Genomic DNA, 72,089 nt, shown 5'->3' on the forward strand with positions numbered 1-72,089 from the left:
GAACCTTGTTAGACATGGTTCGTTCCATGATGAGTCGAGCTTCGCTACCAATCTCATTCTGAGGGTATGCCTTAGAGAATGCCTCCCATATCCTTAATCTAGTTCCTACAAAGAAAGTTGCCAAAACTCCTCACGAGATGTGGACTGGTAAAGTACCCAAACTAGACCACATCAAGATTTGGGGTTGCAAGGCTTTCGTGAGACGCGAGACTCATGATAAGCTCGAACCTCGAAGCGAGAGGTGTATTTTCATCGGCTACCCACAACAATCCTTTGGTTACCTCTTCTACAGACCTAGTGATAATGTGGTCTTTGTAGCAAGAAGAGGAGTCTTTCGAGAAAGAGAGTTTATAAGCCAAGGAGATAGTGGGAGGCAAATTGATCTTGAAGAAATTCCAGAGTCAAGTGGTGAAGGAACTTCAAACTCTAGCCCTCAACTTGAGGAGGAAACTCCTGTTGAGCCAATTGACGAATCTGTACCTCTGAGGCGTTCCACGAGAGTTAGGAGTGCACCTGAGCATTACTATGGATTCCATATTACTGCAGAAGGTGAGACCCTCATTAGTGATGGGACACTAGTAAGTCAAGATGATCCTAACAGCTACGAGGAAGCCATGGCAGGCCCCGAGTATACTAAATGGAAAGAGGCTATGGATAGCGAGATACAATCCATGTATGACAATCAAGTTTGGAACTTGGTTGAGAATGTACCAGGTCGTAAGACACTATGGTGCAAATGGATCTTCAAGAAGAAGACCGACATGGATGGTAATGTATACACTTATAAGGCTCGACTGGTCGCAAAGGGCTTCTCTCAAATTCCTGGAGTGGATTATGATGAGACCTTTTCTCTAGTAGCCAAGATTAAGTCTATTAAGGTTATGTTAGCCATAGCCGCATTTCATGACTATGAAATTTGGCAAATGGATGTCAAAACCGCTTTCCTTAATGGAAAGTTGGCTGAAGATGTTTACATGAGTCAGCCAGAAGGTTTTGTCAGCAGCGAGTACCCTAATAGAGTGTGTAAGCTTGAGAAATCCATCTATGGATTAAAGCAAGCACCTCGCAGATGGAATCTTTGCTTTGATGAAAAGGTCAAGGAATTTGGCTTTTCTAGGAGTGAAGATGAATCTTGTGTGTATGTCAAGGCTAGTGGGAGTATAGTTAGCTTTTTGGTATTGTATGTAGATGACATACTACTCATAGGAAACGACATTCCAACCCTGCAAGAAGTAAAGTCTTGGCTTGGGAAGTGTTTCGCTATGAAGGACCTTGGTGAAGCTGCCTATATTTTAGGGATAAGGATCTTGAGAGATCGGAGTAAAAGAGTAATTGGACTTAGTCAGAGTACCTACTTGGATAAGGTGCTGAAGAGATTTATGCTTCGGCTGTAGGATCGATCATGTATGCTATGACGTGTACTCGACCTGATGTAGCCTTTTCCCTGAGCATAGTTAGTAGGTTTCAGGGGAACCCTGGCAAGGCACACTAGACTGCGGTAAAGAATATTCTCAAGTACCTACGAAGGACTAAGGACTGTGTCCTTACCCTCGGTGGGAGTGATGACTTGATAGTTGTAGGCTATAGTGATGCTAGCTTCCAAACTGATAGTGATAATTTCCGCTCTCAGTCGGGCTGGGTCTTTACCCTAAACTGAGGAGCAATTTCTTGGAAGAGTTCCAAGCAAGAGATAGTGGCTGATTCAACTTGCGAATCAGAGTATATTGCAGCGAGCGAGGCGGCAAAGGAGGCTATATGGCTAAAGAACTTCATCGGAGACCTTGGAGTTGTACCAGCTATTAAAGAGCCAATGGAAATTTTCTGTGATAGTGAAAGCGTTGTTCCCTTAGCCAAGGAACCAAGGGATCACGGGAGATCCAGACACATCGACAGAAAATACCATTTTATTAGACATCGAATAGAAGAAGGACTCCTCGTGGCAAAGAGGGTATCATCGGATGAGAACCCAGCAGATCCTCTCACGAAGGGACTGACTCGGGTTAAGCATCTCCAACATGCTCGGAGCATAGGGCTGAAGGATGATATTAGATTTAGTAGTTAGATAACCTCGAAATTTGTAAAGTGTAATTGACATTAGTGTTGGGTTATGAGCATTCTAACACTCCTAAGTGTACATGCAACCCTAAATACCTTGGATCTATGTTTTCTCTATTATACATGCAAATATGAATATCCAAGGTATTATCCTAATCTAGCATACACAACAATCAATATAACAAGATAGAATACATACCTCTTTGATGGAGCTTGTCTTCATGAAGCTTGAGTGCCTAGTGCCCCAAGTGTGACACCTCAAATGGTTCACACAACACCATAAGCACTTGGAATAACTTAGAGAGAAATTAGAACACTTCATGAAATCGTCTAGCCCTCATACACACACATAGTTAGGATTTCTTGAGCCATGGGTTTCTTATATATGGTGGCTATTAGGGTTATACCATGTAACTCATGACTTTACCCATTCCTTATGCTCCATGGATTTTAACCTCCATGGAGTATCCATGGGTCACCCCATGGACTTAGTCCATCATAAGGAATCTTGGATCACACGCCCACATATATAAGAATAAATGATTTACACAATCAACCCATATATTTAATTAGTCTCCTTTTGATCACTTAATTAATTCCAAATTAATTCTTGATCAATACTAATTAAATAACCTTATTAATATATTAGAACTTATAATATATTAACAAACCTTAAGTGTTATTTCTCTCAATTTAGTCTATCCAAGTGCATGATGCCATCCAACCCAAATGGACCATGCCGGGTCGGGTCAAGTTTTACCAATTATAGTTATGGACTTAGACATTAATTCAACAGTCTCCCACTTGGATAAGTCTAAAACTATTATTGCGTATGACTTCAGGAACCAACTGGCAATCGTAGCTCTCAAAAGCTTCTGTCGAACTCTGACCTTGTAGATGAACTCTGATCTAGTCAATGACTTGTCCATTAGATAAGGGATCATATATTCCTCCATTCTAGATATCATATGGACTGAGACATGGATTATAATCATTCTCTCTATCCATTTGTTGTTTCCCAATTTCCGATTTATGACGATTGACTAATTGAACAAATCAAATCAGTCCTGGCCCGGCCGAGCACTTCCATTTGTCATCATCAAATCATCGAGGGGCCCACAGATATCGCTTTTATCCCGAAGGTAAAAGGAACGGATAAACTTCGACTCATATGGTTTGTTCTACTACTTATTGAATCATACACAAAGACACGTTTTATAACATCGAGTTACCAATGCGTTTCGTGTAATCAATGTACTATCAACTCATAGTAATAACTCATATCTCTAGGTTTGAAGAATATAACATATTATCGTCTCATGATCACTCGTGATAAAACCCATGAAGTGATTCCAATGAGCGCGGGTTGAATCCAATACTCAGAACTTATGAGCACTCATGAGTGTTGTAGCCATTTGTCCAACACCTTATACCTCTACAAGCCAACCCATGACAGTCTTAATTCATATCTACTTCCAACATATGACCGACTATGGATGGTTTGAATAACTTAGTCATTCCGGAAGAATAACCTAGTTTATTCGGGAAGTCAAAACATGCAAAGTGAAACACAATAATAATTGAATCCAATATGGTCTCAGAACTTATGAATATAAATAAAACACTTTTTACTTATCACCATATGATTATACATTATTCATTGTATATTGTTTCAGCTATCAACTTTATTCTTGAATTTAAAACAATAGTTGTCCCATGCTCCAAGCATGTACACTATGTTTTCTAAACACTAGTCATGCCATACACCAAGTATGCACACTATGTTTGTCTATGATCTTTACTTTGTGAACTAGATCAATTGAACATAACTTCAATAATTCTCTTTTCACACTCCCAAATCCTTACTGCAAATGCAAGAATTCCAAATTCATGTCATTTACTGAAATCTGTTAGATTCTAAACTTATATGCATCGATCCTCTTGTAATGATTATGCACAAAGTCAGAAAGACTTAACAACAATCATTACAGAGCATTCCAAAGGAGATCAAGTCCTTGGAAACATCCTTCTTGCATTCAGTTTCCTTAATCTTACACAGATTGAAAATTCTAACTTTGAAACATTTCCAGATTCCATTTCGACTATCACTTCTGAACAAGAGTTGCCTCCTTACAGATTATGTCAATATGGTCCTTCCAGAATTATCACTATACTTCCAACTGTCCTTGAGCAACCAATATTTGGTAAACCTTAGATTGTCCTCGACAATTGTTTAATCCTTTTAGTCATATCCAGTTCTAAACCTTTTCCCTTCTTAATGCCCTAGGCATTTGGAAAATTTTAGAAAGGATGAATATAGCACATGTAATCGGTCCTATATCCGAAGCATATGGGACACGATTCATGATGTCTCACATAAAGACTAAACCAGTCTTTTGCTATAACATTTCCATTTCTATTTGCCAAGTTCTCATAATTCAGATTATGAAAAGGGATGCCGTAATCATAATCGAATTTTAGAACGCAAATAATGGACCCATATACAGAATTTCCTTATCTTGAGCCATTCCAACATGAAATTCATATATATCCTTGACTAAATGATTAAAACCTCACGATCTAAGCTTATAGATTCGAGCTGAAGTATAATTTCCTCTCCCTTAATTATAGCAAAACAACTTTTCCCAATTGAAACATTTTGTTTTCTATAATTAACATTGCTAGCTTGCAATACTTATCGTAATTATCATGCTCCCACTAACATGATGATTATTAGCATAACACTTATGCTCCCACTAGCTTTGACATATACTCAGAAAGCTTGACTTCTAGAAATCAATACTTTATTGACTTTCTTACCAAAGTTCAGATTTCTGATACTAGATTGTTTTGATAAGACTTTATCAAAAACATACACCTTCCCTTAGATAGCTCATGGGTGTGTCTAAACAATTATGAAGAGGGATGCCGTAATCATAATGGTTAGACCTTTTTGCTACTTCTCACAAGTCCATGTTAGTGTGCCGGTAAACCACACACGCTCCACTAACGACTTTGAGAATGCAAATATCACAATTGCTATCTAGCTAAAATCTACTTAGTGGAAGTGTTTCATCACCATCATTTTCATGAATCAGAGAGAAACCTTATGACACTTAGATTTATTGGTGTATGAGTTCCTACCCATATGAATTTGTCAAAACCATAATCACAAGACAAGGATAATGACAAATCCAAAACCATATGGATTGAACTCAATCTTAATTTCTTGCCACCTGGCAGCTCAAGGGCCTATCATTGCTTCCAAGTTGTTGTGCAACACATTGAGAACTCTAAGAACTCATATGCAAAGCCAACTTTAACTATAATGGGCACAGAATATGTCAACACGATAGGTTATAAACCTCAAGTCGTGTGCTAGTGAAGAACTTCAGGTTTCATTCTTGATTAGTTCTTGAGAATTTCAAGACCTTTAAGACTCCCACTGTCCTCTTGACATATAAGACTTCCTTGTCAAACATTCAAGAGATAGTGTGGATTCTAATCAAGACAAACACTTCACACAATTGGCCTAAGTTGGTCTTTGTTTTATCCAAAACATCACAACTTACCAATTTCAAATGTACAAGAGTAGAAAACTTTTACTCTTACATTTGATAAGTGTTTTAAACCTTCTTTAAGACATGTCACTCAAATTACAATCTTGGAGTACGACTCTAAGACTTGTATTGGAACGAAGTATGACTCATCTTCTTGATTTAACCATTTCAACAATTCAAGATCCCTCTTCTTAGTCATAAGAATGCACTAAGACTTCCTTAGAGAACTAATTTTGATATGGTTTCTTAATCATTAAGATGATCACAAAACTGATACTAAAGTACTCTCCCATCTTTTCAGATTTGAGAAACTTTTATCCTTCTGCCTAATTTGATTCTTCTTATTCGCTCTGCCTTACATTGGAACCTTTTCCAATGTCTCAGAGTTACACTTAAGCTTGTAAGTATAATCATATTTACTGAGCTTTAGTAAACTATGACGAATAGCCTTATATCTTTTGTGGTCGACTTAATCAGTGCACATGACTATGTACTCGATCCCTTAGTCCATTACTTGACTCACACATCCATGTGAACAAATAATTAGTCTTAATTTTTCCAGTACTTGAAATTTCTCATTCATCATGCTATACAACTTGCATGATTCCAAGTCCCGGTCCAATTGAGACTTGGGTGATAAGAATGTTTCCTTTATTTGATAAATTTAGACATTACCACAAATGAAAGAATAAATTTCATACTTCCACTCTTGCTATTAATGGAATCATATAAGCAACAATTTTTCCTCAAATACCATTGTAAGGATATTTTAAAATAAAGAAAATCAAAAATTTTCTTTTATTTTAAAACTATGCGGAAAACTTATCCTTACAATCCATATGAAAACTTGTTGTTATCTATTCCTAAGCAATATCTCATAACTCCTAAGAAGTAGCTCAAGAATCCGATTTTCAAACTACGCGATAGAAATCCATCTACGCGATCAGATTCAGCATATTCTTTCTTTAAGTTCCTTTACTTTTCTTTGATTCTTAAAACATTACCATGTGACCCAGTCACATCATGTATCAGGAATCTGAAAATAGAAACTTAACAGAGTTAGATTAGTGGACTTTTACCCGAAGTAGAGTCAATCTTATTGACTGTAACACCCTTAGGTAAATTTGGCAGCTTCGCAAATAATGACCCTTTCTTTGGCAATATAAACATATGGACCCTTTGATAATGGTACACGGGACTATCACAGACTTAGCTTTTCTCTTTACCATTTGTTCAACCGAGTTGACTATGGCCGATCCCTTTCCATTGGGAAGAGAATGCTTTTTCTGGATTTCCTGTGTCACCATTGTCAATGTCCATAAAGTTTTAGGAAGTTGATCTTAACAATAGATAAGATCATTAAGGGTCTTGTCATAGTCTATTTCATAGGTGTCCCAAAGGAACTCACTATGTGACTTAGAAAGTGATTGAACCACCAACTTTCTCAAGACATTGACACCCAACTCTCCCGGCTTGTCAATATGTGACTACATCTCCAAGATGCGATCACACCTAGACCTTGTCTTGCCAATAGGGTTCGAGTGACCTTAAATTTTTCAAGAACTTGTGGGTTAGGGAGAATAATTGGAGGAGGAGAAAGAAGTATGATATCCATGGGACATCATCTTCATTAGGAATGCTTGTTTCAAGAGATTTGGGAAGATCATAAATGTCTAAAACAGATTACTTGGTACCCTTAAGTGTTTACCCTCAATCGATGTGCCGGTTAACCACACACGCTCCATCGATACTATGATAAACATTAAGTTACCCTTTGCCTACCTTGTTAAATACGAGTTAGTGTGCCGGTTAACCACACACGCTCCACTAACCGACTTAAACAAAGTGAAAAGTGTAATTTCATGGATTAGCACCTTATTCACATTTTCCTAAGTAACTAAGATTGGGAATTATTAAGAGTTTAGTTACTTAGTATTTATCATTAATACTTTTAATAAAGGGAGAATTATAGTCCTGTCAAACCCGTTCGGCTAACGACCCTCCACCAGTCAAGCAAGCGGTGGGTGAGAGTGGACACCCATTAAGTTGCCATTTTATAGGCAACAACCTTATACCCACCTTATAGACCGGCTTCGTGAATGAGGCGTACTAGCGGTAAGACCGACTTTACTCTTATACATATAAATATTATTAACTTATAATATTATAAAGTATAAGGGTTGAATTTTAACTTTTAAAATTCTAAGGGCTAACTTGGAATTAAAGTATTCATAAGAGAAAACTTTACAAATTCCAAAACTTGAGGGCAAGTTTTGAAACTATTCAAAACTAATTAATTCCATAACTTATGTATTTAAAGTAGTTTTAATCCAAAAACTCTTCAAGTTCCATAACTTGTGGACAAATTATGGAAGACTTTAAACTAATAAAGAATTAACCTTTTTCTTTATTTTATAACTTATGGAATTAATTAAGGTTACATATTTTATTTATTTATTTATTAATGAAGTGACTCTTGAACCTCCATAACTTAAGGACAAGACTCTTCATCTTTTGTAACCTTTGCCAACTTTATGAGTTTTATGAGTCTTTAATGTGACTCTTCATGTAACTTAAGGATAAGTTACACAAACACATTTTATACTCAACTCTTAGATTAATTTGGATTGAAAACAACTTTTTCACTCAACTTTTCTATTAATCTAAGCAACTCATAAGAACAAGATAATTCAAATCAAACTTTTTCATGTAATTAGTCTAACCTTTAAACTAATACAAAACATGAATCTATTGACAATTATCTTTGAAAATGGATTAGCATGAACATTACCACATTAAAAAAACAAGTTTATAAGTTCAAAACAACTTAGGGTAATGTTCCTAGTCCATTTCTAGCCAAAAACCTCGAAGATATGCTGTCTGGGGTCCAACTCGTCGAGTGCATGAACACAACTCGGTGAGTTGGATGCATTTTGCCTTGGACTCGTCGAGTCCCTTCATGGACTCGGCGAGTCAGCTGGGCTGACAGCAACAAAACTCAATTTTTCAGCCTCTATTGCAAGTATAACAAGAAAACAAACCTGGCTCTGATACCACTGTTGGGTTATGAGCATTCTAACACTCCTAAGTGTACATGCAACCCTAAATACCTTGGATCTATGTTTTCTCTATTATACATGCAAATATGAATATCCAAGGTATTATCCTAATCTAGCATACACAACAATCAATATAACAAGATAGAATACATACCTCTTTGATGGAGCTTGTCTTCATGAAGCTTGAGTGCCTAGTGCCCCAGGTGTGACACCTAAAATGGTTCACACAACACCATAAGCACTTGGAATAACTTAGAGAGAAATTAGAACACTTCATGAAATCTTCTAGCCCTCATACACACACATAGTCACGATTTCTTGAGCCATGGGTTTCTTATATATGGTGGCTATTAGGGTTACACCATGTAACTCATGACTTTACCCATTCCTTATGCTCCATGGATTTTAACCTCCATGGAGTATCTATGGGTCACCCCATGGACTTAGTCCAACATAAGGAATCTTGGATCACAAGCCCACATATATAAGAATGAATGATTTACACAATCAACCCATATATTTAATTAGTCTCCTTTTGATCACTTAATTAATTCCAAATTAATTCTTGATCAATACTACTTAAATAACCTTATTAATATATTAGAACTTATAATATATTAACAAACTTTAAGTGTTATTTCTCTCATTTTAGTCTATCCAAGTGCATGATGTCATGCAACCCAAATGGACCATGCCGGGTCGGGTCAAGTTTTACCAATTATAGTTATGGACTTAGACATTAATCCAACAATTAGATGATGAATAAAAGGTGTTTTATTTATGAGTAAACTTTTGCTATCTCGTGTCAATTGTTTACTATATTTCTTTTGCATGTTTTGACTTCCAAAATAATTTTGTTTGGTATAACATATTATTGAAACCTCCACAGTCGGTCATATGTCGGAAGTAGGTATGAATCAAGACTGTCATGATTGGTTGCAGAGGTCTAAGGTGTTAGACAAGGCTACAACAATCATGAGTGCTCATAAGTTCTGAGCATTGGACTCAACCCACGCTCACTGGAATCACTTCATGGAATTCTATCTCGAGTAATCGTGAGACGGTAATATCATATAAGTCTTCAAACCTAGAGATATGATTTGTTACTTACAAGTTGGTTATGCATTGATTGTACGAAAACGCATTGGTAACTCGATGTTATAAATCGTGCTTTTGTGTGTAATTCAATGAGTGGTAAAACAAACATATGAGTCAAAGTTTATCTGTTCCTTATTGGATTAGAAGCTGATTTCTGGGCCCCTCGATGATTTTTTTTGACCTATGTACCGGGCCCGATCAGAACTAAGTTGATGTGTTCAATTAAGTTCTTTGTCAAACAAATCGGAAATCAGGAAACAAACTGTTGGACAATAAGTATGTCACACCCCAAAACTGGAACGACGGAAACGTTCTGGGGTGGGTGACGTCATGTCAAGTATCACAACACATGCATTATAGTAATCAAAGTACAAAAAAACATTGCATTAATAGTAATAGTTTTACATGGTTACATTACAACAATTTAAAGTAATACAAGTAATAGAATAAGTGCAGTGTGGAACTTAGCTATCTTCATCAACAGCTCCGGGGATGTACCTGTCTAATGCTAACCTGAGAATACAAGTTATTTGAAAAGCGAGTATCAGCATTTTTACAAATGCTGGTGAGTTCATAAGCATTTAGTGACATTTCACTCAAATAACTTAATGAAGTAGTAGTTTAAGAGATTTCAGGGTATTAGAGTCCTTTCCAGAAAATCCTATATTTTCTTTAATAAAAGCAGCCTTCTATCAAGACTGGTCAGTGAAGTAGGGTAAAAAGTAGTCTTCCCTAAATTGCTATCATTATCAAAATACTGAATTTGGTTATTGAGGAAAACAACGACATCAGGGAATATCTTATGCCTCAGCAATGAAGACTACTGGCTAAACCAAAGAACCGCAGACTCCAGGAAAGTATCAAACAAACGACACGCCTGGTTCAGTCTAACAAGTGGAGACACAGACCCCAGAAGGTACCAAATGGAGGGTACAACTAGTAGGGTCTAAACAATGAATACAGACCGCAGACAATATCAAATGAAAGATACATCTCGCAAGGTCAAAACAGTGAAGACAGACCGTAGACGATACCAAATGAAAAGTACATCTCGCAAGGTCAGAATAGAGACTACAGACCGCAGACAGTATCACATGAAAGACACATCTGGAAAGGTCAAAGAGTGTGACTCTGAAAAAGGTGACATCAGCATACAGTGTAAATCACTGACGAAATACCGTTACCTTAAAGCCATGAATTATAAGGCAACCCAGGATACTCGTAACCATACTGACTAGAGTTCTAGATGCCCTACAAGCATCTATCAAATGTGACATCTATCACCCCTTGGCTTGGTAGGCCGTGGACTGTAGCTAGCAGTCACGGTGTGGGGTTCTCAATCCCGTATAGGCCTATACACACAATGTCCGCTCTCCCTACAGGAGACTCTGGTTACCAACTAAACGACAGAGAAGGCCGCGTCCCGAAGATGCATCCCAAATAGAGGATAGTGTGTTTCTAGAGGGGAGTAGATTTCTGATACAAGTGACGTATTAGAGATAGAGACTTCCAAACAGTGGTTAGTGTGTTTCTAAAGTAAATGTAGAATAGAGGTAAAGACTCTCAACTGACTTGACTAGAGAATTTCCTGTATGTCCATACTCATATACATAGTATATAACTAATGAACCAAACGACTTTCGAACGGCTACCCGATCCCACCAGACCACATCTCAACGAAGAAAAGGAAATAGGGCGGATGAGCCTTCCTAAGTCTTTCAATTGTTACTTATATGTATCTATATAAGAACAGACATACATCTAACTATGACTGAGTGTGTAATAATTGAAGACCTATCATCGTGGTGTGAATTCATACAGTGTGGAATAACATAATCGTGAAGTATAAGTGTATCAAGTATAAGTGATTCTTGTGAAGTAGGAGTGTCTAACGAGTGAAGTAGGAGTGGTCGCAAGTGAAGTAGAAGTGTCGAATAAGTATAAGTGTATCACGAAGTAGAGGCGATAATAAGTGAAGTGAGGGCGTATCAAGTATAAGTGAAGTAGAGTAGATATCCAGTATAAGTGAAGTAGAGTCGATATTACTAAGTAAGAGAGGGAATAAGTATAAGCGTCATCAAGTATAAGCGACCATAGGTATAAGTGAAAGTGTTACCGAGTCAGAGTATAAAATAAGTATAAGCGAAGCAGCAGTATTTAACAAGTAAAAGTATACGTCAAAAAAAGGAAATCTTTAATGAAAGGCCTTTATGTACAGAGAAATTCAGAAATTGTATTCTTTTGTAACATATGTTTAAAAACCTTAGAGGATATTTCATAAACCAATTTAAAATGAATTTGGATAAACCAGTATAAGTAAAAGTTATGAAATAAGTAAAAGTCATTATAGTGTCCCACTTGGTAAAACAGTGTAAAGTGGTAAAATCTTGTGCATGCGGGTTATCAATCACATGTAATTGACCTGATAATTAGCATGTTTAACTTGTATTCCCCCCCCCCCCTATAAAACATTTAAAAGCCTTTAAAAAGGTTCATTCAGGGGTATGAACTCACCTGGTGTAAGTAGGTCCAACGAGAGTGCTGTTTGAGCGTTCGGTGTCACGTAAGGACTCGAACACACTCAATGACCTATTTAACATATGATAACATATGTTTACATACAATTAGTACATTTCATGCTAATTACACAAATATACGCGCTCAAAGGAGCGGAAAACACTTTTGGTTAAGTGTTTGGGGTCCCGGGTAGCGTTTAAGGGTGCTACGGGTCTCCTATCAGTTGTGGAACTTTGCTAAACTCAAATATCAAGTGTGTGAATGGGTTTAAAGAATTAACATGTACCATTTTGGAGTTTACGGCCTAACCCAAGGGAGTTTACGGCCGTAAACTCCCAAGGTCATATTCTTGGGTGTTTAATGCTTCTAGCTTGCTCATGGGATTTTTCTAAGGACTTTTCATAAAAGGCATGAGTGGATTTGAGGCTTCTAAGGGCATTATATTGGAGTTTACGGCCTATGAACACCCCCAATTGAGTTTACGTCCGTAAACTCTCATACCTTGGATTTTGTGAAGTTTAAAGCCCCTAATGCCTTTATAGTGATTTGTAATGAGGTATGATGCAATTTTGGAGGATTAAAACCATCATTTGAGTGGATTTTGGGGAGTTTACGGCCTAGATAAATGCTTGGGCCGTAAACTCCAAATCATGCCTCATTTCATTGTGTTTAAGTCCTTAAATCCTTCCTAGCATTTTATAGAAATAGTCTAAGGCCATTTGGGGAACGAAAACCCACATTTTGGGCATGTTTGGGAAGTTTACGGCCTAAGCATGTGCTTGGGCCATAAACTCATTTTTGTCCTTCATTTTGATGTGTTTAAATGATCTAAACCCAAAATACCAAGTCCCTAAATTATGTATGAAGCCTAAGGGTGGTTTGGGAGTGTTTTGGGGGCATTTTAACATGATTTTGAGGTGTTTACGGCCTAAGCTTGTGCTTGGGCCGTAAACTCTCTTTGGTCCCCTAAATCCTTGTGTTTTGATGTTTAAACACTTCTAGGCAATCCCCTTAATTTATTTCCAAGCCTATAGGGACAAGTTTGGTTCATTTTGGCCTCATTTTGGGTGTTTACGGCCTAAGGAGGTTCTTAGGCCGTAAACTCCTTTTTCATGGCTTCTAAGTCCGATTTTTGGGCTATAAACATGATTCAATATGTTTAGAATAATCTAGGGTAAGCGGACTTACAATTTGGAAGCGTTTGGTTGCGGATTCGGAGCTAAATCGAGTCTAGAGAGAGAGTATAGAGAGAGAGTGTGTGTAAAAAGTCTCCAATGGACTCCACTCAGCCTTACATAGGGTTTTGAGTCGGGGCACAGTGGAAATCTTACCCGATACTGCCGTTAAACGGGGCTTTTGGTCGGACCCGACTTAGTGGTCGTAATAATAAACTAATATTTTCCAAGTAAATGGAAATATGTGCTATGTATTTCATTTCCTTTTATCAAGACTTAACGGCATATAAACATACACAATTGAAATGTTTATTAAACTTGACGACTTCTCATTAACGGAACTTTTCTACAGTGGGATATTCCGTTAACAGTAACGGAGAAATGTAACGGGGCAACTTGGGTTGTCACATCATCCCCCCGTTAGAGGGAATTTCATCCCGAAATTCAGATCTAGGAAAGGAAGTAGGTATGAATGGCCAAGTAGAGGTAAGAGAGTACTTCCTATGTGGTTGTCCTTGCATTCCCAAGTGATCTCTGGTCTGTGTTTGTCATTGCAACAGACCCTCGCGTACGGGATGCAGATTTCATCTTGTGTAGCTAGTGGGTTCCAACTGGTGTATCTACAAGGTTAGGGTTCTCGATGGATTCTATCAAGATGAGTGAGGCACGAAGAGTTTTGTCGAGAATTCACGTATCAAGTCTAAGGAGTGAATCGATCGAATGTGAACCTTGTGGTATATCCGAAAGTAGTAGCGGCCTGAAAAGGGTCGGACCATGTCTCCATGAGGATTCTCGGATGGTCCTAAGCTCTCGAAAAGGGGTAGAGCTTTTCAGTACTAAGAACATAGTGTACTTCTATGGCAAGATCAACACTGGCGTGATCGCCATTACGAAGTTCCTAATGTTCTCACTTGTACTGGATGTGTAGTCCTTCAGGTTAGTCCTTAGGAAGCTCAGGTGGTCTTCGGTTTCGTGTTTTCTTTCAACTGGTTGATAGAGACTTTCTAGATCGTCGAGTGGGTTGCGTGACTATGGTTATTCGTTTGCTATAGAGTGTCTATCTCGCGCTTGTGCAAAATGAACCTGCACTAACGAAGCTTGAGACACGGAACCCTGAGGGTCGAGGAGAGAGGATTTCACCTAACGAGTGTTGGAGTATCTCGAGAGGTAGTTCTATTATCTCTGCGTGAGATAGTATTCGTGGAACACCTAATAGTCCAATGAATCTCTAAGACTGTGGTTTATCCTAGTGTGGAAGGTGTATGTTCCTGCATAACCCTTCGACTAACACCAAGGCTGGTGTCAAGCCTATGATCTCTTCGGGATTTGGGTCACGAGGTTCAATGCAACAACTATTGCACTTTGATCAAGTATTCTTGGCTGCGAAGGTTATCCTGTGGGTTCTCGGCATTCTAGTGCCCTCTTCGGAGAATGTATTTCATCGTCTACAGGGCGACGACGATTTCCTCTATGCAATAGGGTGGAGGATGATAGGCACCACTTGTCTATAACGAGGTGGATGAAGTGCCTGGGCAGTGCGAGCATATACTGCAACTACTCTTCCGAAGGTTCTAGGTTTTCATGGTCTAGGTCGAATCTAGTGAGTATAGAATCTTTTCACTCGGAACTCTTAAGAGTTCAACTTGTAGTGATTTTCTTGACTCCGGCTCCTATGTTATGGAATATGGTGAAAGTGTTTTGCTAAGAGGTTCGTGGTAGGGCTCATGCCTAGCCCAACCACAAATACCGGGTGTATGCGAGCAGTGTACAATTGAGGTCAGCGGGACGTTCAGCTGTGCGAGTCCACCCCAAACCCACAACCCAACGAGGAACAGGGAATAGGGAGGAAACACACACCTTTAATCTTTTTGATCTCAATTATATGCCGCCCTTATGCATATACCTGATTATAGCGGTCAGTCTCATGAGTTCTATTTTCTGGGCTCACGAACCTGATGTGCGAGCTGCGAAGGGTTTTCCGAGGGAATCTACAGAGTATGCTTCGGTTGGTTGTTGTCTTCTGGAGTATCTTGTAGTGTGTTTCGCTTCGGTGTTCATCTGACTACGAGAGGTCGGTCAACAGTGCATGGTACCCTCCTTTGGGTACTTCGAAAGGTTTGAGATAAGAGGGACGGTTGACGGATCCTATTAGGTTGGTTTATTTGTGTTAGGTTCAGGTTTGGAAGAACCTTTATTTGCCGATATGGCTATGGAGAAAGCTCTTTTTACACAGCACTAAGAATGTACACATGGTTGTACGAAGTCAAACCATGATCAATAGAGTCGTTGAAGTTAGAACACTCCAACATGATATAAAGTGAAGATCGATAGAGTCATGTGCCGAACAGGCACACAAGTTCGAGGTGTCTCGGGTTTCGTCCTACGTATCACTACCGCGGATACTTCGACCGATAGAGTCGACGCGGGACTATAGAGAGTTCTAAGTGTTTCCGAATAGAGTATCTTTTCATGAACGGATTTTCACAAGGCATTTCTATAATTGCCTCCCATATACTAGTCATGTACATTTAAGGCTGGGAGGACTATCGACTGAGTGACCCCGCCCTAAATCCACAACCAAATGAGGAACAGGAGACGAGGCGGCATTCGCTCACTCTAGGTCTGTCCATCTTAAATATACATGGCCGTAACGTATATGTTTAGCCACTATAGTTTTACCTAATGAATTTTAAATTTTATAACAGTGCTGCGACTTTCGCCTTACTGGAAAGAATTTGCATTTGAATTAGTCTTTTATTGTTCTTAGCTTAGTTATCTGAGATCAAGAGACGTACCAAAAATCTACCGAGTTCCTTGCCGCTTCTCCCTAAGCAGTAGTGTCAAGTTTCTTTTGTGTCTTTGTCTTTCCCTTCGGTTGGGTAGTCCTTCTTGAAGTGCCCAAACTCGCCACATAGGCGGAAAACCTGAGTGGCCGCCGCATTAGCGATTGATGCAATCTGTTCCACCGGAGTTCTGCATACACGAGCAGTATGCCCCTTCATGTGGCACCTAGCACAATAGAGTTCCCTGCAGGCACCATGATGATGCTAGCTGCACTTGCTGCAGTGGGGAAGGTCTCCTAGATACGGTCTTCTTGGAGTCGGGAGGGAAGGGTTGACAGGGGTACAGACTGCCTCAGCTCGTTGCCCTTCGGAAGGTCCTTGAGCCGAGGTACTTCCCTCCTCTATCTTGAGTTTTCTCTTTAGTGGGTTCGGTTGAGGTTCTTGGGTGGCTGGGCATGAAAGTGTTGGTTGTTGCTATCGATTGTCAGAATTGGAATTCCCGACAGGGCTCTTGCTAACACTAGCGGTGTTAGCATTCAGGTGAGCCATAATAGCTGCTACGGCTGCTGAAACTGCAGCTTGGAACGTAGCTTCATCGAATAAGAGAGTAGGTTTCTTTCTTGTGGATTGGTTACGTTTCTTCGGTAGCATGGTTTTCCTACACGGAAAGGAATACAAGGTAATGAAAGATGATAGTTAACCTTGGACATTTCTGTCCTGAACGTATTAGGCATAATGTTTTTCCCGTGCCTTGGGTATTGGTTGTCTAAGTGTCGACCTCCATCCCTATGATGTAGTCCTGGTAATCGAAATGGGTGTATGAGTATCAGAGAAAGGCCATAAGATGCGAGTCGTTCTTACTAAGTTACCTTTATACTGAGAAAGGTTTCACTCTCCGGCCAGGAGAGATTTGAGAACAGCTCAGAACAAAGCTGCGGAAAGAGAGGCTCATGAGGGATTATGGCTAAACAACCTCACAGAGATGTGGGGATCCGCTCTAAGCTTATTACTGGCAACGGGAACAAGGCGATTTACCTAACACATAGCGTGAGCAGTGTAGCCACTAACTCACTAAATTGTATTATTTTATGGGTGTTTTAGCTTGACGAACACGAGGAAAAGACACTTCTCGGGTTCCATATATTGGCTCCCTCAGTCTGCCTCGTGTCTTTGACTGGAATCGGCGTTGGTTTCCTTCGGGTAGTTACCTAAGATTTTCTTTGCGTATGGATATATTGAATTTCTACTCCGCCTTCCTTCTGACTCCGACTATGGGTGTCATCACTTCCAGAGGGATGACTGGAATCTCGGAAGTTTAGGCGAATTCCCCACCGATGTCCCTAAAAGAATATGGGCACTTGGTGCATTCAATAGTCTCGACCCGGTTCATTTATTTCCGAACAGGAAATCTTCTAAATAAACTTCTTCGGGGTCGGAATCAACTCTTCTGCTATGCACTAAAGTGGGTAGGGTTTTCTACAGGGCTCGTGCGAGAATTGAAATGTCTAAAGAATCCTAAGAGATTATTAACATTTCACTGGATGATTCATATCGAGTCCTGCTACAATTACACAGGGTATACAAATCATATATAGCTCAGATCCGATAGGCCTTCGAATATGAGATACTACTCTAAAACCACATCCCAACGAGGAAAAGGAAATAGAGCGAAACCACACATTCCTAGCCTATGGGATCCTTATTATACATAACCTTGGAAGTATACCCTCTGTAGTTGTAGGTATATCAATAAGAATCTTTTTAGTTATTCACACAAGGTTGTTTATGGTTCCTAAAATACCCCTATGGTATTTTAAATTCTTGTTTGATTCTTAACTTCTGAATGTCATTCTGAGATTAGTGTGAATCTTTTAGCGCTCTAAAATACTCCTATAGTATTTTAACTTTATGTTTGGCTCTAACAAATCCTAGTTGGTAAGTTTCAGACCTGTTGCACGCCACAATCACTCCCGAGCACACGTTCATCGCATCTCGAATAAAGGTAGTTGATCAGGTTACATTTATTCCAGCGTACGATTACATAACTTCCCAGATTTGTCTGTAGTGCTCAACATCCGAAGACTTTTATTCTTGTTCTTCTTGTGATACTTTTGTTCGAGTGTTTAGATTCTAGATGTTATTATACTTTGGTAAAATATGGTTATATTTTAAAGTATAATTTACTGTTCAGAGTGTTTTATCCCATTGCATTTATAGGTTGTATATCTTTTATGATTTGATATACTTAGCTCACTATAAACAATGCTCTGATACCAATCTGTCACACCCCAAAACCGGAACGGCGGAAACGTTCTGGGGTGGGTGACGTCATGTCAAGTATCACAACACATGCATTATAGTAATCAAAGTACAACAAAACATTGCATTAATAGTAATAGTTTTACATGGTTACATTACAACAATTTAAAGTAATACAAGTAATAGAATAAATGCAGCGTGGAACTAAGCTATCTTCATCAACAGCTCCGGGGATGTACGTGTCCAATGCTAACCTGAGAATACAAGTTATTTGAAAAGCAAGTATCAGCATTTTTACAAATGCTGGTGAGTTCATAAGCATTTAGTGACATTTCATTCAAATAACTTAATGAAGTAGTAGTTTAAGAGATTTCAGGGTATTAAAGTCCTTTCCAGAAAATCCTATATTTTCTTTAATAAAAGCAACCTTCTATCAAGACTGATCAGTGAAGTGGGGTAAAAAGTAGTCTTCCCTAAATTGCTATCATTATCAAAATACTGAATTTGGTTATTGAGGAAAACAACGACATCAGGGAATATCATATGCCTCAGCAGTGAAGACTGCTAACAAAGGCAAAGAACCGTAGACTCCAGGAAAGTATCAAACAAACGACACGCCTGGTTCAGTCTAACAAGTGGAGACACAGACCCCAGAAGGTACCAAATGGAGGTTACAACTAGTAGGGTCTAAACAGTGAATACAGACTGCAGACAATATCAAATGAAACATACATCTCGCAAGGTCAAAACGGTGAAGACAGACCGAAGACGATACCAAATGAAAAGTACATCTCGCAAGGTCAGAACAGAGACTACAGACCGCAGACGGTATCACATGAAAGACACATCTGGCAAGGTCAAACAGTGGGACTCTGAAAAAGGTGACATCAGCATACAGTGTAAATCACTGATGAAATACCGTTACCTTAAAGCCATGAATTATAAGACAACCCAGGATACTCGTAACCATACTGACTAGAGTTCTAGACGCCCTACAAGAATATATCAAATGTGACATTTGTCACCCCTTGGCTTGGTAGGTCGTGGATTGTAGCTAGCAGTCACGGTGCGGGGTTGTCAATCCCGTATAGGCCTATACACACAATGTCCGCTCTCCCTACAGGAGACTCTGGTTACCAACTAGACAACGGAGAAGGCCGCGTCCCGAAGATGCATCCCAAATAGAGGATAGTGTGTTTCTAGAGGGGAGTAGATTTATGATACAAGTGACGTATTAGAGATAGAGACTTCCAAACAGTGGTTAGTGTGTTTCTAAAGTAAATGTAGAATAGAGGTAGAGACTCTCAACTGACTTGACTAGAGAATTTCCTGTATGTCCATACTCATATACATAGTATATAACTAATGAACCAAACGACTTTCGGACGGCCACCCGATCCCACCAGACCACATCTCAACGAAGAAAAGGAAATAGGGCGGATGAGCCTTCCTAAGTCTTTCAATCGTTACTTATATGTATCTATATAAGAACAGACTTACATCTAACTATGACTGAGTGTGTAATAATTGAAGACCTATCATCGTGGTGTGAATTCATACAGTGCGGAATAACATAATCGTGAAGTATAAGTGTATCAAGTATAAGTGATTCTTGTGAAGTAGGAGTCTCTAACGAATGAAGTAGGAGTGGTCTCAAGTGAAGTAGAAGTGTCGAATAAGTATAAGTGTATCACGAAGTAGAGGCGATAATAAGTGAAGTGAGGGCGTATCAAGTATAAGTGAAGTAGAGTAGATATCCAGTATAAGTGAAGTAGAGTCGATATTACTAAGTAAGAGAGGGAATAAGTATAAGCGTCATCAAGTATAAGCGACCATAGGTATAAGTGAAAGTGTTACCGAGTCAGAGTATAAAATAAGTATAAGCGAAGCAGCAGTATTTAACAAGTAAAAGTATACGTCAAAAAAAGGAAATCTTTAATGAAAGGCCTTTATGTACAGAGAAATTCAGAAATTGTATTCTTTTGTAACATATGTTTAAAAACCTTAGAGGATATTTCATAAACCAATTTAAAATGAATTTGGATAAACCAGTATAAGTAAAAGTTATGAAATAAGTAAAAGTCATTATAGTGTCCCACTCGGTAAAACAGTGTAAAGTGGTAAAATCTTGTGCATGCGGGTTATCAATCACATGTAATTGACCTGATAATTAGCATGTTTAACTTTTATTCCCCCCCCCCCTATAAAACATTTAAAAGCCTTTAAAAAGGTTCATTCAGGGGTATGAACTCACCTGGTGTAAGTAGGTCCAACGAGAGTGCTGTTTGAGCGTTCGGTGTCACGTAAGGACTCGAACACACTCAATGACCTATTTAACATATGATAACATATGTTTACATACAATTAGTACATTTCATGCTAATTACACAAATATACGCGCTCAAAGGAGCGGAAAACACTTTTGGTTAAGTGTTTGGGGTCCCGGGTAGCATTTAAGGGTGCTACGGGTCTCCTATCAGTTGTGGAACTTTGCTAAACTCAAATATCAAGTGTGTGAATGGGTTTAAAGAATTAACATGTACCATTTTGGAGTTTACGGCCTAACCCAAGGGAGTTTACGGCCGTAAACTCCCAAGGTGATATTCTTGGGTGTTTAATGCTTCTAGCTTGCTCATGGGATTTTTCTAAGGACTTTTCATAAAAGGCATGAGTGGATTTGAGGCTTCTAAGGGCATTATATTGGAGTTTACGGCCTATGAACACCCCCAATTGAGTTTACGTCCGTAAACTCTCATACCTTGGATTTTGTGAAGTTTAAAGCCCTAATGCCTTTATAGTGATTTGTAATGAGGTATCATGCTATTTTGGAGGATTAAAACCATCATTTGAGTGGGTTTTGGGGAGTTTACGGCCTAGATAAATGCTTGGGCCGTAAACTCCAAATCATGCCTCATTTCATTGTGTTTAAGTCGTTAAATCCTTCCTAGCATTTTATTGAAATAGTCTAAGGCCATTTGGGGAACGAAAACCAACATTTTGGGCATGTTTGGGGGAGTTTACGGCCTAAGCATGTGCTTGGGCAGTAAACTCATTTTTGTCCTTCATTTTGATGTGTTTAAATGATCTAAACCCAAAATACCAAGTCCCTAAATTATGTATGAAGCCTAAGGGTGGTTTGGGAGTGTTTTTGGGGCATTTTAACATGATTTTGAGGTGTTTACGGCCTAAGCTTGTGCTTGGGCCATAAACTCTCTTTTGTCCCCTAAATCCTTTTGTTTTGATGTTTAAACATTTCTAGGCAATCCCCTTAATTTATTTCCAAGCCTATAGGGACAAGTTTGGATCATTTTGGCCTTATTTTGGGTGTTTACGGCCTAAGGAGGTTCTTAGGCCGTAAACTCCTTTTTCATGGCTTCTAAGTCCGATTTTTGGGCTATAAACATGATTCAATATGTTTAGAATAAGCTAGGGTATGCGGACTTACAATTTGGAAGCGTTTGGTTGCGGATTCGGGGCTAAATCGAGTCTAGAGAGAGAGTATAGAGAGAGAGAGTGTAAAAAGTCTCCAATGGACTCCACTCACCCTTACATAGGGTTTTGAGTCGGGGCACAATGGAAATGTTACCCGATACTGCCATTAAACGAGGCTTTTGGTCGCACCTGACTTAGTGGTCGTAATAATAAACTAATATTTTCCAAGTAAATGGAAATATGTGCTATGTATTTCATTTCCTTTTATCACGACTTAACGGCATATAAACATACACAATTGAAATGTTTATTAAACTTGACGACTTCTCATTAACGGAAGTTTTCTATAGTGGGATATTCCGTTAACAGTAACGGAGAAATGTAACGGGGCGACTTGGGTTGTCACAAAGTAAGACATTGTTCTATGTATTTGTCCGACTGATACCTAGAACAGAGGATTATATGATCACTTATCTTAAATGGCGTACCATCATCTTCTCAGTTCCAAGAAACCTTGTAAAGAGCTATGATTGCCGATCGGTTCCTGAAGTCATACTTGCAGTAATAGTAATTAGACTTATCCAAGTGGGAGACTGTTGGATAAGGTGTCTAAGTCCATAACTATTTCTTGTATGTACTTAACCTGACCCGGCATGGTCCATTTGGGTTGCATGGCACCATGCAATTGGATAGACTAAACGAGAGAAATAACACTTGGAGATTATTAATATATTATAAGTTCTAATATATTAATAATATTATTTGATTAGTTTGATCAAGAATTAATTTAGAATTAATTAAGTGATCAAAAGATAACTAATTAAATATATGGGTTGATTATGTAAATCATCCATATCTTGTATAGTGGGCTAGGAGGCTCCATGGATTATCAAGTTGCGTTCCACCCATAGGATGCTCCATGGATGCTCCATGGGAGTTACAAACCACCCATGGGTCATGGAAATGAAGAGTCATGACACATTAGGGTTTACATGGTGTAACCCTAGATGTGTCAAAACTATATAAGAATCATATTCTCCACCAAAATCGGCACACTAAGGAAACAAGAGGGCTAGGCCGATTTCAAGAAGTGTGTATTCTCTCAAAAGGCTTTCCAGGAGCATTTGGTGTTGTGTGAAGCATTTGAGGCATCATACTTGGGGTGCTAGGCTCATAAGGTTTCAAGGAACATAAGCAACAACAAGGTAAGTTATTCTATATATCATTCAAGTTAAAATTGTTCCCCATGTATGCTAGATAGGAATATAGCCTTGGAATTCAACTTTGCATGATAATTAGACAAACATAGATCCAAGTTTATTAGGGTTGCATGTACACTTAGGAAGTGTTAGAATGCTCAAAACCCAACAACTACTACCACATAACACATATATCTCGTAATCTATCTGACATGGTTGAGCATGACCGCCCCTTCGGCCCTATCGACCGATAATCTGGGGACAATCTCCCCTACTGTCACTAGCACATAGCAGCATATCATACCAGGACATAAACATATCACAGATACTAGAAACCTTAGATGAATATCATAGAGACAATCATCCATCATACAACTCCTACTGGTGGGCCGGCATTGTGGCCGTAGACCCACCGCTACTGGAAGGTGACTCACCTCGTAGTAGCTGCTGATCTGTGTGAGAATAGTCTATCTGCTGATGCTGCTACTCAGGAAATCCTCGGGTTGTAATTCCCACCAAACACTTAGTCAAATATTGCTAACCGCCCTTAGGGTAAATTGCCCATTTACCCTTAACAAGTCATGAGTTAAGTCATAGTCAATTGCCAGTTGACCAGACTTGCCGAGTTGGCTTGCCGACTCGCCGAGTCCCTTTTTCTAAACCCAAGTCTTAATAGTCCTGCTTCCTACTCGGCGAGTTGTATGAACAACTCGCCGAGTTCGCCTTCATCCGAAGAACACTCTACGGTGTGACTCGCCGAGGTGTATGAACAACTCGCCGAGTCTGTTCTTGATCTGAGAAGATTGTCTTGAACTCGCCGAGTCAGGGCATTGACTCGCCGAGTTCCTTCATGGATGAGTTCGGCTTCCAACTCACCGAGTCCACCCCGGACTCACTACACTACTCGCCATAACGAAAAGGGGGAAAACTCGGGGACTCGCGTCTCGACTCGCCGAGTCCGATGAACGACTCGCCAAGTCGTTACCATGCAATTACTATATGGTCGATTCTGCTCTAATCCAGCTCATGCCATTCATAGATCTGTGATCCTGCAGCTTGATTTACACGTAAAGTTTCCAACTTGACGTGTAACTAGGCAACCATGAGAGTTTTAGGGTCCAAAATGCACCAAAAGGGTAGATCTACAGCTTTCATGTAATGTGGTTCCAAAAAGACAGTAGATCTGAGCTCCTGGAGCTCAACCATGCCTAGATCTAAAGGTTAATCAGCTTATTATGAACCCTCACACCTACGCAAGCATGGAAATGGTTCAAGAAGGACTTTAATGGAGCTATAAGGAACAATACGCATGAAAACAAGGGGGAAAACAAGTTATACCTTAGGGAACACACTGAGATAGCTCAAAGATGCTTGACCTCCTCTTCTTCTTCTTGATCTACTCTTCTTCCCACTCCAAAACTTCAAGAGGACACACCAAATGCATCAAACTCACAAGGAAAAAAATCTTGGACGAGATATAGGGTTCTGAGGGTGAATGGGGGCGAGCTTGGGTCGCACAAGCTAGCTTAAATAGGGGGCAAACCCTTGGGATTAGGGTTTCATCAAACAGCGATGACTTGCTGAGTCCAGGATATGGACTCGCCGAGTCGACAACTTAAGCGTGCCCCCGGACCGCGTCCCTACTCGGCGAGTCGGACCTACAACTCGCCGAGTCCAAGGCTAAAATGACAATTACTTAGATAAATTTTTTTATGTACCAGGAACCAGGTGCTACATACCCGCTGATACTGCTACCACATGCCCTACTATACTCAATTAGGGTGTAGTGTGGTCCTTGACTATCTCAGTCCCCACTGACTACCTTCTCATGATAGATCATTTCCTTGTGGCAGACATGTTGCCTGATACTCTGGTGGAAAATTGTCACCAATTTAAGCTCGTAGGGTTTACTCCTAAACCCAAAACTGAAATCTCACGCCTCTCCTACTTCCCACCGGAAACATAAATAGCACCCATCATGTCACAGAATGTGACATCTCCTCCATCGGCTGATTGCTCACTCAGACCGCAACCCTCATAAATGCTTGCTCTATTAATCCCTGAGTCTAGCGACCACATCTGACATCTTATCAAGATACTCTGAAATGCTCTCGACCTCCCTCTCAAGGGATGCCTCTTCGGACTCAATCATGGCCCTTAGGCCTAAAACCCCATCGCGCCTAAACTCCACCAATCAATCTTGATATGACAACCAGAGAATCACAAACATCATTTGCTAAGAACCATGGTACTCAGACCCTGACATCTCTTCTCAATCTGCTACAATATATGGTACTCGAACCATAACATCACTCCTCAATCTGCTCTGATGCATGGTACTCAAACCATAACATCACTCCCCAATCTACTCCAATGCATGGTGCTCGAACCATAACATCACTCCTCAACCTGCTCTGATACATGGTACATGAACCATAACATCACTCCTCAATCTGCTCTGATGTATGGTACTCGAACCATAACATCACTCCTCAATCTGCTCCGATGTATGGTACTTGAACCATAACATGACTCCTCAATCTACTTCGATGTATGGTACTCGAACCATAACATCACTCCTTAACTTGCTCTGATGCATGGTACACGAACCATAATATCACTCCTTAATCTGCTCCGATGTATGGTACTCGAACCATAGCATCACTCCTCAATCTGCTCCTTAGAACCTTTATAATACTCCCTGTATCGAGTATGGGTCCTCTACTTTCGGTATTACGGGCCCATACTACCTGCTACATCTACCCATACTTTCCACACGGGCCATCCAAGAGCTCCTAAGTAACTGCTCAACCTTCTCATTCACTAATTCCGCCACGCGTGCTCATTCCTCATCAAAATGATCTACTCCGCCAGCGTACTCATCTAGCTAAGGTTACTCTCTTGGCTCTTCCTTGGTCCTCCCACTTCTCCGCCATCAGTTGCTGAAGAGCTCCTAATGATGCCAGCCATCTACCTCCTGAATATCATCATATTCACTTGGTAGCTGACTCCCACCATCGAGATTTCTACAAAGCACGAAGCAAGCAGCATTCAGGCATCGAAGAATGCATAGAACTCGCTCTGGGTGATAACTCCGCTTGCTCTGTTCATTGTCAAAAGTACCACCAAACTCTGCAACTCTACCCCTTGTGGGTTCTAACTATTTTTTATAAGCACCACAACACTCATCTAGGCATCTCTCCTAGATTACCCCTCTACTTAAATCCCCTAAAAGGATTCCAACTAAATACTCTCACTCATCACATTCTCAAAAGCACATCACATATAACAGCAATCTCCTAGGCTAAGGCATCACAAATTAGGCCACTCTAGTCCTAAGATATGAAATACCTAGCTTGTCTCTAGCATGCATGATATCTCATAAAATGTATCATAAATATCTTATAATACAAAAGTAAGGGTATTTTAGGAAATCATTGTTCGGGCTCTGGCTGAGTGTACACACTGCTCTTTCTTGCTTTCTCTTTGAACTCTTATTCACTTTAAGAAAATCATTTATTTGAAAACTTTTCCTACTCCCTCAGTTTGAGTCCAGATTACCCGAAGGTGCATCTGAATCCCTCAAACCAAGGCTCTGATACCAACTTGTAACACCAAAAATTTTTAAACAAATTTTTCATTTAAAAATCATTTATCTCTTTAACACTTTTTGTAAAAATCTCATTTTTGTTTAAATTACAAAAACATAACTCCATAATCAAATAAATAGTAATACAGGATCCTCTTAAAACATAACTCTTTTTCTGGTGTGTACAATCGAGCCGGTTCCCTCCCGTGATCCTGAGACAACCTGAAACATAAAGCACAATACATTGTAAGCATGAAGCTTAGTGAGTTCCACAAAATACCACACATAACACATACTAGCCATTTGAGGCTATAACTCTGTGGGCCCTTAGGCCTTAACTCTATGGACCGTCTGGTCCTAGCTCTGTGAACCTTCCAGTTCTAACTCTGATATACTCTGATATACACACGGCATAAATCACATAGAAATAATGCAGTGCAACACAACACATCAATAGCATACAATAACTATGTCACATAACTCTAATTACCACTCAAGGTAAAGTATAGAGAGAAGACTCACCTCAAATGAAGTCGGATGAACTCTCGTGCTCAACGTCCCGACCTAGCATCCTCCTAGTATTCAAATAACATCCCCAATCAATACTCTCTCATTGTCTCAGCTCTTAAGATTGGGTAGAAGACCATTCTACCCTTCCCTGAACTCTCTTAAGTCAGTGTTGACCAAAATACTAAAGTCAACGGTCAAACTTTGACCGACTCGTCGAGTGCACATGGGCGACTCAGCGAGTCCACACGTGCCCACTGAATCCTCCTTCTAGCCTCACTTGAAACATCGAGCCAACCTCTAGCTCGACGAGTTACACCTAGTATGAATCACGGGGCAACCCCGAATTGACTTGTCGAGTCTCTCTATGGACTCGGCGAGTTCCCTCCATAAATATGCTCATTCGACCTTCTGAGGCCAGATCCGCTTTACCAACTAGTATATCTAACCTTCTAGCACTCAAAAGGCACGTAAAGGTTCAAACTTTACGTTCATGCAACCCATAATTAGCCATAGATGGAGAAATAACCCTTAAAATGATCACCTAAGCTCCAAACTCATAAAGGACTACTTAAAGCTGGGGAATAGGGACTCTCTGGACCTCTCAGGGTCCAGATCTAAAGATATGCACACAAAGGGACATCACATACTCTAGATCTCTTACCAAAAAGAAGACAAGAAACCCTAGATTCATGAAATCTATCACAAAAAAAAAGATGAACATGAATCCTTACCTCTCACAGCAACTCTAAACGAAATGATGGAAGATTTGAGTCCCACAAAACAGCCTAACACGAAATTCATCATTCCCCTTGCTAGAACACACCAAATGTGATGAATTAGCCCTCCTCTTGCACCACAAGCTTTCTTTCTATTCACTAGGGTTCCTCAGGGTGTATTGGCCGCAAATGAAGGCCTTGAGGACCTTTAAATAGGTCCCAAACCAGAGATATTATGGTTTCTCTACCCAGCACCTACTCGGCGAGTCCCTCCTCGGACTCGTCGAGTCCACTCATTAAATCCGCGTGGAAAACCCGTGTTAACTCGGCGAGTTGGATCCTCAACTCGTCGAGTCTTTCCTTTAATCAAAAGATTAAACTACACAATAATAACCCTGAAAATCCAGATGTTACATTTGGTCCTTATTTCAAGCTCCTAGGGAAAAAAACTGAAAATATTTTAATTATTGGCTAATGCTTAATATCTCATTTTGAACTAATCGTTGTAATGGTAAACAAGCCAATCCCTATGCTTGGATGACATTCATCTTTTATTTCTTTTATTATTATCCATTTATAACAATGTACTTACATTATGAACAAAAGTACAATGCTATAAATGGATATATTCTTGAAAGCACAATATTGTAATAGAAAAAAGAATCGTTATAATCCTACATTATATAGTTGATTCCTTTTAAAAAGAACACAAACAAACTCTTTTAAGAGATGAACCATTTACCTAAAAAAGTGTTTCTCAACTTCTTTTAATGATGTCACTCAGTGTTGCAAAACTCAGCTTACTCGGTTGAGTACTCGGCCAATTACTCGGAATCCGCCCTCCACCGAGGCGAGTAACGTGAACTCGGCCAAAAAACTCAGATTAAGTCAAACTCTGTCAAAAATCAATCAAAATCTCTCTAACTCGGGCCTACTTCGTATTACTCGGTCTTACTCGGGCCTACTCCAGTCAAACTCGACCAACTCGGTCAAACTTGGTTAAAGAGTCAAAATTATCATAGAAATAGAAAAAAATCAAGAATTTCAAGAATAATATGTATAATACACCTAATGATTTTTTATTTAACACACATATGTGATTATTACTACATATATATCTTAGATTTTTAGTAATTAGTCACTAAGTGAGACAATTGTGTGTATTTCAGTTTTTATGTATTCAAATGTATCTAATTTTGTTATACATTGCAATCAAATTATGATTTTAACTTATGATTTTGACATATATAATTTTCCTAAAAATATTGTTACATGAATTACCGAATCCGAGTACTTCCCGAGTACTCGCTACTCCCCAGTCAGCCGAACAGGTACCGAATAGCGAGTTCTACAAACCTTGATGTCATTCCAACTTTTTCTTTTATCATCTTTTAAAGGCAAAACATGTAAAACACATAAATATTGAGAAACTCAAAAGATGTATAGTTAGAACATGTCAGTAGTACTTCATAAATCTATAGATGCTCATCTTTTTTTTTTCTATAAATTTTAGCATAATATTTTTTTTACATTATTACTTTCTACATTTTCCTATCTTATAGGTTATTGACAGAGTGACAAGAACAAGAGCAACTAAAATAAGTTGAAGTCATTGGAAGTTGAACGCACTGGAGTATTCATATTACACCTTTTTCAAGCAACATTTTTTTCAATATATTTAATTAATTATATCTAAATTTAATACTTAACAATAATACAGCACCACTAACCTAAAATTGGAGTTTATGCATGTTCAAGTCAAGGAGGCAATAGAGACTGTACTTACTACTTGCACTTAGTTTATTGAAAAAAAAAAAAAAAAAAAAAAAAAAAAAAAAAGAAGAAAGAAAGATGATTTTGCCCTTTCATTATTAATATAATAGTACTGGCATGTTTAAGATAAAAATAACATGCTACTATTTTCATTGTTATGATAAATATAACATACAACTTTCATTTTTATGCCTTAAACATAACAACATAGAAATTAGATATATTCACAGTGTTGTTGACATATTGTTTGTTTTTAGTATATGTTTTATTGTAATGTTAGATAAATTTCATCATGCATATGTTATGATGTTGATGGTGCTTCGTGCAATATTGTGTGTTTACAAGTCATTTTTTCTGGAAATTCTTACAATACAGACTGTAATTTTGAGTTTTCATGTTAAGAGCCCATTTTTAATTTTTCTTGACAAACAATAGTTATTTTTAACATGTTTTATGTTTTTTTGACATATTCTATTTTGTTGTTTTTATAGATTATGGATCATATCTATCAGTTTTTAAAATTTTCTATTAGCATTACAGTTTTGATCCGATTCCAACCCGTGCGATTCTAACCCCCACAACGCGGAAGCTTCCCTAGTTATATATATTTTAAACACCTGAAATTAGAGTCTATAGAATATTATATATGGATGCTAAATTTTTTTTTTTAAATTCAAAAGTTTCAAAAAGTATAATACATATGTAATTTTATTTTCATTTTTTCATTTTTATTTAGTTTTTTCTTTTATATCTAAAATATGTGGCCATAAACATATTAATTTTGTCTTTCAAAATTTCAATGGACTCGTACATAATAATAATAATAATAATAATAATAATAATAATAATATTATTATGTGAATTTTTTAAATATGAAAATAAAAATTTAGAAGATTTTTTAATATATGTTAGAAATTAATTTTATTAGATTAATGTCAAGAAATCTATATAATTTTTGAAAAGTGATGTTGCTTGATTCTATGAATATTTCTTTAAGTAAAAATATATTTGATAAAAGATTAAAATGTAATTATTTAGTTTCAAAATATCTTCTAATAAAATTATAAATATCAATATAAAATAAAAATAATGAGGGAAATAATAACACGTGCAAAATAAGCTTTTAACAGATTTGTCGCAATATCATGTAACCCAATAAGAGTATTATGTAACCAATAGGAGTATGTTTAATTTTAAATATTAAATAAAAAATCATCTTTATATATCTATTTATTAAGTCAAGAACACCAAATGAGAAAAAGTCGTTAAAATTGACTACCAAAAAATTTCTATCATCTTCTAAGTTCTAACGGACATAATTTTGTTCACGTTGTTTTGTTTTTTTTTTTTTTTTTTTTTTTTTTTTTTGAAGACTGGTTTTAATAATATTTGTGGGTTCTAAAAAAAATAATTTTGTGTACGGGTAAATACATATCAACAATCATCCATTAGCTTGTATTAATTATTAAAGTATTTGTCATCCAACCAAAATTCCATATACAACTTTCAGGTAGATTTTTAGTCATTAAATTAACTTATGTGGTTTTTAAAACATTTTTATGTTTTTAATAATTGAAAATATTTTTCTTTCCCGGTTATTCAATTCTATTTATTATTTTTTTTTTTCATTATTTAAAGCTATACGGAATGTGTGTGTGAGCCTCGGGGGTTTATATAAAAACTTTAAAGTAAGCCATATAGATAAGAAAAATGTCAAATTATAGCGCTATTTTTAGTGCAAACATATTATGTTGTTTTTTCGGAATCATGAGCAAAACTTTTAACTTTTATTTTATGAAATCCTAATAATAGGTTGCTTTTTCAAGATTATATATGCTACGTAACAAAACTAATTAATAATTAACAAACAAAAAACTACAAGTTACTGATTTATTTTAATAGTTATTTCACACTCAAAATAAAGCATTGTGTTTCCAATTTATTAATAAAAAATATATGTAAATTATTTTTCTTTTTCTATTAGTAAAGTAAAACTTGTCAGACGTTAGACTTTAGATTTGCTCTGTACCATATCTATTTATCTAGATTGAAATTCCACCATACCCTCTTCAATGACCTAATTTATGAGGGTAATAAGATTTTCAATTTTTTCATATTAGGTCACTAAGGTTTTTCTTTTTTGTACGTATTAGATCAATATGGTTGTTATTACCGTTTAAAAATAATCAATTTACCGGTTTTAACGTGTAAAAATGATTATTTTTAAACGGTAATAACAATCATATTGGTCTAATACGCACAAAAAAACCTTAGTGACCTAATATGGATAAACTGGAAACCTTATTACCCTCTTAAGTCATTAACCCTAATTATTTAGAAAACATGCTTACTAATCAATGTGAATGATTTGTTTGACTGAAAATAGTTGTTTCCATTTAAACTTATCTCACAACCCTTCCAGAACTTCTAAGTCCAGAAACTCATATGATTGATGATATTCATTACATAAATATGCAACATTTTATCAATAACTTCTTTTTTGTCATTTAAATGTTTACATGAACACATCCATATGTACAAAAACAAAATCTCACTTTGATACCTTCCATCAATGTATACATTTGATAACGAATGGAAATGTAAAACCAACAAGAACTTGTATAGGATGTCTATTATCAATTATTTTATAAAAAACAAAACCACAACATGAACTAAGAAACTGAAGTTGCAAAATGAATAAAAAAGTCAGCACATAAACAAATACATGCATATTGTATACAACACATAAACAAAAGTTTATAAAGCATGAAACTTAATGACAGGAAAAGTAAAAAACTTAAAGGAGACTTTATAGAAAGAAAGATCACCCTTACTTGCCACAAATGGTTGAAGACATCAACAAGAAGATCAATCTGACCATAGAATCCACATATTGTCTGATCATGACTTCAGTAGATGAACTACTGAAACGTAAGAATTGCAATTGAACTCTATTTGCATTTGGAAAGGGAATTAGGGTTCCAGAGAAGACGACGAAGGGTTAAAAAATATTTTGGACCATTTCTCGATTTGTGTGTGTCATCTTTGCGCAGGGGCCATGCTAATCTTCTCTATATCGTTCCAATTTTATCGGATGTCCCCAAAGGGACGACTATAGATGAAGAGCTTCGCCATATAGAGGAGTAGCAGGTTATATGAGACGACGCGAGTTCTAAACGAAGTAGTTTGCTGTTGATGGTCATATATTCTCAATGTCTTTAAAATTAGGGTTAATGACTTAGGAGGGTAATAAGGTTTCCAGTTTTTCCGTATTAGGTCACTAAGGTTTTTTTTGTGCGTATTAAACCAATATGGTTGTTATTAATGTTTAGAAATAGTCCTTTTTAACCGTTAAAACCGGTAAAAGGACTATTTCTAAACGGTAATAACAATCATATTGGTCTAATACGCACAAAAAAAAACCTTAGTGATCTAATACGGACAAACTGAAAACCTTATTACCCTCCTAAGTCATTATCCCTAAGTTGTAACTACTAAACCACTAAGAGAAAGAAATAAGAAAGAATGAGAAAGACTACCATAAGTTTTTTACACCGAAATAGAGTTAAATATATATAGTTTCCTAATGAAACAATGTTAATGTTTGTTTTGATTCTTTCCATGATTTTCTGGATTTTTTGTTAATAGGTTACTTACGATCTTAATTAGTTTTTTACTGAAGTTTATAAACTATATTATATGTACGAATTATTCTTAGTTATTTGCTGAAGTTTATTACATGTTACATGTAATTTAGTTCATAAAAGAGACCTAATTAGTCAATTTGGTAACTATTTGATTTATTTCATAGATAAAGTATATATATATATATATATATATATATATATATATATATATATATATATATATATCTTTACTACTTATAAAAGAAGTCTAACTATTTCTATAAATAGATTGAATATAATAATATTATTTTTTTAAGACGTACAAACGATTAAGCTAATATTACAAACAACCATTAATAAAATAATATTAAATTTTAAATTTGTTTTGACTCCTTATATTTCTCAGCAAAATCCTAATTTCATGGTCATTCAAAATTTAAAACCTTTTCATCCTAATACGCTTCAACAAATATCCTTTAAATGTTGCATTTGCAGCTGATTAAAATATCTCATAGTAGACGTGTGTTTGTTCTCTCCACCTTATAAACCCTGCTATAAATCCCACTGCCATGAAGTATTTCCCTTATAAACCCTAATCGTTTTTCTCCCTCTCTTAGACGAAGACAATGTGTTTTTTTTAAGAAAAAAAGTTTGAAAATATTCCAATTTCTCAAAAAAATTTACCCCAAATACGAAACTCTTAGCTTTCTTCCCCAATTCGCATTTATACATTAAAAACTTCGCATTTTCATTCAAATTCTTCGCATCTTGCATCCATCCGTCTTTGAGTTCATTCGCATTTCATCGCATTAACTGAGAAATTAATCAGTTGTCTCATATTCGCATTTCAGTTGTTTGAGAAACCCAAATACGAACCCAAATGCGAAACCCACTGATTTCAAATGCGAACCAACCAAAAATCATCAACCACGTACTTGTGTCACCAAATGCGAACTGAATATCACCATTAAATTCTCCTCGCATTCTATAGATGCGAACACAATCCAGATCTCCGACTCCAAGCTTGCGAAATCAAAATCAATTAACCTCAAACAAATCGTGAACTTCTTATGCGAACTGTTTTGACCCACAAAACCAAATGCGAACTCAATTGATGTCATATGCGAACTGATTTCATAGATGCGAACACAATTGATTTCATATGCGAATCCACATCCATCGATATGAAACCAATACCAGTTACAAGCAATTAGTAGCAACCATCGATCCTCTAATTTTCAATTACTCAGCCTTCGCTTTTCATACAACCCGTCGACCCTGAAAAATCGATAAACACCAAATGTCTCATTTTTAGATCGATTTTCTGATTAAATGTCATATTTGAAGAATGATCGATTTTCTGATTAAATGTCATATGTGTGACATTGGTTGCCTTTTAAAAGGCATAAAAACAAGGCATGCATTTATACCCCAGAAAATAATAATGTAATAGCAAAGGAAAAACAACACCATAAAAACATGTTACTTATTTGAAACAATCCAAAAAAAAGACAACCATAAAAATTCCAACATCAAATAAATCTACTAAAAAAACTTAGGTGTTAACAACTGCATCTTCATCATCCTAAGATGGCTGGTTTTCAGCTGCAACAGTAATCAAACCACTCCTGACAAAAAAATAAAATTTAAGGCATTCATAAGTTTCTTGATCCTTGAAATATAAAAAAAAACAGTTTTTCATGATCGTTTGTAAAACAAAGTACAAATGATCTTACCCGACATCAACAGGAAATTCACCATCTTCTTCATCACGAAGCCTATAACATCTGTTTCGGCTTTGAACTTTGACACGGGGTCTCTTCAGTGGTGGTGACAAAGTTTTTGGTTTTGTTGAATCTAATGTGTCAGACTTTTCCACAGCTTCATCATCCAGCTTTTCATCTTCAGAACTTAGAATATCAATAACCTCATCCCAATTCCAATTTAGCAATGCCCATTCCCTTTTCTTTTCTTTCTCATGTTTCTCATGCATACAAAGTTGAAGGATGATTTGATCACATTCCTGCTTATTTACAATGCTACTTGAGTTCGACATTATGGCCGTTTTTCTATGTCAAAAGTAGTATTAGTTACAACGTAACAATTAAATCAAAAGAGAAAACAAAAAATATGTGAACATACCTTCTTCCTAGGTGGAAGAATCAAGTCATTATCGAATTTCAGAGAAGCAAACATAGGTATTTATTGTAGAGGGTTACCCAGGTGTCAATATTTTCCCGCTCAAAACCATTCATATCCCAAATTTTAAGGATCAATGTTAGTCAACATATTAATTTCGAAATTATCTTTACAGTTTATATCATTATTAATTAGAAAAAGATAACACTAACTTCGAAATTATCATAGTGCTTATCAGATAAGCACTTCAAATTCTATCCAAACTGATTAGGATTTTTTAAATTGTCATTTAAAAAAAAAAACTGATGATATACATTAAATCTATCTCATCCATTAATAACAAACATGTTTTGTAATCTGTACATATATACATATTTAAGATTACGAATCTCGCTTCCATACTTTACCATCAAACCATTTGTTCCATTGATTTCATAAAACCATCTGTTCTATATGCTATATCAGAATCAAACAGGTATTGAACTTTTACTTTATTTCATAGTACAAGCAATATGTATTAGAAAAACCATCAAGTATAGCAATTATTAACTGAAGTGTTTTTCAGTTGAAATGGATATTTATCCTACTACTGTTAATGAATTTTCTGCTTTGGGGCAAATATATGAATGGTGGAACATTACAAGTGTTAGAGTATTGTATGTTTGGGAGGACATGGAAAACAACAGGATGCTCTTGTGGATGATAGATCGCCAGGTAAGGTTTTTTTCCAATTAAAATATTCAACTTCTATTAAAAGTTTAATTTTGTAAATAATATCATTACCATTTTGTTATTTACACCAGAGAGAAAAAATATTAGCAATCATACCTCGCCATTTAGTGCCCGGATATCGAAACATGAATCTGAAAGGAAATGTATTCTCTGTGCAACATTTCCAAGTTGATGAATACTATTTGGACAATCCAATGTACCAACAGTACAAAATCTGCACCAGTGATAAGGCAATAATGATAAACCATACCACAACTTTTACTCGGTTAGCAAGCGATTTTGCCAGTGGATATCCACTTTATCCAATTGTGTCTACTGTCACAACTGTTGCACAAGATCATACAAATAAAAGAAGGCTTGTTGGTATATTTATATCTTTTTTTTAATCATTTTTATATCATCTACTATAAATTTAACAAGAAAATATGTTTTTTAGATGTGGTTGGAAGAATAGTATGGGGCAATCGAATCAGACAGCTGCGATCATTTGAGTTAATTCTCCAAGATGAGACGTAAGTATATATGTATTCAAAAAACACTTAAAACAACATAGTTTTTTTATTAAATTTATTATCATTCATTATAAGAGTTTAAACAGCATTACCTTTTAATAGGGGGAACGTAACAAAGTTATTGTTGTATAACGTACCAGCAAACCTTATGATTAAGGTTATTGTTGCAACATACAACAAATCCATACTCTATGTTTCTTGCATGAAGCTGGTCCACAACAATTTGGGTCAGTTAAAAAATATGATCAATATATAATTTATATTAATATCAACATATTCCAAATTGTAAATACATATTATTAAATTTTATGCCACATGTTTCATGTTTTTGCAGGTAATTTATTGGTTTCTACTGTTTTAACTGACTTTGATGTTGAACCACAAATGTATGAAGCTGATAGGATTAGAGCTAGATATTGATGAGAGTATTAGAAAAAGATTTTCTTGAAAACTTTTTTAATTTCCGTGTTTTCAATTCAGTTGTGGAACTTTTAACACATATGGTTTTACCACATTATATCTTTTATCAGTTTTAAGTTTTATTATTGGTTTTGTTAATTTATTAACTTTTTCATTCGTGAATGTGGTGTTTTTATTTTCTTTTTGACTTACTACTATATATATATATATATATATATATATATATATATATATATATATATATATATATATATATATATATATATATATATATATATATATATAAGGGAAATACTTCATGGCAGTGGGATTTATAGCAGGGTTTATAAGGTGGAACTGGGTAAAATTTTCCATTTTGCGAAGACTACAGGGATGCGAAATGAAAATTCTGCACTTTTGTCTTTTTATGACCCCATTTTGCGAAGTTGGACCACTTATATTATTTCTTGAAAAGATCAGGGGCCAAATGCGAAACTCTTAGATTTCTTCCCCAATTCGCATTTATACATTAAAAACTTCGCATTTTCATTCAAATTCTTCGCATCTTGCATCCATCCGTCTTTGAGTTCATTCGCATTTCATCGCATTAACTGAGAAATTAATCAGTTGTCTCATATTCGCATTTCAGTTGTTTGAGAAACCCAGATACGAACCCAAATGTGAAACCCACTGATTTCAAATGCGAACCAACCAAAAATCATCAACCACGTACTTGTGTCACCAAATGCGAACTGAATATCACCATTAAATTCTCCTCGCATTCTATAGATGCGAACACAATCCAGATCTCCGACTCCAAGCTTGCAAAATCAAAATCAATTAACCTCAAACAACAAATCGTGAACTTCTTATGCGAACTGTTTTGACCCACAAAACCAAATGCGAACTCAATTGATGTCATATGCGAACTGATTTCATAGATGCGAACACAATTGATTTCATATGCGAATCCACATCCATCGATATTCACCTCTATCCTTTCTCGATCAACTACCTCATCGTTTTTCAGTAATAAGTGTTTATCCCCATGAAACTGCATCCACTTCCAACTGGATTAACCTATATTCATACTAAAATTTTAAAAAAATAAATAAATGCTAAAAAACCAAATAGGTTACTAAAATAAAAATAAAAAATTCCTACCCATAATTAAAGCTATATGCTACTTCATCGTTTTTCAGTGATAACTGGTTTTCGTCCATCAAACTGTATCCACTTCCAACTCTGATTAAATTATTAGACCTGTATTAAAAAACAAGGAAAAAGTAAGAGAATTTTATACGTTTTTTCATGCAATTCCTATTTTTTTTTAAGAATCTACAAAAATAATAATTAAAATTGAATTACATGTAAAACCAATTCAAAACAAAAAATCTTATTTTGTTTCCCGGTATAATTTTGAATACTTTTCAACTAATAATTTTGAATACTTTTGTATTGCATTGTCCAGAGGGGTTTCACGTTGCAATACAAAAGTATTAGTAAAGCCTAACGAAAATTCAAAAGGTGATGGGGTTTATACAGCAAATGTGGTGTATAAAGAAGTATTGCACGATTAATATTTTGTGTCGTCTTTACTAGTTGCTTTTTATTGGTTATTTGATGCATGATGTAACAAATAACACCATAGTTTGATTATATTGTCTTCAACATGTACTTTTTTTTAACATAACAATTTTGTAATGGAAACATATCACCGAAAGAACTCACGTGCCCCGCCGCTTTGCGTGGGTAGACGGCTAGTATATATATATATATATATATATATATATATATATATATATATATATATATATATATATATATATATATATATATATATATATATATATATATATATATATATATATATATATATATATATATATATATATATATATATATATATATACATGCATTAGGAAACTCAAAAGATGCCATAACTCGTTTTTTTATTTAGGGATTTTCTTTTGACGTATGCTCACTATTATGTTGTTCAATACACACACGTCATAACCTACCTTTTGTATATAGTCACTCGTGACTTAATATGAAACCGTGTATTTTAAGGCTGACAGCCGTAATTAAAGCAGCCGGTTCTCTATCTGCCGGAATTAATCGAACGGATCCATGCCTGGTTCCCACCGTTATTTCCTCAAATTTTCTACTTGAAGTCCTTGCATAACACTCTCACGTCGTACTACAACATTCGTGTTATTTTTATTTATTTCATTATTTATAGTCCTTATTGTATTATATTTGATTTTATTAGATATTATGATAATAGAATTTGTATTATTTATATATATGTTTAATAAAGGAATACCTTAATGAAAGAGACATGAGGCATGTCTCTATTTAGAAGAATTTGAATACCTTTTATATATATATATATATATATATATATATATATATATATATATATATATATATATATATATATATATATATATATATATATATATATATATAGGGTTAGGTTCATTTGAGACCACCTATATTTTGTGAGACCGTGAGACGCATTTTTTTATTTTTTTTTATTTTTTTTAGTTAATTCATGTTCCGAAAATAATATTTAAAAAAAGAATTTTTTGATTTTTCCATTTATTTTGCATTTTAAAATTATTTTTAGAATATGTACAGGGTAATATTCTATTTAGAATATTTCACGTATTTTTCAAAAAAAAAATAGAATTTTTTTTATTTTAATTTATTTTTATTTTTTTTTAATTAATTCAATTTCCGAAAATAATATTTAAAAAAAGAATTTTTAGATTTTTCCATTTATTTTGCATTTTAAAATTATTTTTTAGAATATGTCAGTGTAATATTCTATTTAGAATATTTCACGTATTTTTTCAAAAAAAAAAGGGAATTTTTTTTATTTATTTTTATTTATTTATTTATTTTTATATTTTTTTTAGTTAATTCAAGTTCCGAAAATAATATTTAAAAAAAGAATTTTTGGATTTTTCCATTTATTTTGCATTTTAAAATTATTTTTAGATTTGGTCTCACGGTCTCACAAAATTAGAATGGTCTCAAATGAACCTACATCTATATATATATATATATATATATATATATATATATATATATATATATATATATATATATATATATATATATATATATATATATATATATATATATAAAAGGAAAAACAAATAATGATATAATAATAGACTTCGAAATTAAGTAAATTCAACTGGAGGAAAAAAGAATAAACAAGGAGCTGTAATGAAAAAGACATTACGAATGTTTTTATTTCTGACTTTGAAGAGCAAACTGTTTCCTTATACACACTAAATCAACGACCTCTACAACGTCTGCTATTTTAATTTTTTATTCTTTTGATATATTTTTTTATTTTTTATATTACATTTTAATCAAGTATCAAATATCACTGTGATCAATGAGTTGATCTTGATACAAGCCCATTCAATATTAATTCACTTATAAGCATCTATGAAACTTGGTTACAACAATTTGCATAATTTAACAATTTGCATAATTTCATCTATTGAAATTAAGCCAATCCAATTCATATTAGTTTTGTTTTATAATTTCTCCCACAATTATAACTAATTATGAACACTCACAATAATATGATTATTTAAGTATTAAACATGTTAATATATAACACAACAAGTATTGATGTGATAATTATATCTCAATATATCAAAATAATATATAATAGTTGTTGTTATAATGTTCCAATATCTAAATACTAAATATAAATCAAAATCACATTTATAGAATAATAAAGCCTAAAAGTTAAAGTGTGTACATTCATTACTTAGCTCAAAAGAAGAACTTTATTAATGTGTGAATATATTTAATTTGGGTGAATTTGTAAATATTATCATCCCCATATCTGACATTATAGTTAAATATCTTGGAGAATATAATTGGTGTTCTTTCGTGACATAGATTCTCTTTAGATTGATTAAGTATACTCTCGAAGTCATAAAAATTTCTATTTAATCCTTGAATGACATAAATCAACATAGTTTTTCAATGAACTTACTCATCCAATCATATTTGATTTCAACTTCTGAAGTAGTAGTGTATTCTTATTTAGTAAATTGTGCAATTGTATTTTGCTTGTACCTCATTCCGACAAAACTTTCTCTTTATTCCGTAATGAAGTCATAATCCAGTTATAATTCATAATAATACATATCAGTTTTAAAGTCTAACATTTTATGTCGATCTTTATATAAAGATCTTCTTTTAAAATGATTATCTCATGTACATTCTCTTATCTTTTCTTACTTATTCTTAGAATGTTCTTATAATTATACAGTGACTTGACCATGTAATCAATTAGTATCTTATGATATATTAATATCATAACCATATACCTAGTCTTTTGCATAATATGAAATAAAGGATGGAGTCATTTTCCAGGTAAATAAAATATAGATCATTTGATCTAGCTCAAACCTATGTGCTAGGTTATTTTGAGACAGACTCAAAATGTTGTCATATAACAATGCTAAGAATCCTCCTAAATGATATGGTATCTTGACCTCTTACAAGATATCATTAATTCACTCAAAATAGTTTAAAACTTTAACATTCATCTTTAACTTGTTTTAAGATTCATATTTTTTTCCAATTCCGATCGTATTTTCTACTTTTGTTCTGATGGGTCTTGGATTTTATCGATAAAGTTCACATTATTTACCTAAGATTATTTTCTTTTGAGTTATATTATTGATTCTTAAGAGATTTGATCCATTAGGTTTTTGGTATTTTAGAATTTTTTACGACTTCAATTGAATCTCAAAATGTTTCGTATGGATGTGTATTCCTTTTGTCTCTTTTTATGAATTTGAGGTTGTGTTATGTACTTTTGAACTCTTAAGGGTTTTGCATATTAAGTTTTGTGTGTTTGTGGGGAGATCATCACAACAAAGCATATGATGAAAGGGCAATAAGTGATATGATGATTGGTACTGATTAGGCCATTAATATCGAGCCATGTGATCTTATGAATATGGATCCTGGGTATAATTTATCATTAACAACTAATCTATTCACAAACTTCTAATTTATTAGCATATATGATTGTTTTATCTCTCAATTTAATACATTTAATTAAGGTACGATATCCATTACAACAACAAATTTCACATTTAAGCCATGAACATGTATAAATACCTTGTTAAGTATTTCAAATTTCATAATCAATTTCTATTTTATTTCTACACTTCTACTCTTCATCTGTTTTGTTCGAAAATCTATTTTGTCCCTATTTTTAAAATTTAAACTTAATGTATTTAGATGTTATAAATTGGGTTTCTAAATTTTAGAATGTACAAATAATATTTCTGGAATCTTGATATGTAAATATGTATTTGAATTGGGTGAAACGAAAATGAACTGGACTCTATGGTACATCATACCGATTAGTATCGATATGAACCTACTCCTCCCTAGCGAAATAAAAATGATTCTTGCTTCGGAATTTTTGAAGTACTCTCGAGATTTTTCTGGTTTTTTTATACATAGGTTTATGAAAGTTTATCTATCCAATAATAGGAAAGAAAGAAAACATATGAGATTTGGATCTCTTGTTAAAGTCACCTTCAATTAACTTGCTTTGCTCTTCTTTCCCCTGATTTGGAGCAAAATACTAAACCAATCTGGTGTTTGATGTTTCAAAGGAAAGTAACGGCCCCAAGAGAACTGGAAATAGAAGAAACGATAGGCTCTCATGCTTTGTTGTTTCGCATACTGATAAATATTTTGCTCCCATTAAATATAAGGTTTTTCAACCGACACAATTTTTTACTCTCCATTTTACTTATGTTTTCTAGATGTTTTTCCTTATTAGCTTCTACAAACCCACCTACAAGTGATCAGTAGTCCATTAATAAACAAGAAAACAATCACCATGTGTATGTTAATACCCAATAAAGGTGTGTTCCTACTTATTTATTTTTATTTTTTTAAGAAAATGAAGGATGGAATCTCTGTCACAAAGAACCTTCAAGGATTTGTGATGGAACAATTCCATTCTCGAAGGAATGAGATTCCGTCCACTTATTAATGTTCATTCCATCCAAAACCAAAGGCTACTTGATTGGTAAAATTGGGCTTGAAATCAAAAACCTAATTCTTGCCACCAACTTTCTTTTGAACAAAAATTGGTATATTTTTTCTTATTTAATTTATTAAAATATATTGTAAGTGATAATAATAAATATAAAACTTTACATACACTATCACAACTAGGAATTTTGATGCCTTGTAAACATTGAACAATGATAACAAATGTGAATCAACAATGTGAAAGCATGTAGGATGCTTATTCAATAACAACAAAACTTCAATCAAACACTTCATATAAACGTTCAAATAGTCAACAAAGAATTGGAAAACCCTAGAAATCCTTGTTTAAGTCCATTTTGGACTACGATTTCCTTATTGGGCCTAATGGACCAATAAGCTTCCAATTTGACTATTTTGGGCTTAGAACTCTTAAATAGGCTCTAATTGGACCCACTTCTATTTATTTTAATATTTTGGGCCATATTGGGCCTAGAATTAAATAAAATACTTTATGGACCTTATTGGGCCATAACTAACCTAATTAGCCCTAATGGGCCAAAAAAATCATTCCTAGATTTATTTGGGCTGAAAATTCACCTAAATGGATTATAATATGGGCTTAAGCATTAAGGGCCCAAATCTTTTTTTTCCCTCTCCTTTTCTCGGCCCAACTTCTCAAATGGAGGAGAGTTGACTTTTGTATTCCACCTTATTTTACATATGGGTCTTCCATGCATTCATCCCATGTTTTCATGCAACTATCCCATCAAAGATCTCTTCTCTTCCTCTCTATTTTGCTCTCGGTCAAACCCAAACAAACACACACACACACACACACACTTCACTCAAAATTCTCTCAAGGAAACTCTCTCCACTCCTCTCTATATTTTCGATATCTAAGAGGCTTTTAAAGAGATTCTTCCACAAAATCATCATCTAAGGTAAGTTCATGCTTGGATCTATGACCTAGACTCTTTGTTTTCATCAAAAATCATATCTTAATCCATTCAAATTCATGATCTTGCATCTTAGAAGACACTAAGTTCAAGATCCATCCAAGAAACTTGCTAGGGCCGAAAATAGCACCAAACTTCTCCTAATCTTCTTCAAAACCGAAACTACAACTCAATGTGAGCTTCATACCCCTTTCTTTTCAGTTTTTATGAGTTTTATGGGGGAGAATACAAGAAAATGTGTAGATCTATGTGTATGTGTTTGTTATGTGTGATTTTATGCATGTATGTGTGTGATTTCATGTGTTTTTGTGATGAATATGTTACCAAAAAAAGGTATAAACCCGAGATCTATGACATGAGAAAGGAAACAAACATAACCTAAGCTATTTTACACTAAAAAAGTCAAGAATAATATCTTTTAAGGTTCTGATGAACATATTCTAACATAAAACCCTTTTTTGGGCTTAAATTGTCAAAAATAGAAAACTTGGGATACAAATCGACAAGTCACGGTTTCCTGGAGGTCAAAAGGGTCAAAACAGTTTCTATAATCATTTTTCTGAATATTAGAATTGTCAAGGGACTTAAAATGTAAATTTTTAGCTTAATGGGCTAATTTTGTGGTTTTCGGCCCAATAAGCCTCAAAATGCGAAAAATGATAAATTGAAGGGGCTGAAATGAAACTTTCTGTAAAATAGGGGGTAATTAGCATAACAAAATCATTTTAAGAGTCAAAAGTGCTTTTCACTATCAAAAAGGACAAAAAATGTAAAGTTTTTAGATTTTGGGCCAAAACTGTGAAAGTTGAGAAAAATGGGGTTCTAACCGAGAAACACCATTCTGGAAGGGATGAAGCTATCAACAATATAATTTTTGGGTTAAACTGTGTTTTCATCAAATAAATGATACAAAAGTGTCAAGAAAATTTTTTTAAGGACTAAAAATGAAATTCTTTTATATAAAAGGACCAAAAGTGTTATTTTTATAAAAGAAAGGTAGTTAAAAGGTCAAATTCACTTTTAAACAAATTAATTCATTAATACAAAATGCAAGATCCACGACTATCGATGAAACAGAAAAAAAAATACACTTTAAATAATAAATATCGTTACAAACGAAGCGATTCGGTCTTGAATCAATACAAAACAACAAGCGTAAACCCAAACCATCTAAATAAATACGCGATAACTACGATGAACAAACTTACAAACTTTGGGCTTGGAAGTTTCAAATCATGCTTGTTGGGCCTTGCTAGCCTATTAACATGATCTTTGGGCCCAAAGGGAATATGCTTATGTGCTATTTGGGCCTCTTATGACTCGATTTCATGTAAAAGGACTTTTAATGGCTCTGATGTGCTATTGGGCCCTAGTGACCCATTAGTATTGCTAGTGAGGTCAATAAATCAAATGCAAGTTGGGCCAACGTGCCTTTCGCATTCCCGACAGCCTAAATAACTCACGGAAATAACGGGACTTCGTACCCCCTTTTCCTCGTTTGTTAGGCTTACGAGAAATCAAGGTAAACAGATTTAGGACGTTAATCAATAGTAACCATGGTTGTTGGATTAAGTGAGTAGTAACGAGCGACGCCTTTAAGGATTGTTCGAAATCTGTAGTTATAAACTAGACATTCTCTAATGCATGGTTATAACGACTCACAAACCCTAATTAATCCAACGCCATGCGAGAAATCAAAATCATTCGTCGTGATGGTATAACAAATTGAGAATTCACTGTATTTTATGTATTGGGAAAACATCGGGTTTTTCTGGGAAGTTCAACATTTTCACTTGCGCGATTAAACATTTATACATGTTTTAAAAATCAACAAGCATATATTTACAGATCTCCACACTTTTTATAAACAGTGATCTTTTCAGAAAATATCGTATTTTCTGCGTTTTACAAACTACACAAAATCATTTTATCACAACATTGCTTATGAACTCACCAACATTTCATATGTTGAGGTTTTTCAAAATTAACTTGTATTCTCAGGTAACAGGTAAACCGAAGAATAAGTACCAAATAATGTCAGCGTGTTTTGTTTATGATATCTATCAGAAAATTAGGTTATGAATTTGTAATGTTTAAAAACATAGTAGTGGATGTAAACAATATTAGTTGTATTATTTTAATGCGTGGTGATGATTTATGTTATGGTTCATGTATATGCATTGTGATGGTGTTCAATTTAAGTCACAAGTGCCCTCATACGTTTTTGCTGTCTGGTTTGGCGGTGTGACAGGTTGGTATCAGAGCTCTGTTTATAGTGAACTAGCATATCTAACCACACATTGATATGCAACTATAAACCAAAAAGAAGGACTAACACAACTCTGAACAAAACAAGTAAAACATAACGATAAAACATCTTTGCTTGTGTGAATTAGGAAAAAGAACATAATACCAAACCAAACAAGATAATTATAGCATCTCGGTTAAGCCAGGACTGTTCATAGTCGTAATCAAGGAGTGGATGTAGCCTGAGCAACTACATTTCATACAAGGTACAACTATCACATGTCCCGAGGAAATCGTGATGGCTAGGGAACCTAAAAACATACCCCCATTATCACCAAGAAGAGAACAACCGCTCAATCCATACAATAATTGTTGAGTCATAGGAGTAATGATAGTTTATTCGTATACCTCCTCTCAGTCGCTATGGAAGGGGAGCAGCAGGGCATTCAGTTTCATCAAGTCTTAGTGGCTCACAGGATGATTGAATATGAGCCTGAAGAAGATCAAGGGGGAGCACACGACGTTGGGCCTGACGAGTACACAGACACTAACTATGAGTTTGATGAGGCCGATGATGACATGGAGGAAGGACAAGACTCAGGTGAGGAATCTGCCACATCGCCTGTCAGCGAGGCACAGCAGGACCACCCTGCCCCACCAGTGAATCCTGCAAGGGAGAATCGCTCCCCCGAAGCTGAGATTGCTGCCTTGCGGCAACAGCTGTTCGCCATGGAAGCACGTGCAGTGCGAGCTGAGCATGAGAGGGATGAGGTCATTGGAGAAATGAATGAGATGGATCAGTTGTTGGCTAAACACTTCGACATATGACCTCACTACTGTCTTAGGGTGCTCCATAGAGTGTTAGGGATAGACTTATCTTACTAGTACTATGATCTATGCTATGTACCCCGACTCTATGTCTAAGTGATTTCACTACTCATAGAGCCATTATGCTGCCGAACTTGTACCACTTATGTATGCTCTTTCGAGCAAAATTTTCATGTATCAAAGTGCAGATAATAGTAATGAAAAATCTTATATGTTTACTATGATGTTTTAATCTACTATGTGTTACATATCTATGATTGTGTGCTAATTTGTGAAATTACTTAAGTTTGTGCCATACACCTAGTTTATAGGATCACATCCTCACAAAAACCACAGATACTCAACATCTTTCCGTTCCATGACAGAAAGATGCTTCAACGACCCACCTATGGAAAACCTGGGCCAACCCCACCCAAAGTCGACTCAACTGCATTCCAAGCAGCTGTATCTGCTGTGGTCACCACGACGATGGCTCAAATTCACCAGGGGAACAATGGAGGAGTCAACAGAAAAGGGGCTGGAAGTTCAAACAACGGGATGAATCAAGGACCTACCAAAACATGCTCCTACAAAGATTTCACCAACGCCAAACCACGAACCTTTAACGGCACTGGAGGAATGATTACCCTGAAACGATGGATCGAGAAGGTGGAATCGGTGTTTGAGATATGTGATTGCTCTGAGGAGATGAAGGTGAAGTTTGCTGCATGCACTTTCATTGACCAAGCACTCACTTGGTTGAACGGACACGTGGAAGCCCTGACACTCCCCGTAGCCAATTCCATGCCATGGGCAGAGATGAAAGAAATGCTGATGGCCGAGTACTGCCCTTGTGGAAAAATTCAGAAAATGGAACAAGAGCTGTGAAATCTGACGGTCCGAAACGGTGATATAGATGCATACATATCAAGGTTTAGTGAACTATCTCTGCTATGCCCTGGCATGATCACCTCGGAAGGAAAGAAGATCGAGCGATTCATTTGGAGACTAACCTCCTCGATCCAATGAAACGTGATAGCTGCAAATCCCAAAACTTTCGACAGTGCCAAGAGACTGGCCAAGAAGTTGTATGACCACAACAACAAGAAGGGTGAGAAGCTAGTGGAAGCTGAAGGTAAGAAGGAAAATGACAACAAAAAGGGAAAGAACAACAAGAGGAAGGGGAGTCAAGGCTCCGAATCATCCAAGAAGCAGATAACAGTGGCAGTTAATGCTACAACCACTCAAGTTCCACCCACACCACATGCTCCAGCCTCAGTTGCTCCAAGTGCTCCTAGGCCTTATTCCAGTAATCTTCCTAAGTGAAACAAGTGCGGTCTCCATCATAATGGGGAATTCAGGGAGATGCAGTGCACCAGTTGCAATCGGAAGGGGCACAGAGCAAAGTATTGCAGGACCTACCCTCCTCAGAACCAACAACAGGGAAACAACAACAACAACAATAACCGCAAAAACAACAACACTGACAATGGCGGCAACAATGCACAACCAAGCCACACCAGCTATGGATGTGGAAGGACTGGGCATTTCCATCGAAACTACCCCAACAACAACAATCCTAAAAATGGAGGAACAGGAAGAAGCGATTCAGGATCCCACTATCGTTACCGGTACGTTCCTCCTAAACCACACTTATGCATGCATCCTATTTGATACCGGAGCCGAATGAAGTTTTGTGAGCAATAATTTTAAGCATTTGTTGAAACAACCACCCTAGAAGCTCAATGAAACCTTTATGGTGGAAATGGCCAATGGGAAAACAGAATCCACTGGGGAAATTTATATTAGATGTACCCTAGCCCTAAATCAACACGTCTTTCGAATAAACTTAATTCCTGTTTCCATTAGGAGTTTTGATGTGATTATTGGCATGGACTGGTTAAGCCCCCACCATGCTGAAATTATGTGTCACGAGAAGGCCGTTCTCCTTCACCTTCCAAATCATGAAACCCTAATTATTTACGGAGACAAACCCATCACGAATCTTCGTCTCATCTCGTGCGTCCAGGCACGATCCAAGGAAGAGGTTAACGTTCAAGACATTCCTATAGCTTGTAAATTCCTAAACATCTTTCCTGAAGATCTTCCTGGAGTGCCCCCAGAAAGACAAATCAAATTTCGAATTGATCTTGTGCCAGGAGCTACTCCTATCGCTAAATCGCCTTACCGATTGGCCCCTGCTGAGATGCAGGAATTATCCAACCAACTCAGTGAACTCATAGACAAGGGATTCATTCGACCCAGCTTCTCGGCATGGGGAGATCCAGTTCTCTTTGTCAAGAAGAAGGACAGATCTTTTAGGATGTGCATCGATTACAGGGAATTAAATAAGCTCAATATCAAAAATCACTATCCACTCCCACGAATCGACGATCTATTTGAACAACTCCAATGAGCTAGTTACTTCTCTAAGATAGATTTGCGATCTGGGTACCATCAACTCAAAGTCCGGGAAGAGGATATTCCTAAAACCGGTTTCCGAACTCGTTATGGACATTATGAATTTGTCATAATGCCCTTCGGTCTAACGAATGCCACTGCCGCATTCATGGACCTAATGAATCGAATCTGCCACCCATTCCTCGACAACTTCGTTATTGTTTTCATTGACGACATTCTAGTTTATTCTTGAAGCAAAGAAGAGCATAGCCAACATCTCCGAAAAATCCTGGAAACCCTGCGAACTAAGAAACTATACGCAAAACTCTCCAAGTGTGAGTTCTGGCTCTGTAGCGTGAACGTTTTGGGTCATGCTGTTAGTCAAGAGGGAATACATGTGGATCCTGTTGGATTAGTGTCTAAGTCCATAACTATTTTGGTATGTACTTGACCCGATGGTGCATGCTCCTTTTGGGTTGCCTTCACCAAAGCAACTTGATAGGATGAATTATGGAGAGAAATGATTAAATATGATTTATTAATATATTATGAGAATAATATATTAAAGGTGAAATCAAATTGTTTAAATAATATTAGTCAATAATTAATTGGTAATTAGTTTTGTGACTAAAAGAGATTAATTAAACTTAAGGGACTGGAATTGTAATTATAAGATAATTGCAATTTGGGCCATGGATTGCCTTGAATCAAGGGGTGGATGAATTCTATGGGGAAGCCCATTAAAGAAATCATCCAAGGGCTTGATTAAAAGGAGTCTATGGGTTGCTTAGGGCTTAAGCATCCAAATTAGGGTTTCCTTATTAGATAACCCTAATAGCCCAACAATATAAAGACCTCTTAAGGCTAAAAAACGTGGCTAAGCTTCTTGTTAGAGGTTCTACACGTTTTTGGCAGCTTCCAACCTTTCTCCTCTTCATCCTCTTGCTTAAGGTGTTTGTGAACCATTAGAGGAGTGACACTTGTGACTCTAAGCCTTCCAAAGTCAATTCAAGGAGATTTGGGATTGTTATTTCTACATAACAATCAAGGTAACATTGTAAACTTATTCTTATGGCTAATATGATTATTTGAATGCTAGAATTAGGGTTTATAGTTTTGGATAACTTGCATGTACAATAGAGAAACCTAGATCCAAGCTTTAGGGTTTGTATGAGCACATAGGATGTTCTTAGGACCAAAACCCATTAGTGGTATCAGAGCCTAGACTGGTTTCAATTGTATTGATGCATTACATGTTCAAAAAATTCGTTTTTTGGTGTTTTGGAGGCTGGAATCGCCGAGTCCATAGCTGAACTCGTCGAGTCCATGTTGACTCGACGAGTCCATGCTTGACTCGACGAGTCAACTCGTCAGATGGAGGATATCTCGGGTTTTCATGTTGTTTTTGCTTACGGATAGTTACCTTATCATTTAGATCAGTATTAATCCGATTATATGATATATTTGACTATAATTTTGATCTAATTGAAGATATTTATCAATTAATAAGATAATTGTTTCCTTATGTGATAGTTGATTAATTATTTTGAGTAAATTGATAAATTGTTTTGCAAGAAATCATTAAATAAATCAAATGTGGATAATTATGTGATTAAATGTTAATTTGAATTATTTGTTATTTGATCCTTGTTGTTATGAAAAGTTTCATATTTTTCCCTTTAGGTTTTATAGTTTAAATTTGAACCCAAAAGTTTTGTTGTTTTGAAATTTAAATAGTTGAAATCCTAATGTTTTGAAAAAGGTTCAAAACTTGCCCTCAAGTTTTGGAATTTAAATTTTAATTAAATAGTTTAATTTTGATGTATATTTAAATTATAAACCCTAATGTTTTGAAATGTTTCAAAACTTTCCCTCAAGTTTTGGAATTTAAAAGTTGATTAAAAGTTAATTAGGAATGTTAAATTCTAAAACCCTGGTAATGTTTTGAAAAAATTCAAATCACTCCCTTATGGTTTTATTAATTAATTAAGGTGTATAATTAAAAGAGATTTAATAAATTCATAAAAGTTTAGGTTAACCATTCAATTGAATTAAAAGTGTAATTGTTAAATTTAACCACATAGTATTTTAAAAGTGTAAAATACACCCTATACTATATATAACATTAAAAGTCTAACATTATATATATGTATGAGTAAAAGTCAGTGTTACCATTAGTAGGCCTCATTCACGAAGCTGGTCTATAAGGGGTGTTTAAGGAAATTGCCTAGAATATGGCGATTGAATGGGTATCCACTCTTACCCACCGCACTCTTGACTAGTGGAGGGTCGTTAGCCGAACGGGTAGGATATGACGAAACCTTCCATTATAAGTATAATGAAATACAAAAGTAACTAAATGTTTTTACAAATTCCCAATCTTAGTTACTTAGGCAAAGTGAATTGATGCAATTCCATGAAATTACACTTTGTGCCCTTGCGAAGACGTTAGTGGAGCGTATGTGGTTTACCGGCACACTAAATGGTTCTAAGCAAAAGTAGCAAAGGGTGACTCAATGTTTGTCATAGTTCGGTGGAGCATGTGTGGTTTACCGGTGATATGTGTATTTTTATATATACTTTTATGCACTTTATCTTAATATTTTGGCCTTATTTATTCTATTTTAGAACTAAAAAGTACTCATAATACTTTGAATTATGTTTTGCAACTATTCGTTGTCGATAAAGCACAAAAGAAAAGACTGAAGCGGAAACCGGAGTTAGGAGCTAAAAGAAATTAAATATGCTGAAGAAGTGGATTACGCCCCGCGTAACGTCGCATTACGCCCAGCGTAATGCCCAAAATCGTCGTACGCCCCGCGTAACTAAAGGGTACGCGCCATGTACTGGGTGGCCTCAGATAACTTCAATCGCGTAGTAATCCGTTGTACGCCCCGCCTAATCCTATGTACGCCCAGCGTACTTAAGTCGGCTACAAAGATTATAAAAGTCGATTTTCAGCTAACCAGGATGAGAGATTCGACTTCTAACCTAATTTAGTCGATAATTAACTTCTGTTAAGCCGTTTTGAGGGTCTAGAAGGTGGCCGGAAGGCTGTTAAGCTAATGGGAGCGGAGATCGGAAGGGTTGGAGAGCGGATACGTGTCGGTAATTGTATGGGCTGTTAACGTGACCATGTTTAGCATTCCATTGTGTTACTATTTTGTATTTAGTTTCTGACTTGGGTGTAAAAACCTTTTACTTTGTGTTTATGATTGAATGAAACTTTGATTATTAGACTAATTGCTATATTGAATAGTTGTAACATCCCGGAATCGCAAGAGTAGAGTTGAAGGGCTAAAAGTGTAAGTTTCAGAGGGTGACTCGGCGAGTCCATGGATAGACTCGGCGAGTCAGGTCGCGGCTATGGTCGTGTATCAAGTAGCCTACTCGGCGAGTCCAAAGATGGACTCGGCGAGTAGGTGTTGTATGGAGAAAACCCTAATTTTCGGGGTTGAGCCCTATATAAAGAGCATTATGCCCCTCCACAGCCTCCCTTATTCCCCCCTTGAATTCCAGAAACCCTAAATTCGTGGAGAGTCCATTTGTGGAGCAGATTAGAGCTTGGAGAGGTGTTGGTTGAAGGAATCTTGATGGAGAAGTGGCTTGGATCAAAGGGCTTTGCTTGGATTCGAGTTTGGTTGCTATTGAGGCATCTTTTGGAGGTAATACTTTCGTTCTTGGGCTGTGTTTTCCTAGTTTCTCATTTTAGGGTTGTGTGGGGTGCTTAGTTGTGTGGCATCTTGATGCTAGGAGGATGGATCTTGGGTTGCTACCTTAGATCTGGAGTGAAGAAGATCTTAAGAGCATTAAAGCCCCTGTTCTTGTGTTGTTAATGGAACTATCATGTCCCAAACCTTGGTTCTAAGGTGAATAAGGCCTAGATCTCTTTAGATTCACGTAAAGTTTGCCACTTTACATGATGGATGGATTGTAGGAGGTTGGATCTATGTTTTGGATCAATTGCATGGCCTGAGATGCTTCTGTATGGATTCAGACCGGTGGTACTCGACGAGTCACATGGGTGGACTCGACGAGTTGCTTGAAGATGGCCTGGAACTCGATGAGTTGGAAGAACAACTCGGCGAGTAGGTTGAAGATAACCTTGGACTCGGCGAGTCTTGTCGAGGAAGTCCCGATAATTCTGGTTGAGTCGAGGAATCGGTGAGTCAAGGGATGACTCGGTGAGTTGGGTGCGAGTGGACTCAGAGTTGTTGGACTCGATGAGTCTTGGGGCGACTCGGCGAGTTGGGCCGTTGATTGAAGGAAGTTCTGAGCATAAGGACTCGGCGAGTCATCAGGGTGACTCGGTGAGTAGGGTCAGTCAGTGGTTGACTTTTACTTGTCCATGGTTGACCAGTTGTCTTCCAAGGGTATTTTGGTAGTTAAGGGTATTTATTGAGTTGTATGTTTTGATGTTCAGTGGAGGAGTTCGTGTCAGAGTTCGGAGCAGCGGGATCTTATCCTTTCAGCCGACAGTTTCGAGGTGAGTTATCCTCACTATATCAACATGGTCTAAGGCACCAAGGCCGGCCCTTTATTGGATTGAGATTTGGATATGGTTATTATGTTATTGTTTGATGTGTCTGCATCCTGGTAGCTAGGATGGTACAGGCTAGGAGACCTTGTTAAGGTCAGTTTCCCGATATATATAAAGTGATGATATGCTAGTGACCGGTTAGGTCGGTAACCTGGGTAGGGTAATGATATGCTATGTGTTCTGTTTGTTCGGTTTGTTGACTATGACTGTTATATGATTGTATGTTTTGTGCACATGGTTGTTTGGACTGGAGATGGGTTGAGGTGGGTCCTGCTTTATACTGTAGGCCAAGATACCCAGGGTGGACTGGTTATTCCGAAGGCCCAACGAGCGGTTCGGATAGGCTGTAGGCCCCATGAGGGCGGACCAGACGTGCCGAGGCTCGGAGAGTGGACCAGGCCGACTGAAGGCCTGATGCGGGCGGACCAGTCATACTGTAGACTCAGAGAGTGGACCAGGTGGGTTGAAGGCCCGATGCAGGCGGACCAACCCCACTGTAGACTCGAAGGACATGACTAGACCTGGAGGATGGATCCGGTGGACTGAAGGCCCGATACGGCGGACCAGTCACACAGTAGACCCGATATGCATGGTTGTTCTATGTTATGTTATGTTATGTTATGTATGTTTTATATGCTTTGGACCGGAAGATCGTAGCCTGGAAGGGCGTATACGTGGTTGGTATTTTGGGGGTATCTCACTAAGCTTTCGGGCTTACAGTTGTGGTTTAATGTTTTTCAGGTTCTTTAGGAGACCGTGGCAAGGCGAAGTCGCGATTGTACCGCTCCTCATGATTTTGTAGCAATGTGATTCTGGGAATACTCTAAATGATTTGTATTGAAAACCTTTTTGTAAACAATTTAGTGAAAATCAGGTTGTTTTGAAAAATTTAAATTGGTTGTATTTTTTGGACGTTACAAGTTGGTATCAGAGCCTTGGTTTGAGTGAATTGGAGGAACACTTGTGTGACTCCAGTCTCAAATCGAGGAGGGTTTTCAAAAGAGAATTTAAAAATGGTTTTCAAAATAAGTAAAGGAGGACGCGGAGGTACGATCAGCCGGAGCCAGTAAGTAACCCCAAAATACCATACATGACAATTATTTTATTGAGCTTTGATAGAACAGCATGCTAGAGTTAGGCTAGGGATCTTCAGGATTTCTTGATGAGTTGCCTGATTTTTGATGCCTGCTAGCCTAGGGTTCCCTGTGAGAGATTTCTAGTGTTCCTCTAGTTGTGAGGATAGAGTGTTGTTATGTATATCGCTAGAGTGTTGTGGATGTACTTCATACAAATATGAGTAGGTGTGGAAGGTAGTATGGGCCCGTACTACTGAAAGCACGGACTCATATGCGTATCAGGGAAACCATGACCTCTAGGGTTGGGATGAGAGCTGGTACCCGGGATAGTGGAATATGTATGAGATTTTGGTGTTTTATTTTCAGTATGGACATTTCAGGTCACGCTGGGAGTGGATCCGGGTCAGGATCAGGAGCAGGAGAGGGAGTTCCGGGTGGGTCTGTACTGATGGGTTTTGAGCATTCTAACACTTCCTAAGTGTACATGCAACCCTAATAACCTTGGATCTATGTTTTTCTAATTTGTCATGCAAAGTTGAATTCCAAGGTTATATCCTATCTAGCATACATAGGGAACAATTTTAACATAAAGTATAGATAGAATAACTTACCTTGTTGTTCCTTGTGTTCCTTGAAACCTTGTGAGCCTAGCACCTCAAGTGGTGATGCCTCAAATGCTTCACACAACACCAAATGCTCTTGGAAGAACTTATGAGAGTATACTCACTTCTTCAAATCGGCTAAGCCCTCTATTTCTTTGTTGCAACCGATTTTGGTGGAGATTATGCTTCTTATATAGTGTTGACACATCTAGGGTTAAACCCTAATGTATCATGACTCTTCATTTCCATGACCCATGGGTTTGTAACTCCCATGGAGCATCCATGGAGCATCCTATGGGTGGAACCCAACTTGATGATCCATGGAGCCTTTTAGCCCACTATACAAGATATGGATGATTTACTTAATCAACCCATATATTTAATTAGTTATCTTTTGATCACTTAATTAATTCTAAATTAATTCTTGATCAAACTAATCAAATAATATTATTAATATATTAGAACTTATAATATATTAATAATCTCCAAGCGTTATTTCTCTCATTTAGTTTATCCAATTGCATGGTGCCATGCAACCCAAATGGACCATGCCGGGTCGGGTCAAGTACATACCAGAAATAGTTATGGACTTAGACACGTTATCCAACAGTCTCCCACTTGGATAAGTCTAGTAACTATTAATGCAAGTATGACTTCAGGAACCGATCGGCAATCGTAGCTCTTTACAAGGTTTCTCGAAACTTGAGAAGATGATGGTACGCCATTTAAGATAAGTGATCATATAATCCTCTGTTCTAGATATCAGTCGGACAAATACATGGAACAATGTCTTACTTATTGTCCAACATTTGTTTCCCGATTTCCGATTTGTTTGACAAAGAACTTTATTGAACACATCAATCTAGTTCTGACCGGGCCCGATACATAGGTCAAAACAAAATCATCGAGGGGCCCAGATATCAGCTTCTAATCCAAGAAGGAACAGATAAACTTCGACTCATATGTTTGTTCTACTACTCATTGAATTACACATAAGAGCACGATTTTATAACATCGAGTTACCAATGCGTTTTTCGTACAATCAATGCATAACCAACTCGTAAGTAACAAATCATATCTCTAGGTTTAAAGACTTATATGATATTACCGTCTCACGATCACTCGAGATAGAATTCCATGAAGTGATTCCAGTGAGCGTGGGTTGAGTCCAATGCTCAGAACTTATGAGCACTCATGATTGTTGTAGCCTTGTCCCAGACCTCTACAATCAAACATGACAGTCTTGACTCATACCTACTTCCGACATATGACCGACTGTGGAGGTTTGAATAATATGTTATACCAAACAGAATTATTCTGGAAGTCAAAACATGCAAAAGAAATATAGTAAACGATCGACAAGAGATAGCAACACTTTACTCATAAATAAAACACTTTTATTCATCATCAAATGTCAATTACACTTTACAAATTTCGAGATTATCTAACTACTAAATATAATATCATCCTTCAGCCCTATGCTCCGAGCATGCTGGAGATGCTTAACCCGAGTCAGTCCCTTCGTGAGGGGATCTGCTGGGTTCTCATCCGATGATACCCTCTTTGCCACGAGGAGTCCTTCTTCGATCCGATGTCTGATGAAATGGTATTTTCTGTCGATGTGTCTGGATCTTCCGTGATCCCTTGGTTCCTTGGCTAAGGCAACAGCACTTTCACTATCATAGAAAATTATCGGCTCTTTAATAGCTGGTACAACTCCAAGGTCTCCAATGAAGTTCCTCAGCCATAACGCCTCCTTTGCTGCTTCGCTAGCTGCAATATACTCTGATTCACAAGTAGAATCAGCTACTGTCTCTTGCTTGGAACACTTCCAAGAAATTGCTCCTCCATTTAGGGTAAAGACCCAGCCCGACTGAGAGCGGAAGTTATCCCTATCAGTCTGGAAGCTAGCATCACTATACCCTACAACTCTCAAGTCATCACTCCCACCGAGGGTAAGGACCCAGTCCTTAGTCCTTCGTAGGTACTTGAGAATAGTCTTTAACGCAGTCCAGTGTGCCTTGCCAGGGTTCCCCTGAAACCTGCTAACCATGCTCAAGGCAAAGGCTATATCAGGTCGAGTACACGTCATAGCGTACATGATCGAACCTACAGCCGAAGCATAAGGTATTCGACTCATTTCTGCTATCTCAGCCTCAGTGCTAGGGCTTTGTGTCTTACTCAACTTGGCGCTACTCTGGATGGGCAACTCTCCTTTCTTGGAGTCTTGCATTCTGAATCTCTTCAGAATCTTCTCCAAGTAGGTACTTTGACTAAGTCCAATTAGTCTTTTACTCCGATCTCTCAAAATCCTTATCCCCAAAATATAGGCAGCTTCACTAAGGTCCTTCATAGCGAAACACTTTCCAAGCCAGGACTTTACTTCCTGCAGGGTTGGAATGTCGTTTCCTATGAGTAGTATGTCATCCACATACAATACCAAAAAGCTAACTATACTCCCACTAGCCTTGACATATACACAAGATTCATCTTCACTCCTAGAAAAGCCAAATTCCTTGACCTTTTCATCAAAGCAAAGATTCCATCTGCGAGGTGCTTGCTTTAATCCATAAATGGATTTGTCAAGCTTACACACTCTATTAGGGTACTCGTTACTGACAAAACCCTCTGGCTGACTCATGTAAACATCTTCAGCCAACTTTCCATTAAGGAAAGCGGTTTTGACATCCATTTGCCAAATTTCATAGTCATGAAATGCGGCTATGGCTAACAGAACCCGAATAGACTTAATCTTGGCTACCGAAGAAAAGGTCTCATCATAGTCCACTCCAGGAATTTGAGAGAAACCCTTTGCAACCAGTCTAGCCTTATAAGTGTGTACTTTACCATCCATGTCGGTCTTCTTCTTGAAGACCCATTTGCACCCTACAGTCTTTCGACCTGGTACATTCTCAACCAAGTTCCAAACTTGATTGTCATACATGGATTGTATCTCGCTATTCATAGCCTCTTTCCATTTGGCAGACTCGGGGCCTGCCATGGCTTCCTCGTAGTTGTTAGGATCATCTTGACTTACTAGTGTCTCATCACTAATAAGTGTCTCACCTTCTGCAGTAATATGGAATCCATAGTAATGCTCAGGTGCACTCCTAACTCTCGTGGAACGCCTCAGAGGTACAGATTCGTCAATTGGCTCAACAGGAGTTTCCTCCTCAAGTTGAGGGCTAGAGTTTAAAGTTCCTTCACCACTTGACTCTTGAATTTCTTCAAGATCAACTTGCCTCCCACTGTCTCCTTGGCTTATAAACTCTCTTTCTCGAAAGACTCCTCTTCTTGCTACAAAGACCACATTGTCACTAGGTCTGTAGAAGAGGTAACAAAAGGATTGCTGTGGGTAGCCGATGAAAATACACCTCTCGCTTCGGGGTTCCAGCTTATCATGAGTCTCGCGTCTCATGAAAGCCTCGCAACCCCAAATCTTGATGTGGTCTAGTTTAGGTACTTTACCAGTCCACATCTCGTGAGGAGTTTTGGCAACTTTCTTTGTAGGGACTAGATTAAGGATATGGGCGGCAGTCTCTAAGGCATACCCCCAGAATGAGATTGGTAGCGAAGCTCGACTCATCATGGAACAAACCATGTCCAACAAGGTTCGATTACGCCTCTCAGCCACACCATTCAACTGCGGTGTCCTGGGAGGTGTCAATTGTGAGACAATCCCACATTCCTTTAGATAGTCGAGGAACTCTGAACTAAGATACTCACCACCTCGATCGGATCGAAGCATCTTAATGTTCCTGCCCAATTGATTCTCGACTTCCTGTTTAAATTCCTTAAACTTCTCGAAAGTCTCCGACTTATGCTTGATTAAGTAGACATATCCATATCTACTGTAATCATCGGTAAAAGTCAAATAATAACGATTAGCATCTCTTGTGGCATGTTTGAATGGTCCACACACATCCGTGTGTATAAGATCCAACAAACCTTCACCCCTTTCACATGAGCCTGTGAAGGGTGACTTTGTCATTTTTCCAAGTAAGCATGATTCGCAACTATCATTTGACTTTAGGTCAAACGACTCCAAGACTCCATCCTTTTGGAGTTGGCCTATGCGTTTCTTACTTATATGTCCAAGACGACAATGCCATAACGATGCTTTATCCAAGTTATTATTATTAGTAGAATCAATACACAAAACATTATTTCCTAAGTTATCTACAATAGATACAGCTTCATACACACCATCACAAGGTAATGCTTTAAAATAAAGTACATTATTAAAGAAAGCATTAATCGAACCAACTTCATTATCAAACGAAAAGGTGAAACCTTGTTTGTACAATGCATGAAAGGAAATAATATTTCTTGCCATTTCTGGCGAATAACAACATTTATTCAAATCTAAATTTAACCCACTACTTAGCGATAAAGTATAAACTCCAATCTTGGTGACAGGTGTAACTTTCCTATTCCCCATGATTAAGTTTATTCTTCCTTGCTCCACATTCTCACTTCTTCCTAGTCCCTGCAAGTCACAACAAATATGAATACCGCAACCTGTATCAAGGACCCAAGATTTCGAATGGGGTGAGTTATTAGAAATGATAGTGTAAATACCTGCATGGTTGGGTTTGACTTTCCCATCCTTCACATCTTGCTGGTACTTTGGGCAGTTCCGCTTCCAATGAGCTTTTTTGTGGCAATAGAAGCATTCAGCCTCTTTTGGGTCAGAAGAAGGAGTAATGAAACCTTTCTTGGTTCCACTTGAAGAAGAGCCATCAAGGGTCCGAGCTTTGGTACCCTTTGAAGATCTCTTTCTCTTCCTCCCTCGACTCTGCCCGATTGCCAAGACCGGAGTTGTTTCTGGAGTAGGAGTGATAGAAACCGACTTCCCCTTAAGACCTGTTTCTGCGGTCTTGAGAAGTCCCTGAAGTTTGCTGAGGGTGACCTCTTCCTTGTTCATGTGATATGTCATGCGGAATTGATCATAGCACGATGGTAAGGAGTGCAAAATGATATCTATTGCAAGCTCCTCAGGGAAGTTCACATTGAGCTTCAGCAACCGATCCACATACCTTTGCCTTTTCTGCATGTGGCTCGTGACGGACTCTCCGTCCTTCATCATGGTCGTTATCATGGAGCAGATGACTTCGTACCTCTCTTGTCGTGCACTTTGATGGTATCTTTCCATCAAATCTTGGTGCATTTCATAAGGGTAGAAGTCTTCGTAAGACTTTTGGAGTTCAGCTGTCATGGTGGCTAACATGATGCAAGCCACCTTGGTTGCATCTCTTTCATGAGTATGAAAGTCAGCGATCTCCTGGGGAGTTGCAGTGGACTCGTCAATTTCCTTAAGCTCCTTGTCAAGGACATATTCTTTGTCCTCGTAGCGGGTAATCATCCTGATGTTTCTGATCCACTTATTGAAGTTGGATCCATCAAAGGTGACTTTCCCACATAGACTCATAAGAGTAAAGGAGCCATTAGGATTCGAGCCAGAAGCATTGTCTGAAGACATCTGAAAAGAAGAACAAGTTTAGTTTAGATTTAAGAGAGTCCTTAATAAAACACCCAAATGTAATATTAAGGCTAGGATCCAATCACAATATAATATAACTTAGAAGAGGTATGCCGTAATCTAAGCTATACCATATTTGAAAGGTAGGTGAATGACGATTCACCAATTTCCACCACGAAAACCGAAATATTAAATATTTAGTTTTTATTGGTTTTAGAAATTCCTAGATTCTTTGAGATCCAATGAACTTTTCAAAGGCATGTTTCGATCTCGGGAGTGCCCTCCAGGTTTTGTGACTGGGATGCCGAGGATCACAAAACGAGGTGTGAAGTAACCATGCAAATCACTTGGTACCTTTAAAGTTTATCACTCAATCGATGTGCCGGTAAACCACACACGCTCCACCGATACTATAATAAACCTTAAGTCACCCTTTACCTACCTTGTTAAGTCCAAGTTAGTGTGCCGGTTAACCACACACGCTCCACCAACGACTTTGACAAAGTGTAAAGTGTAATTTCATGGATTAGCACCTTATTCACATTTTTCCTAAAGTAACTAAGATTGGGAATTTAATAAACATTTAGTTACTTTATTATATTCATCATACTTTGAATGAGAATTTATAAGTCCTTGTCTTACCCGTTCGGCTAACGACCCTCCACCAGTCAAGCAAGCGGTGGGTGAGAATATACACCCATTAAGTCACCATTTTATAGGCAACAACCTTATACCCACCTTATAGACCGGCTTCGTGAATGAGGCGTACTAGCGGTAAGACGACTTTATTCTTATACATATATATAATTATTAAATTATCATAATATAAGTATAAGGGTTGAATTTTAACTTTTAAAATTCTAGGGGTTGGAACTAAAGTTTTAACTTAACTTTACTTGTTCCAAAACTTGAGGGCAAGTTTTGTAACTTCCAAAACTTTTCATTTCTTGTAACTTATGAGTTTAATAGAGTCATAAAATGAAGACTCTTCATTTTTATAACTCTTGTGTTTTCTTAATGGTTTTTTAACTCAAGTGACTCTTGGTTTTTCATAACTTAAGGATAAGTTATGGACTCCATTAAAACACATTATGATCAAGAATTAAACTACCAAATAGGTTACAAATAATTCCTATGATCATCTAAAACATCATAAGAACAAGAACATGAATATGAACATAATCAAAAATTACATAAAACTTTGTAATTTTGATAACTAGTTGTTGTAAATGAATTAGCAAAACATTACACCACCAAAAACAAGTTTATATTTACTAAAACAGTTTAGGGTAATGTTTCTAATTCATTTTCCAGCAACTGAATCGAAATTCTGCACTCATTCGACCCTACTCGCCGAGTGCATGAACATGACTCGCCGAGTTGGTTGAAGATACACATGGACTCGACGAGTCCCCCCTATAGACTCGACGAGTCCGATCGCAGACAGCAAATTTCCGATTCTGTTTTCAACTTTTAAGCACAAATAAGAACAAACAAGCCTAGTCTCTGATACCACTGATGGGTTTTGAGCATTCTAACACTTCCTAAGTGTACATGCAACCCTAATAACCTTGGATCTATGTTTGTCTAATTTGTCATGCAAAGTTGAATTCCAAGGTTATATCCTATCTAGCATACGTAGGGAACAATTTTAACATAAAGTATAGATAGAATAACTTACCTTGTTGTTCCTTGTGTTCCTTGAAACCTTGTGAGCCTAGCACCTCAAGTGGTGATGCCTTAAATGCTTCACACAACACCAAATGCTCTTGGAAGAACTTATGAGAGTATACTCACTTCTTCAAATCGGCTAAGCCCTCTATTTCTTTGTTGCAACCGATTTTGGTGGAGATTATGCTTCTTATATAGTGTTGACACATCTAGGGTTAAACCCTAATGTATCATGACTCTTCATTTCCATGACCCATGGGTTTGTAACTCCCATGGAGCATCCATGGAGCATCCTATGGGTGGAACCCAACTTGATGATCCATGGAGCCTTTTAGCCCACTATACAAGATATGGATGATTTACTTAATCAACCCATATATTTAATTAGTTATCTTTTGATCACTTAATTAATTCTAAATTAATTCTTGATCAAACTAATCAAATAATATTATTAATATATTAGAACTTATAATATATTAATAATCTCCAAGCGTTATTTCTCTCATTTAGTTTATCCAATTGCATGGTGCCATGCAACCCAAATGGACCATGCCGGGTCGGGTCAAGTACATACCAGAAATAGTTATGGACTTAGACACCTTATCCAACATGTACAACCCGAGGTTGTCAGTCAGATGAGTACGCACGAGTTGGATGCGAGGATTCGTGAGATCCTGCATGATGAGGTTGCTGCATTGTTTCGGGCTGAGCTGCCGGAGTTGTTTGGGTCGATCAAGACCGCCATGGTGGAGTATTTTGATGAGCGCTATGCGGCTCTCACGAAGACGGCTGCCGCGGCAGCTACAGCAGCTGTAGCAGCGGCAGGGGGAGGAGCTAGTAGAGGTTTTCAGTATCGGGACTTCGATAATACGAAGCCTCCCACTTTTGATGGAGTTCAGGATCCGATCATTGCTTTGAGATGGTTATCAGATGTGGTGGGATGTTTCTTCACGTGTTCATGCCCTGCTGATCAGAGGGTGAGGTGTGCTCTGAACATGTTAAGGCTCGGGGCAAAGGATTGCTGGAGATTGACCATGGGGTCGTACTCGGATGCGCAGAGGGCTGCGATTTCATGGGATCGGTTCAGGGAGATGTTCAGCACTCGTTATGTTCCGCAGGTCGAGAGGGAGAGGTTGGCTCAGGAGTTCTTGGAACTGAAACAGGATTCGGAGTCGGTGACGAAAATCACCAGGATGTTTACTGAGAGGGCGATGTTTGGCCCTGAGTTTGCTTCGGAGCAGGCTCAGATGTCCCGATATCTGAGTATGCTAAAGAGAGACATCAGGCAGTTTGTGTCTGCGCAGAGGTGCAAGACTTTACTAGAGTTGCAGGAGGCCGCTAGGTGGCGTGAGTTAGAGATTGAGTTACAGATGCGTGAGCTGAGGCAAGCTCCGGTTCAGTCGCAGCCGGTGACGAAACGGTCGAAGACCGTTGATTCCAGGATGGGAGATCAGGGTAGCCACGTCTGTGGAAAGTGTGGAAGGGGTCACGCCGGAGTTTGTCGGTCCGGTGGAGCATGCCGCAAGTGCGGAAAGGAGGGATACTATGCGAGGGATTGTCGGCAGTTAGTGCCGGTTCGGGATTTGAGGATATGCTATCATTGTCATCAGGTTGGACATTTGAAGGTCAACTGTCCACGGCTTGCTGTAGGACCGGTGCAGGCTCCAGCACCGGCTACGTTGAGGATCACAGGTGGAGGTCAGGGTGGAGCGGAGCCCCCAAGGGCTTAGGGTCGTATTTTTCAGCTTGCTGCTACGGGTATGTTCTTTCTGCTATTTTTGATTATTTATGATTGTTGTGGAGTATTGTTATCTGTTGGTTTCGTTGGTTGGTTATGGAATTGCGTTTCGGGTTTTCGTGTGGTATCCGTTGTTCCTTGAGGGTTTGGCGAGTTGTGATCGAGATTTCGTTTTGGTATCCTTTGTTCCCTGAAGGATCGATATGGTTATGGATTAGTACTTCGAGCTATTTTTGATTATCTTTGTGAGGATTAGTGGCGGATCCGGCGTTGGTTTGAATGTTCGGTAGCCTCTGCAGTCGGAGGGTTGGATATTTGAAGATTAGGTTCCTTTCGAGCGGGTTGTTCAGTGTGGAAACATGATTTTTATGAAAGTTGTTAGCGCTGGTGAGAAACATTTTGAGTGCAAGTGTTGATTTTCTACAAGGTTGCTTTGGGAGATCGGTGATGGCGACCAGTGATTTATTGTCAGTATCTTAAGTGGGGGAGAATTGGAAATTCTCCAAATGATCGTTGGGTCTGAGATGTTGTTTAGCTGCTTGGGGAATTCAGCGGTATTTCTATCAGCCAAGAGCAGGCTCGTATGGGTGAGTAACAGGCGTGCGGGGCGGAATACAGACCTAGAGCAATCGATTGTGGAAGGCATGGGAGCAGGCCGGGATCGAGTAGGTATGATGGAGATAGAGTTCGGAACCCCTAGAGGGCTAGAACGGTATGCACGGGAGGATTTTCCGAAAGGATAGTTCGGGATGATGAATGCTAGTTGAGCGGTCCGAATAGACTGAAGGTCGGTAGGCGTACCAGTCAGACCGAAGGCTCGGAGGACTGTCCAGTCAGATTGGCTGAAGGTTCTGAGAGTGGTCCAGATTAGCTGAAGGCCTGGGGAGGCGATGCAGTCATGCTGAAGACTCTGCGAGTATTGTTGGATCGGTTCGAGGTTATAGGTTGCGTATGTTGCAGTGTGATTACATTGGGAGGTCTGGCCCCGGGTAGCGATCTTGAGCAGTGAAGGTAGTGCATGGGCTTGAGAGTCCCTGTGATGAGAGTCAGAGTAGTGGTGATGCATGGATGTCGAGTACGCTTTAAAGAGGTAATGTAGCGTGGGATGAGCACCATAGTGCCTGTCATGGTGACTGGGCGGACGAGTGGTTTCCTTGGTAAGGAAAGGGGGAGGAATGAAATTCCGAAAAGGGAGTGCGAATTCACGGAAGTGAAAGCGGCAGTGTAGAGTTATGATTGGAGTGGTCCATCGATGGTCTTTGAGTAGTGTGTTGCGGCGGTAGAATGAAAGCTCATTCGACTTGATATGTTGCTCAGGGCGCGGAGGGAATACCGCGGCGTAGAGCTAGGGAGAGGGGTTCGGAAGGGATATAGAGAAAGAGTCTTGAACTCTCAGTGAGATTCTGATCAGGGTTTTGGTTATGTTTTAGCGGTTCATCCTGGAAGGATGTTTGAGGATATCATCAGTGTATCAGGTTCTCCAAACCTGAGGGTGCTAGAGCTAGATCAGCATGTGTGTGTGACTACGAGAGGAGAACTCGGGGGAGTTGCTCTAGAATGGAAGAATGGGTCTTTCTGTCGTCATGGAATTGATAGAGTGGGATTCGGATCGGGAATCCGATGGTTCATGGTTTTCTAGCCATATGAGTCAAGTGAAAGATGAGAATTGGAGCAGTAAGGCCTCATGGGTAATTCTCGGTTGTTGAGTGCGGTTATTGGAGGGTACAGCTGGTGCCCGGGTTGAGTAGGTGGTTGAGTCGCCGTTTGGAAGGAGAAAGTGAGCTTCTGGTTTCTATGGTTGTGCCTTCAGGGACTTGGTCCGGTCAAGGTCAGGTGGCGCGTCGTGGGAAGTATTTTGAAGATGAGATGTCGTAGGCTTCGAGGACGAAGCCTAATTTAAGTGGGGGAGAATTGTAACATCCCGGAATCGCAAGAATAGAGTTGAAGGGCTAAAAGTGTAAGTTTCAGAGGGTGACTCGGCGAGTCCATGGATAGACTCGGCGAGTCAGGTCGCGGCTATGGTCGCGTATCAAGTGGCCTACTCGGCGATTCCAAAGATGGACTCGGTGAGTAGGTGCTGTATGGAGAAAACCCTAATTTTCGGGGTTGAGCCGTATATAAAGAGCATTATGCCCCTCCACAGCCTCCCTTATTCCCCCCTTGAGTTCCAGAAACCCTAAATTTGTGGAGAGTCCATTTGTGGAGCAAATTAGAGCTTGGAGAGGTGTTGGTTGAAGGAATCTTGAAGGAGAAGTGGCTTGGATCAAAGGGCTTTGCTTGGATTCGAGTTTGGTTGCTATTGAGGCATCTTTTAGAGGTAATACTTTCGTTCTTGGGCTGTGTTTTCCTAGTTTCTCATTTTGGGGTTGTGTGGGGTGCTTAGTTGTGTGGCATCTTGATGTTAGGACGATGGATCTGAGGTTGCTACCTCAGATCTGGAGTGAAGAAGATCTTAAGAGCATTAAAGCCCCTGTTCTTGTGTTGTTAATGGAACTACCATGTCCCAAACCTTGGTTCTAAGGTGAATAAGGCCTAGATCTCTTTAGATTCACGTAAAGTTTGCCACTTTACATGATGGATGGATTGTAGGAGGTTGGATCTATGTTTTGGATCAATTGCATGGCCTGAGATGCTTCTGTATGGATTCAGACCGGTGGTACTCGACGAGTCACATGGGTGGACTCGACGAGTTGCTTGAAGATGGCCTGGAACTCGACGAGTTGGAAGAACAACTCGGCGAGTAGGTTGAAGATAGCCTTGGACTCGACGATTCCATTTGGACTCGGCGAGTCTTGACGAGGAAGTCCCAATAATTATGGTTGAGTCGAGGAATCGGTGAGTCAAGGGATGACTCGGTGAGTTGGGTGCGAGTGGACTCAGAGTTGTTGGACTCGACGAGTCTTGGGGCGACTCGGTGAGTTGGGTCGCTGATTGAAGGAAGTTCTGAGCATAAGGACTCGGCGAGTCATCAGGGTGACTCGGCGAGTAGGGTTAGTTAGGGGTTGACTTTGACTTGTCCATGGTTGACCAGTTGTCTTCCAAGGGTATTTTGGTAGTTAAGGGTATTTATTGAGTTGTATTTTTTGATGTTCAGTGGAGGAGTTCGTGTCAGAGTTCGGAGCAGCAGGATCTTATCCTTTCAGCCGACAGTTTCGAGGTGAGTTATCCTCACTATATCAACATGGTCTAAGGCACCAAGGCCGGCCCTTTATTGGATTGAGATTTGGATATGGTTATTATGTTATTGTTTGATGTGTCTGCATCCTGGTAGCTAGGATGGTACAGGCTAGGAGACCTTGTTAAGGTCAGTTTCCCGATATATATAAAGTGATGATATGCTAGTGACCGGTTAGGTCGGTAACCTGGGTAGGGTAAGGATATGCTATGTGTTCTGTTTGTTCGGTTTGTTGACTATGACTGTTATATGATTGTATGTTTTGTGCACATGGTTGTTTGGACTGGAGATGGGTTGAGGTGGGTCCTGCTTTATACTGTAGGCCAAGATACCCAGGGTGGACTGGTTATTCCGAAGGCCCAACGAGCGGTTCGGATAGGCTGTAGGCCCCATGAGGGCGGACCAGACGTGCCGAGGCTCGGAGAGTGGACCAGGCCGACTGAAGGCCTGATGCGGGCGGACCAGTCATACTGTAGACTCAGAGAGTGGACCAGGTGGGTTGAAGGCCCGATGCAGGCGGACCAACCCCACTGTAGACTCGAAGGACATGACTAGACCTGGAGGATGGATCCGGTGGACTGAAGGCCCGATACGGCAGACCAGTCACACAGTAGACCCGATATGCATGGTTGTTCTATGTTATGTTATGTTATGTTATGTATGTTTTATATGCTTTGGACCGGAAGATCGTAGCCTGGAAGGGCGTATACGTGGTTGGTATTTTGGGGGTATCTCACTAAGCTTTCGGGCTTACAGTTGTGGTTTAATGTTTTTCAGGTTCTTTAGGAGACCGTGGCAAGGCGAAGTCGCGATTGTACCGCTCCTCATGATTTTGTAGCAATGTGATTATGGGAATACTCTAAATGATTTGTATTGAAAACCTTTTTGTAAACAATTTAGTGAAAATCAGGTTGTTTTGAAAAATTTAAATTGGTTCTATTTTTCGGACGTTATAATAGTTTTTTTGTGTTTAATTTATCTTGACAAGCTTGTTAAAAGATCCTTGTGTATTAATGATGATTATTTTCTGTTAATTGTTAAGTGAATTGAGTTGTATGAACATATGCTTGATTGCTTGTCTCTTATGATTTTGATTACCATCGAGATTATAAGTCTAGGAATAACGAATGTGAAACTAGGATTAACATGGGAATAAGTAAGTTAATGTGTGAGCCTTGTTTGATGACCATGAACAAGAGGTTAATTGAATGTCTAATTTGGTTAACTATATTTATATGTCTTGCTTGATACGAACTGAACACTAGGAAGCATGTTAGTTTAATCAATTGATCACTGTTTGAATTGACTTGTTTGCTAAAGGATTAGTTATAATGAACGCGAATCTAATCATTTTAGGAATCGGTGAACATGAATAAATGAATTTGTGTATGCAATTGTCTATGTTTTTAAGGTGGAATTTGTCTAAACCAAAGTACCTGAAGAGATTTGTTTCTCTGTTAGTTTATCGAGAATGGTTAATTAATTATTAGTTTGAGATTTATTAAAATATTTCTTTTATTCTTTTTGTGTGACCTGTAACCTATAATCTAATATATTAAATTAATCCACCGTTCCCTATGATCGACACCCGACTTACCTAAGCTATACTGTAATCTGACTAGGTACACTGCCTAAGTTTGTTAGGTTATAAATATTAAAATTAATGGGTACTTTCTTGCACATCAAGTTTTTGGCGCCGTTGCTGGGGAACGAATTGTCATTAATTTAGTTTATTTGATTATTCGTTATTAGTTTTTAGTTAGTTTTTATTTTTAGTTTGATTTTCGATGATATCATTTCACTTGTTGGGAAGGTTCTTGTTTTTATTTGCAGAAATTTGGGATTGTACACATTGCTTAACGTTACTTTTTGCATGGGTTTCGAGAATGAAAGCGATTAGGGAATTCTTGACCTGCTTAGCCTACTACTTTGTTGATTTGTCCAACTCAATCCATGAGGCGTAATATAGCAAGGCGTATTGTGGTGGTTAAGTGGAAGACCAAGCTCTTATTGTTCTTGACTAGTTAGGTCACTTCTTGTTCCGCTTTTAGTTAAAGGTGCAACGAAAACAAAGGAAATATTCTAACGGGTCCCAAAAGTAGGTATTTTTGTAAACCAATTCTTGCATGCAAAGGTTTTTGATCAACCGTTGTTGTTTGATCTCGACATAGATAAGTGATTATGACGTCTCATTTTCTTTTTCACTCATCAGAAAGTCATTTGCTGAAGAAATTAAAAAGAAAAAAAAATAATAATTAAGTTTAAGTCCCTTAATTAAATAATTAAAAGAAAAGGAAGTTAAATTAAAGAAAGAAAGAAAATTTTCATTTACACTTACGCCCCGCATAAGTTATATTACGCCAAGTGTAATTCAACATCTGATCGCGTATGAATTCTCATGGGGATGGGGTTACGCCCCGCGTAACTTCTCGTTACGCCCAGCGTAGGACGATGACCAGGTATATCTCTTGACCCTTTGACTTTTTCTTTATTCTTTTCACAACTTTTCTTCACATACGCTGTGACCAAAAATTCTCTCCAAGATCTTCGATTTTGCTTCTTTTCTTGTCAAATTCAACACACAAGTAAGTGTTTCGGTTACTTAATGTTATGTATTTGTGTTCCAATCGATGGAATAAGTTGCATTTAGCCTTTGTTCGAAATCTAGGGTTTATGGGGTTCTTGAATTAGGGCCGATTTCGCAAATGTAAGTGTTGATTAGGGCTTGAATGGACCGATTTCGGTTAATAAACTAAACCCTAGGACCTAATTTCATCTTAATCCCATCCCACACCATCGATTTGACCTCAGGGACGAACGCCAAGCGTACCCCTGTTGACTTCGAGTTCTTGACTGCTACACATGATTCCCTGTTGAGTATTGTCACTAGACACGAGATTATGGGGATTGATTTTTAATGGTGGTATCGTTTTTTTCCTACTGCCTTTGGACCACGCAATATTAACAGTCTGTTGCCCCTGCTGTGTTTATTTTGAGTTGGGTTATGATTTTAGCACAAGTAAAGGAACCAGGACACAGACCTGTGGAACCTGGACGTACGCCCAGCGTACGCTGGATGTACGCCCAACGTACTGTCCATATCCAGCATCATTTTTTGTTGGTTTAAAATTTATTAATGCTACCATATTCTGTTTGGTTTTGTGTTTGTGTTTATTTGTGCAGATTATGGCTCGAAGGACGCAAAGGACCAACCCACCCGAGGATGTGACCGATCATCATTTTTTTACAATTTCCGCAAACGCTGAACGATACTACCCGGGAGCGTTATGTCACCAACTTGAGCTTGCTTCTCACCAAAGAGATTGATATAGCGCCATCTTCGATTGGGAATTGGCTACCAAGACTGGACTAGCTGCATTGATCCAGGGATTTTTGCAATACACGCACTCGGACGCGAGTGGTGTGGACTTGTTTGTGTGTCAGGGATGGGCACGTTTGTTTCGGATCCAGGAGCCGGTTTATCGGGAGTTTTTGCTGGAGTTCTACGCTACAGTTTCCTATGATCATAGGAAGGCATCCGATGACAGGACAACTTTTGCCTTCAGACTGGGTGGAGTGAGCCGGGAATGCAGCGTGATAGAGCTTGCGACTCGAGTGGGTATTTACACAGCCGATGAGACGAGGAGTGTCCACTTCCCGACATTCCTTGCTGATTGTCTTACGGAGCGGCCAGATGACTATAACGAGAACACTTTTTGGGCCGAGATTACAGGGGCAATTTATACACCATCTACCGCGCGAGGGGGGATGATTCGGTCTACTACCTACCGAATGTTGCACCGGTTGATTTCTATTTCTCTCACGCATCACAAGAACAGTGAGAGAGTGCCTTCGACGAACTTGTATTTCCTATGGGCGCTAGTTACTCCCGGGATGCACCTGAACCTTCCGGTTGCTTTAGCTGTATATTTGGAATGGAGGGCCAGGGGACTTCGGGGGGACAGCCCGATTTGCGAAGGGAATTTTATCACGCGTTTAGCCCGGTCATATCAGTTGCTGACGTGTAAGATCACGAGATCGATGGTGTTCCACGACATGAGGCCGATGAGTCTTAAGTTGTTAGAGTCGATGCGTGTATTGGAGAGGGGTGGAGATGGTGTCTTGAGAGTACGAGCAGATGATGTGGCAGATGAGGAGGGTGCCGCCGAGCCACAACCGAGATGGGTCCCGCAGCATAG

General features: G+C 37.9%; 1 protein-coding gene, 2 long non-coding RNA genes and 1 other non-coding gene across 4 annotated transcripts; 1 reads left to right on the plus strand and 3 right to left on the minus strand.

Moving 5' to 3' along the window:
* Window positions 1-32,732: 32,732 nt before the first annotated feature.
* Window positions 32,733-32,835, minus strand: LOC145013748 (U6 spliceosomal RNA). Its single transcript, XR_013665267.1, has one exon. It is a non-coding gene; the product is annotated as a U6 spliceosomal RNA (small nuclear RNA).
* A 2,101-nt stretch (window positions 32,836-34,936) lies between these two features.
* LOC145010634 (uncharacterized) lies at window positions 34,937-35,521 on the minus strand. The gene is made up of 2 exons (XM_078969153.1): window positions 35,088-35,521; window positions 34,937-34,979 (listed from the first exon to the last, which is right to left on the minus strand). The coding sequence occupies exons 1-2, from the start codon at window positions 35,405-35,407 to the stop codon at window positions 34,937-34,939; spliced, it is 363 nt and encodes a 120-aa protein (XP_078825279.1). The 5' UTR covers window positions 35,408-35,521.
* Window positions 35,522-36,494: 973 nt separating this feature from the next.
* Window positions 36,495-36,957, plus strand: LOC145008046 (uncharacterized). The gene is made up of 3 exons (XR_013663243.1): window positions 36,495-36,585; window positions 36,659-36,734; window positions 36,837-36,957. It is a non-coding gene; the product is annotated as an uncharacterized LOC145008046 (long non-coding RNA).
* On the minus strand, window positions 36,842-38,405 carry LOC145008045 (uncharacterized). Its single transcript, XR_013663242.1, has 3 exons — window positions 38,298-38,405; window positions 38,149-38,213; window positions 36,842-36,942 (listed from the first exon to the last, which is right to left on the minus strand). It is a non-coding gene; the product is annotated as an uncharacterized LOC145008045 (long non-coding RNA).
* Between the last annotated feature and the right edge of the window lie 33,684 nt (window positions 38,406-72,089).

Source organism: Lactuca saligna, chromosome 8 (genome assembly GCF_052625555.1).
Source record: "Lactuca saligna cultivar CGN05327 chromosome 8, ASM5262555v1, whole genome shotgun sequence".
NCBI lineage: Eukaryota > Viridiplantae > Streptophyta > Magnoliopsida > Asterales > Asteraceae > Lactuca > Lactuca saligna.

Bases quoted from the DNA above. Each gene is read 5' to 3' on its own strand.
- LOC145010634 (XM_078969153.1), bottom strand. From the start codon at position 35,407: ATGTCGAACTCAAGTAGCATTGTAAATAAGCAGGAATGTGATCAAATC. The intron at 34,980-35,087 runs GTAAGATCATTT...TTTTTTTGTCAG, and splicing joins GAATTTCCTGTTGATGTCGG to GAGTGGTTTGATTACTGTTG.